The sequence below is a fragment of the Hibiscus syriacus genome, unplaced genomic scaffold (genome assembly GCF_006381635.1).
Source record: "Hibiscus syriacus cultivar Baekdansim isolate YM2019G1 unplaced genomic scaffold, ASM638163v2 tig00008517_pilon, whole genome shotgun sequence".
Lineage (NCBI taxonomy): Eukaryota > Viridiplantae > Streptophyta > Magnoliopsida > Malvales > Malvaceae > Hibiscus > Hibiscus syriacus.
The window spans coordinates 79,504-147,729 of NW_024062166.1; the positions used below are offsets into that span (position 1 = coordinate 79,504).

General features: G+C 36.0%; 1 protein-coding gene and 3 pseudogenes across 1 annotated transcript; 1 reads left to right on the forward strand and 3 right to left on the reverse strand.

The window, feature by feature from the left end:
* The first annotated feature begins 275 nt into the window (after positions 1-275).
* Positions 276-19,279, forward strand: LOC120202315 (annotated as a pseudogene).
* A 1,060-nt stretch (positions 19,280-20,339) lies between these two features.
* LOC120202314 (inositol 3-kinase-like) lies at positions 20,340-22,813 on the reverse strand. The gene is made up of 2 exons (XM_039202756.1): positions 21,830-22,813; positions 20,340-20,746 (listed from the first exon to the last, which is right to left on the reverse strand). The coding sequence occupies exons 1-2, from the start codon at positions 22,694-22,696 to the stop codon at positions 20,480-20,482; spliced, it is 1,134 nt and encodes a 377-aa protein (XP_039058687.1). The 5' UTR covers positions 22,697-22,813; the 3' UTR covers positions 20,340-20,479.
* A 19,848-nt stretch (positions 22,814-42,661) lies between these two features.
* On the reverse strand, positions 42,662-61,928 carry LOC120202317 (annotated as a pseudogene).
* Positions 61,929-62,346: 418 nt separating this feature from the next.
* On the reverse strand, positions 62,347-65,240 carry LOC120202316 (annotated as a pseudogene).
* Between the last annotated feature and the right edge of the window lie 2,986 nt (positions 65,241-68,226).

The window sequence follows — 68,226 nt, forward strand, 5'->3', positions numbered from 1 at the left end:
TTTTAATGGGATATAATGCATGCACTTTATTGAAGTTTTTATTCTAACCAATAGTTGAAACACTTTTATGGTTCGACAAAAAAATAATTTAGATATGTGACTTAGAATTTAGAAGCTTATTATTGAGTTAACCTAATAAGAAATTGAACTTAATTTACTGCTATCCACTAATGAAACATAACATTTGGGAACCTACCGGCCAATGATATTCCTACACGTGTTCATTGGCTCATCAGTCTACCTACCCATTGTATATACTTCTTCTCTTACTCATTTCGTCAGCTCACACCGTTAATCGCCTCCGATACTCGAAAAAGCCAAAGAGATGGACAGATCACGATTGCTGCTTCTCACCTTGCTATGCACTTCGGTCCTTCTTGGATCTCTAGCTCTTACTCAGGTTCATTTTTTGTGAATAAAACGTGAATCATGAAGTTTTTTTGGTTTCTTTTGTTTGATCGACTGATTTTTTTATTTTATTGAGCTTGAGATTGAATGTTTTATTTTGTTTACAATCAGATAGATGTTCACGATAATCGGACGCGACTAGTGAATTTCTTTATTTGATGGGGTTTTTCTTGGAATTTTCAGGCAAAAAAATCTAAGCGTGATCTGAAAGAAGTTACAAAGTTTTCTTTGATGTTGAAATTGATGGAAAACCTGCTGCTATGCTTCACTTCCCTTATGAAAAAATCCCATTGGATCTGTGACTGTGAGAAAAGGTTAAGTGCTTTACCTTAATATGCGTCATGAATTTCCCAAATGTTTCTTTCAACAGTTTGCAGATAGGGGTAGATTTAAATAGCAAAGAGTGGGTAAAAATGTGATTAACTTGGTGCCTAAAGGTCTTTCTATGCATAAACCTCCAAATTCGAATAAGGGTTCTTCGATTAAGAAGCGATTAAGCCTACTTGTAATGTGTAATGTGTAAATAATTATTTTTTTTAAAGAGAAGAGTATGATTCATTGAATAATAAAATCACACAAAAGAATACATCGACACGAGCCTCGTTAGAAAACCTCTCTACTCCTAGGCGGAGGAAAAATAGTACAACGTGATGATGCAAAGTGAACCAAAGGTTGCTTAAGCAAATAGGGGTGTTTAAATTTTCGAACTAATTCGTTTAATCGATCGAACCGAATTAGTTCGGTTAATTCGGTCGGCCACCAAATTAGTTCGGTCGGTTAACGGTTAAAAAAAATTTTAGAATTCGGTTAACGGTTAATTCGGTTCGAAATCGGTTAATTAACCGAAATAAAATTTTAAATTTTAAATATATTATATATAACATATGGGTTTAGCCCAAACTATTTAAAACTCAATTAATAATTTAAGATCCAATAACTTTTAATCCTAAATCAATATTAATTAATTAAAAAATTTATATAAAACTTATATTTTATAATTATATATTATTTAAATTAATTGTAAACTGTTTTTTTGAATTAATTTTTTTTAAATATATTATATATAACATATGGGCTCAACCCAAACCATTTAAAACTCAATTAATAATTTAAGATCTAATAACTTTTAAACCTAAATCAATATTAATTAATTAAAATTTTTATATAAAATTTTTATTTTATAATTATATATTATTTAAATTAATTATAAACTGTTTTTTGAATTATAAAATATTTAACTTTTATATAAATTAGAAAAATTTAAAAAAAAATCGGTTAATTTTCGAATTAACCGAAATTTATTCTATTCGGTTAATATTTTCGAAAAAACTTTCGGTTCGGTTAACGGTTAAAAAAAAATATCGATTAATTCGGTTAATGATAGGTCGGTTCGGCCACCGAATTAACCAAATGAACCGCCCTAGAAGCAAACACCATTTGAAAAATTGCAGCAGTAGCCAGCAAACGAGGAAGACAAGCAACACCAGCTAAACGAGCAGCACAACAGCAGGCATGAATGAAGAGAACACGATAGCAGGAGCAACACAAAACAACGAGCGACCAACACCTAAAAGAGGTCGATACCTGCTTTAGCCAAGCTATCCACATCCCTATTTCCTTCCCTAGGAATATCCTGAATCTTCCAAGAATTCACACAACATAAACGACTACAACGCAAAACATCGCCCCTAAAACAAGCAGGGGCACAGGATGGATTTTTTATCCATGAAACCACCACTTTGCTATCCGATTCTATGATAAGACAAGCAGATGGAAACCACTTAGAAACCGAAAACAAATGACACGTTTCAACCATCGCTCGAATCTCAGCCCCTGTAGGATCGAGAAGCCCAACAGATTTGGAAAATTTTAATAGTGGTACCTTTGTGATCTCTTAGGATGCCTCCAATTCCTGCTGCACCAAAACTGCCCCTAAGCAGCCCCGTCAACGTTGAACTTCAAATAACCAGCCGGCAGTTCAACCCAAACGTCGACCAAAGTCTTAGAACACGAAATCTGGGATATGCGAGCTGCAAAAGGACATAACAGAACATCAAAAATCGATTTGAAGGAGTGGGGCCACTTGAACTTACACCATTGGCTAATTCTCAGAAGGACTTGATCGAATAACCCATTTCGATACAACCAAAGAGACCAAAGTATTCCAAAAAACGCCATTTTCCAAACTCCAGAAGATAGAGCAGCAACAGGGATTTAGAATAACGGAGAGAACTCTGATATAATCATCCCACATGGATTTCTGTATAGAAGTTATGTGTTGCTTCACATTATAGCTGCCTGTGCTTTCGGTTTTGACAGCTAGAAGATTACTGAACTGTGGTTCTCAGGTCAAATTGTCATGGGACTCTTCGGAAAGGCAGTTCCAAAAACAGCAGGTGTGATATGATGGTGTTATGGCTACATTAATGGCTGTAGTCTGCAATTTCCGTAGCGGTTCTTTTTCTAATCAGCTTAATTTCTTATATGCAGAAAATTTCGGAGCACTCTGCACAGGTCTGAGTTATCTCTTTGATCAACCTTAGTTACTGTAAAGATCTGGTTGCTGTAGGGCTAGGGAAAACTACTTGCAACGATTGCAATGAATACGAGAGTGAAGATTGACTAGCCCTTTTGTGAAGGGCTCTTTACAAACTTTTGTTTAATTTAAGCGCTTTTCAGAGATTGGGTTTTCCATTACAGGGGAGAAAGGTGTTGGAAAGAGTGGTAAACCTCTCCACTACAAAGGAAGTGCCTTTCACCGCATTATTCCGAACTTCATGCTTCAGGGTGGTGATTTTACACTTGGTGATGGAGGGGGGGGGGGGGGAATCAATCTGTGGTGAGAAATTTGCTGATGAGAATTTCAAGTTGAAGCACACTGGACCAGGTGAGTCAATATGTCATTATATCAACTTCTTATACATGCACGAAAGACTAAAAATTTATGACAAGAATCAACCTTTTTTGCTGTCTCTTCTTTTCGTGGAAATTAGGGCTTTTGTCAATGGAAAATGCTGGTCCTGACACCAGCGGATCGCAATTCTTCATTACAACCGTGACAACCAGCTGGTAATTTACATATTGACAATTGCAAACAGTTTAAGATTGTCGTAACCGGTTTTCGTCCGGGCACGAAATATTTATTTGGCGGGAAAATTGATGTGAATAAATGGTTTTTAAAATAATTTGGGAGTCGCCATCGGCCTTTTGGGTCAGGTAGGTCGAATACCTAAAAAAAATATCTTTTAAAAGAGTTTTTAAGAAAACATCAATTAAAAGATAAACTGATCTGCGTTTTAACCAAAAATTTGTCTTTTTAATAATAAAAAGAGATTCGTTGTCGGTTACGTTTAGGGAAGGATTAGCACCCCTACAACGCCCAAAATTGGTACTTTTTAATTATAAATTGTCTCTATTATTAAAAATTAAAAAAATTCAAAATATATTTAATTTAAATTTATATTATTTCAAAATTAAAAAATATTTAAAAATATCGGAAAAGAACTTTTAGGTGCCTTAAGACAGCTCTTTTCTTCAATATTAAATAAATAAATGACAAACATTTTTTATGACAAAAATTTATTTTAATATAGTAAGATATTTATTTATTCAAAAATATCAGAAAATGGCTTCTAGGTATCTTAAGACAGCTCTCTTCTTTGATATTAATAAATAAAAATATATTAAAATTTTAATATTTTAAATAAAACTAAATTATAATTTTTATAATATTTAATTATTTAAAATACCAGAATAGGACATCCTGTTATATTAGGACTGCCATTTTCTTTGATATCGAAAATAAATAAACATTATTATTTAAAAAATATATATATATTTATATGACTAAGATAATAATAATAATTAAAGCAATAATTAAAATATAAAAGTAATAACAAAATAATATTGTAATTAAATAATGATCAAAATAAAAGAAATTCAAAATTATAAAACTAAATATAAAGTATTAAAAATAAAGATAATAATTCGAAATTATGAAAGATAATGATTAATAGTGTAATTTAACCTAATTAATTAATACGTGATTAAATAATAATTAATAAACTATGAGGGACTAAATTTGATATTTTCCTAAATATATTATTTAATATAAAGGACTAAAATAAATAAAAATAAAATTAAAGAACCGAATTATAAAGATCTAAAATTGAGTTCAGTGACTAAAATATAAAGTTATAAAATTATAATGGCTGCGGGAAGGGTTTACCCTTTCTTAAATTACACAGATACCCTCCCCAGAACGACGTCGTTTGGGGAGGGTTTTAAATACCCTAAACGCCTGGCCCGAAGGGCCAAGCTTCTCATTTGCCTCTTTCCTTTCTCTCTCAAACGAGAGAACCAGAGTTCTCTCTGGTTTCTCTCTAGTTTCCCTCGCCGGAGGGAAACCGGCAGCCATAGGCCACCGTACTCCGCCGCCGGCCACCGCCGCCGGCCACCGTAACGGTGGTCGGAATTCACCAAAAACACCCCCAAAGCGTAGATCTAAACGCCCTAAGACCGATTCCGGTCTTTGTTTTCCCTACAAGACTCCTAATCGGAGTAAATCGACGAAAATACCTTCGGTATTTTCTGTTCTCCGGCGATGTTTAGGGCTTCCGACGGTGGTCAAGGCTCCAAGGGTAAGTTTCTTTCTTCTTTCTTTGTTTTCTGTTTTGGTTTTATGTTGGTTGTGGGTTCGTCTCTGTTCGGTTCTTTCCTCTCTGTTTTTTTTTCCGTTTTCTGTCCTCGTTTCTCTCGTGTTCTCCGTTGCTCTCTGTCCTTGCTGGGGTTTTTTTTCTTTGCAGGTTCAGTGGTGGCTTTTATAGCCACCACAGTGTACTCCTCGGACCGGTCCCATGGGTAGCATCTTTGGTGAGTCACCAAGCTATGGCGGTGACTCACCATAGAGCACTGATTTGGTGAGGCAGCTGGCTTCTGGAAAGCTCGACGAGGTCGGCGTCGTGGAAGCAGCAGCGTCGGCAGCAACTGGTTGGACCATCTGGCATCAGAGAGTCGGTCGTCGGGGTGGCTTCTGGCCTTCTGGAAGCCTCAGAGGCGGCTGGGACTCACTGGAACTTTGGAGCGGTGGCGGCGTCTGGAAGCTAGGGTTTAGACAACCCTAGCTGAATATTACAAACCCTAAAGGGTTTGGGTTCTGCTGGGCCAATTGTAATCGGGCCCCAGTTTTGGGCTTTGTAATATTTTTATTATTATTATTATTTTTTATTTAATGATAATAATATATATATAATATATTTTATTTAATAATAATAATAATTAAAATAATATAATGAAAAATTAGTGTCTACAGTTGCCCCTCTTTGCTCATTCTTGTGTTAACAAGAATAGAGCAAAGACGAAAAAGACAATAATTTTCATTCGGCTTCTTTTGAGTAGGATTGAAATATTGAAAACATCATGCACTGAAGGACTTACAGATGACCCGAAGGCTTTGAAAACATCAAAAAGCTCCCGAAGGCTTTTTGGAAACATCATGCACTGAAGGACTTACAGATGACCCGAAGGCTTTGAAAACATCAAAAAGCTCCCGAAGGCTTTTTGGAAACATCATGCACTGAAGGGCTTACAGATGACCCGAAGGCTTTGAAAACATCAAAAAGCTCACGAAGGCTTTTTGGAAACATCATGCACTGAAGGGCTTACAGATGACCCGAAGGCTTTGAAAACATCAAAAAGCTCCCGAAGGCTTTTTGGAAACATCATGCACTGAAGGGCTTACAGATGACCCGAAGGCTTTTTAAACATCAAAAAGCTCCCGAAGGCTTTTTGGAAACATCATGCACTGAAGGGCTTACAGATGACCCGAAGGCTTTTTAAACATCAAAAAGCTCCCGAAGGCTTTTTGGAAACATCATGCACTGAAGGGCTTACAGATGACCCGAAGGCTTTGAAAACATCAAAAAGCTCCCGAAGGCTTTTTGGAAACATCATGCACTGAAGGGCTTACAGATGACCCGAAGGCTTTGAAAACATCAAAAAGCTCCCGAAGGCTTTTTGGAAACATCATGCACTGAAGGGCTTACAGATGACCCGAAGGCTTTGAAAACATCAAAAAGCTCCCGAATGCTTTTTGGAAACATCATGCACTGAATGACTTACAGATGTGGGAAATAGTTTACTAAGTAAAAAAAACTAAGGAAATCGTTTTCTTACTTTTCATCAATTTTATTTTTAGAAAAGATTGAATGAGAAACTATGGAAATCGTTTTCTCATTTTTTTTTTCAAAATAACATGTTGATTGGGTAACATGCCCCAATCTCAAGATAATGCTCATTTTTTGTGGATTGCGTCCATCTCTTCTTCAGATGTTTACGTGATTCCTGTATTTGCGGTTTTGAATACCTTCTTCTTGTAAGGTATTTCTTACCATGAATCTTCTTGTTCTTCCGAAGATCTGTAAAACTTCATGTTTGAATGTACTCAGATGTATCAATGTAATGCATTGTCTATTGTGCAAATGATTTTCTTATGAATGCATGAATGTTGATGCAATCTTCATTTGATTTCAAAGTGGTGAACTCGATCTTCCTTCAGTTCATCATTTATTGCCAGGGTTATCTCTGGATATTAGTATCGCAACTTATGCTATCAAGCTTGCATTTCTGCAGAATCATCTGATCAACTTGTATCGTTACTGTTTTCTTTGCTTCATGAAGGTCTCAGAAGAAATGTTTCATTTGTGGAACTCTTGCTGTAGTCAGAACTATGACCTTGATGTCCCATTTTGTCTTGGATAAAACCAATTTTCTTTGTTTGGACTTGTGTAGAAATTCCATAAAGCTTTCATCTTTGAAAAGAGAATCTATCATCTGACTCAGTAGGGATTAATTAGGAGAATAGAGTCTGTTCTGATTTGACTCTTGAAACATATCACAAGGAAGATTTATTCCAATTCCTTTCATGTCTCCACATATAATCAAATCTCGAATAAGGCAACTTAGACCAATATCATGTTGAGATGCTTAACAACAACCTGTAATTCAACCTTAGTTGACCCCACTAGTTTCTTATTGTTAAAATTTCAACTTTCCTTGGAAAGAAATCTTCATTATATCTCACTTTTAATCTTGGGGTTGAAGAAGACAAACTTCATCTTGGATCAATAAATGGAAACCATATGATCATAACATTGGTTCAGCATCAGAATAGCAGGTTCGTAAAACATTTAACAGTGCATTCATCCTTTCCTGTGGCTTCTGCTCAGATGTTCGTAAAATATTTGACAACACATTCATCCTTTTTTGTAGCTTCTGCTCAGATGTTCTCAATCATTGAATCTCTTTGCCTAGTGTTCAAAGCTTTTGAATGATGTCACAAGACCATTTGAGAACAAAAACTCAGTGGGGATTCAAGTGTAATGTTGGTATGACCAAAAAGTTGGTCAAATTCACAAGATATGCTGGTGTCGAATTGAATAGGAGACACTAACTGATCTTGATATCATCTCGGGCAAGGGCAAGTGTAATACTGATAACGTTTTCTTCTGTAATGAGCATTGTAGAAAGTAGAAACACTTCAGCTATAGGATCCATGTATAGAAAGATATCCGTGGATTTCTTGCTGCTGGGGATGAAACGTACATGATAAAACCCAAAATAGATAAAAATTCAGTTCAACCTGGCTGGCAATGATAACCCCAATAATAGCGTGAATAACAGTAATGTAAGTGAGTCGAGTCTCCCTTTCCAATGTCATCAAGTAAGTAAAAAAACTGATGTGAAAAACAGCTTCATAATCCCAACAGTATGGTTGAAACTAACTGTCAGGAACCTCAAAGAAATATTTTCAATTATCACTGATACAGAGAATGCAAAATTCAAAGCTGAGATCTTGAGGAACTGAACCCTGGATTGAGTAGCCTCCTGGGGATCATTTTTATTCATGCAACTATGATGTAGCTTAACAAAGATCGCGCTATCATGTGACACATGGTTTTAAGAAGATTGGTATTTGAAACCATACTTGCTGAATAAATATTTGTTCAACAACAGGACCCTAATGCAACTGCCTGATGAACGAAGCAATTATGTGTAGTCAGCTCAACTGTCACTGTTTCATCATTTTCATTCTTCATATCTTTGTCTCATTAGAAATATTTGTTCAAATCAATGATCTCGACACAGGATGATATGGGCCTTCAACATGCCCCAACATTGGCTAATACAAGTGTCCAAAATGCATCAACAGTCCTGATTTTGATTGAAAAGGGTTTTCAGCATGCCCCAATATTTGCTTCTTGTTAATCTGAGTCTTCAAAATACCCCACATGGATCTGTCTGAAGTGAGCTTTAAAATGCCCCAATATTTGCTGATACAGATGTTAAAAGTGTGCTCAACATTACTTCTTGTTGAGATGAGCCTCCAAGAATGCCCAAATATTCATATTGCTGTGAGCCTTCAAAATGCCCCAATATTCTATTTCTGGTTGAAATGGGCCCTCAAGATGTCCCTCTAGATTTATCTTATTCACTCTCAATTTCTGTTTGACTGGAATGTCATGATCCCCACGAGGTCCAATTTTGACAATGAATTGTTGTAGGTACTTGTAGCTTTATTCGTGCCCCAAATCTATTTATCTTGAATACTCTCATTCTGGTGTCACTAAACAGTAGTGTTATCAAGTAACTGAAATTCTCTTCATGTTATCACAAACTTAAGAAGTATTCAATCATTCTAACAGAAACGTCTGAGATATGTGTCTTCTGAATGAGGTGACCATTTTCTGTATCTGGAGGGATTTAGTCAGACAGTGCAGTAAAAATAGCTTGGTAATCCGTTCCAAGCTGACACAGTGGCTTATCATCTTTCAGTGAAGGCCATATCTGAAATATACTTTTCTGTGGGAGAGAAACCAATTTATGCAAACAATAATCTGATGCAATGGCAAGACTACATATACAATGGTACAAGCTCATCAAAAATCTGCACCCATGCAACATGTTGATTCTGATAACAACTCATCTGATTATGAAGCGATCTTTCAGGATGATTTCACATATATTGATAGTTCTTCTGATATCGAGGAAATCATGAATTCTGATTCTGATGAGGAGAGTAAACTGTTATACTTGACAAAAATGGGATTCTCAGAGGCTGAAGCTTCAATAACCATGGAGAGATGTGGTTCAGATTCATTAATTACAGAATTGACAGATTTTATATGTGCTGATCAAATGGCTAAGGTTACTGACGCACTTCTTATGGTAGAAGATAGGAAGCCATTATGCAATGATCCCAATTACAAACAAAGGCGAAACTTGGGCTATGATTTGTGGAAAAAGAAGAAGCAGAGGAAGCTTGAAAAGAAGCTTCTTAATGAAGATGATCATGCAGTTCATCTTTCAATTCCAATGATCGGTTCTGGGGTTCCTACCAAATTAGATCAGATAACTCAAAGAACACTTCCAGAAGATGCTATTGGGTCTCCTTGTTTCTACCATGAGCAATTCATCTTTCAAATCCAATGATTGTTTTTTGGGGTTCATACCAAACCAGATCAGATAACTCAAAGAACACTTCCAGAAGATGCTATTGAGTCTTCTTATTTCTACTTTGAGCACATGGCACTTGCTCCAGTTAATGTTTGGACTGGAATATCACAGTACTTATTTGATGTAGAGCCAGAATTTATAGATTCGAAGCATTTTCATGCTATTACACTGAAAAGGGCTATATTCATAATTCTGCCAATTGAGAATAGATTTTCTTTTATTCTACTTCCTCCATGTGCTGATGCTTTTCCATTGACAAAGAAATGATGGTCTTCCTGGGATCCAAGAAAAAAGTTGAACTGCTTATAAACATGTACAGGAAGTGCCAAATTGACAGAAAGGATCTGTAAGGCTCTTGAAGCTTATGACAATGAAACACCTTCGAGTGTCCAGAAGTATGTTCTTGATGAGTGCTTGAAAATGGAATCTGGTATGGATTAGAATGAATAAAGTTATTCCACTTGAACCTGATGAGGTGGAAATACTTCTAGGTTTCCCTAAAAACTATACATGAGGAGCTGCTAGAAACATGTTCTCTGGTGATATCAATGTCCTGTCTCTTGTCTCTAGGATCAATGATACAGAAGTTGCCTTTTATTGTCTTGGCATACTTTTGAAAACAGATGTGAAAGAACTGAATGATGATCGGTTGGAGCAATTGATGAGTAGATTTGTCGAATTCGACCTTGTTGTCGGTGACATCCAGTGTAACAACCTTACTGGAAGAAATAAACATCATCAGGATGAAATAGAAGATTTTTGCTGGTGCATTTTCTTGCAATGACTACCACAATGACTGTCTCTTCTGCTGCTCCAAAATACACACTGTCTTATCCCACTCTTCCCTAACCATGGAAAGGTTTATTTGATGGTAAAACTGGTTATCTCAACTTTTGGAATCCTGTACGGCATACAAATGTAGAATTTGTTCCAATGTCTTATTCTGTGCCATAAGTCCTCAAATTCAAATTCAGCAATCTTCTGAAGGACATAATGGGTATCCTCTTAACAAAGAAAGTGATCGGCATAGAAGAAGTATCAATGATAGATCAGACTTGAGCCACATCATGGTATAACCAGAGTGCAAGTATTGACTTGTTCATTCCCATAATACATCTTACTGGGACCTATATCTATGTGATGTAATCTGTCAGAAACATGGATTAATGGCTAGGGAAAGTAATTTGTCTGGTGATGCTTATCGACCTCAACATGAGATAAACGATAATCTTTCTTGATGAGCTACTAATAATGTGATAGGGGAGTGTCACAAGTTCAATTCCCCAGACTTTCTGGCTTCTTGGACCATTTGCCTTCAAAAATGTGAAGTGCTTCATTCCTCTGGCCTTGTTTATTTTTTTTTCTACAACCGAGGTAGAATAAACAACAATTGCTTCAAGGACCTTTCTCATTTGAGACTGCCAGGCTTGAAAATGTTTTTTCCTCCTTTGTTTATTGAAGAATGAAAGAATTTTGCAAAGTATTACCCCTTTCAGGTTCACAATATAATCAAATTATAAACAATAAGTTTAATGAATATCAAATAAATCAACTACACTTTTAAATCATTCAAAAATCATAGTCCTATGGCAAGTGTCAAAACTATTGACTAATTTAAGGTGTAGGTGGATTCTGGTAAAGTAGGTTTTTTCAAGTTGGTTCAGTATGTCGCTTCGGGCTTCCACTAACTTGAAGAAAAGGTTGTTATGCTCATCTTGTAGAGATGCTTCTCGTTTCCAAAATATCATGAACGTCTTTGGGATGTGCGGTGCTCCTTTTAATAGCTTAAAATCATCTCTTATGTCATTTGTTGCACCATTCAATATTCGAGCCGCCTTTTCAGGTTTTCAACTCGAATCCTCCTTTGGTTCTAAGATGTTATTTAAAAATTTATATCTTGAACCCTCATTTTATCATTTTTCATATCATGCATTAAAGATTTTAAAAACCAATTTTTGCAAATAAAAATCAATCTTGAGAGGCGGAATGAATTCTAAAGATATTCTCTTTTACTTAGAAATCCATGTATGATTAAAATGGACTTTTCAGGTACGTAACGTAGGCCATGTCTTATGGTTATGAAAAAAAAAGGATAAAAAGGCCCAAATAAGTGTTTAAGGGTCATCAAACCAAGGATCAATTCATTCTGATGCCATCAATCTTGTTTTGTTTGACTTGGATCTGCCTTGTTGGGGATTTTTCCATCATTTGGATCCCTCTAGACTGCCAAATTTTGGATTCATTTCCAATTTCTCATATCTTCAGCATTTCCTGTTCTTCTTGTTTGTACTTGATCAACCTTGTAACTTGAGGCTCAATAAGTCACCCATCTTGATTCAATTTTCCTTTTTCTCTCTTTTTTTTCTTTCTTTGTTAGATGAGTATAATACTTCAACTGCTTTGAGCACCTCCTTTTCCTTTTGCATTTTGGAGATTTTTCATTATTCTTGATTGGATTGATCTTCAAGCACTCTGTATTTGACATACTTTGTAATTCAAAACTTTCTTGCCTTCATGGAAACTTGTCTGTGTAATAAAACTGTATTGACAATCTTTATTCTTGTGAGCAAATATCCTTCATCTTGCCCCCTAATGTGGAGGGTGATCCTTGGTTAAGGTTGAATCAGAAGAAAAATTATTCAGGCTCTAATGGGGACAACAAAGGATATATATATATATATATATATTAAAGGATAAATGAAACAATGCCGTTCATCATCTCATACACAAAAATCTTTGTAAAAAAAGGTATCCACAGGGGATGAATATTCAAGATTAACTTTATTTACATGAAAAAATGTAATTAATGCATGATATATTTATTTCAATCCATCACTTTCCCCTTCTTATTTGAGTATGCCCTAACCACTCGAAATTATCATCAATGAGTTGGTCCATGATGCCTCATCTTGTCTCTTCTTGCAGTAAAATTCACGAATAATTGAAAGTTTGGTTCTTTTGAGGTCTTTTGGTTTATGATGGTTTTGTATTTGGAAGGACAAATGTGTGACTTATAAAGTCATGTATATGGTGGAATGTAGTATCATCAATCAATCGACTCTACCCGAGAAGGTAAACATTTAGTGTTTGTGTCTCAAAAACAGGTAGAGATATTTCTTCAGAGTCTTAAATAAATGTAGTGTCAGGATTTGGTTTGAGTAATTGGCATTGGATGGGATATTAAAGATATAATTTTACCACTTGCCAATAGATCTATAACTCTTGAAAAATTAAAAGAATATTTAATCTACTTGATACTCAATAATCTCAAGATTAAAACTTGATTCCTTACTCATAACCATAAAAGTAACACACATTTATTTATTGCACAAAAAGTGGAGAAAGGAACTAAAACAAGTTCAAACAAGATGCTGAAAATAGAAAGTACTACAGTGGTAGATAACACTTCCAGTTGTTTATGCATCATGCCTCATTATTCCTATAATGTTGGGTATGTAATAGGATCAGGGTTCTTTTCTCTATTTGCCCCCCATTTCTTGATCATTTCTTGTGTCAAAATTTCTTGTGTCAAAACCCTTTTGTCAACAAGAATCTCAATTTCTTTTAACAGTGGCCTACAATTGCCTGTAGAATGCCCCTTTACCCCCAAGTGGAAATTACAAACACTATTTTGATCATAGCTATGAGTAGAAGGGTTTGATGTCATTTTAGTTGGTCTTGGTGTGATGTATTGACCTTTAACCAAATGAGGATACAAGTCTGAAATGGAAGTTTGGAACACTTCCAAAGTTTTTCTTGATCGTATGACTTTCTTTGGTCGATCCGAACAGTTACTTGCTCTTTTTCTTTTGCAATTGCGGGGATTCTGGATGCGACATACATTCGTATCATCAGCTTTTGTTTTCTGATCAGTCAGGCTCTTGGATGTGACTTTTGAGTTTTCTTCACTGATTACATTCTCAATTAAATCTCCACTTGTCACAAGATTCTCGAATTCGTTTGTCGGATTTGCCTGCATTAACTCGAAGAAAGGCGCTGGAAGGGAATCACGAAACATACGTAATATTTCTTCTTCTAACATGGAAGGTTGAACTTGTGCTGCCATTCCTCTCCATCTTAGGGCATATTCTTGAAATCTTTCATTGGTTTTCTTCTTTACTCTTCGAAGATCCATACGTGTTGGAGCTAAGCCTTTAATATACCGATATTGTCTCAAAAATGCATCAGCTAAATCTACCCATCTCTTGATCTGTTCTTGGGTCAACTGATTGTACCAGACTACTGTTGGGCCAACAAGACTATCATGGAAAGAGTGAATTAATAGATCATTAGAACTCAAATATCCTTCCATTTTTCTGCAAAACATTCTCAAATGGATTAAGGGACAACTGGTGCCATCATATTTCTCAAAATCAGGCATTTTGAATTCATGGGGAATAATCAAATCTGGAATCAAGCTGAGCTCTCTTGCTTCTAATTCTTTGTGGGAAGTATCAACACATTTCATATTTTTGATTGCTTCATCCATCTTCTTGAATCTTTCTTCATATTGCGAATAATGAACAAGGCTATTCTTTGGGTTCAATTGGGATGCCCCAGAGGATTTTACCATTTTCGACTCTTCAATCTGACAGCATGATTGCTCTTTATCAATTATCTCTTCTTTATCAGATGTCACATACTGAATAATTTGATTTGATCCATCTGGTACTGAATCTGATGTTTCTTTCCTTATATCCTGAGGTAACCCTGTCAATTGTTCTGGCCACTGGTCTTGTAGTCCCTTTATAAGATTGCTCCATTGTTTTCATGATGACAGTAAAGTAATTGAATGAATGACCTTGGTTTTACTGTTACAAAACCTTTCATTAATTATTAACATGTTTTTATAATTAAGTATATGACAATACTTAAATAAAAATGTGAAAAATGCATAATTGAAAAATAAAATGCAAAATGTACAGTAAAGTAATTGAATGAATGACCTGGTTTTACTGTTACAAAACCTTTCATTAATTATTAACATGTTTTTATAATTAAAGTATATGACAATACTTAAATAAAAATGTGAAAAATGCATAAATTGAAAAATAAGAATGCAAAATGTGCAATTCAAAGATATAAAAAATAAAAATACAAAATGAAAATGCACAGATACAAAAATGTAAATGCATGTATGAAAAGGTGTTACTTAAGAGTGATCATCTTAGAACAGATTTCATTAACACAAAAGCTTCAGTACATCAAACAAAATTTTACATGTAGGGGGACAACTTTCAGTCCTAATTTCAACAAAACTTTACATATAGGGAATAACTTTTCCATTTTCTTCTTTAAAACCAAGTTAGTTTTAGCTTTATGGGCCATATTGCTTGTCTGGACTACAGCTTCTTCCATGATATTCTGGGTTCTTTCATCTCCTATGTCAATTCTCGGAATTGATCATTTCCTTTGTGAGAGAACTCAGCAAATCTTCTTCTCTCTGGGTGCCTACTGATATTCTTACCTTTGAAGACTTTTGGTATTATCTAGCAGGACCTTTGGTTATCAAACTAGTCGATCATTTACCATAAATTGTAAGGTTCCATGATCCCAAAAGACTTTGGACTTGACGTTTGAAGGCAAGACAATTCTCGATGGTATGTCCTTGAGCTCCGGCATGATATTCACAATGAACATTGATGTCATACCAATTTGGATATGGAGGTTGGAACGGTTTTATGTAATATGGAGCCACTTCTCGTGCTTCAAGTAACTTTTACAACTTTATATGATATAGGTTATAGCATCAACATGAGAACCACCTTTTGTCTTGGATTGAACCTGAGTTTTAGTCATTGGGAGCAGACAAACTTTGATGATTTCTGATCACATGATTTCTTCTCATCTCTGAGGCTTTTACAGTAGTCACCATTTCTTTGGTATTTCCAGACGATTTGTGAATAGAATGATAACTGTCTGTAATTTCTCAAGTTGGTTAGGATCAGAATTCCCTTGCTATTGAAATTGCATGATTATTTATTAAGCTTTCTCTTTCTGTGCAGGAATCTCTTCTCTTTTGGCCAAAACAGATATCCTTTCCATCATCTTGGACATCTGGTCTCTTATCTCACGTATCTCCTTTTGATCTTTAATGGGCATACAATCTTTGGGTGCATAGCTCTCCTCTATCCTTGGATTTCCCTGAGGATGTCTTTTCTTGGCCGCATCATATTTTGTTTGATCATAGAACTTTTTGTCCATTTATGATTTCTTTCTAATTTGATGAACAGTCTTTTCAGTTAACACCTTTGTTCATGATTATGCAATGCAAACAAAAGAAAACAATATAAACAAATTAGAACAAAAATAACATGCATATGAAAATAAGAAAAAAAATAAAATGGTTAACAAACTTTGAAAGAAAAAAATTTATTTATCATGGTATATAATAAATCTAACCTCATGCTTTCTAATTCCCATGCTTTGTTTGGAAAAATTAACCTAACTGCATGATTTCTAGTTCGCATGCATTTATTCAGGGAAAAAAAAAAATAATAATAATTAAAAAAATTAAAAGCTATGCTTATTCTCCTTTGTGTACACCTATGAACAAAGGTTTACAGTCTTAGATTAGGTGAATTTCTAGGGTATTATATGCAGGGTTTTAGTTCTAGGAGTAAAGGTACTCGAATTGTACTTGTTAGTGCCCCTTAGGCTGCCAACCCTCAACCTATCCATCACAGACTTAAGCGGATCGAGTTCAAGTCGAGAGGACACATTTCTCTATGCCTGATACGGAGAATAAATTCTCACGAAGACATAGAGCATATGAACCCTGAAAGTTACTTGCTAGGTCTGACACGGAGAATAATTCTCACGAAACGTCGCTTTGTTATGCAATGCAAGTTGTGTGTGAGGAGAAATATTCAAATCTATAACAAACAAATAAATAATGAAATTTAATACTGAAAATAAAATAATAAATATAATAATATTATGAAATAATAATAATAAAAAAATTGAAATAAAAGAAAAAATTAAATAAATGATTTTTTTTATTTCTAATTAGTAGAGACAATTTATAATTTGATTTTAAGTTTGACAACAGGGTTCCCAGTGGAGTCGCCAAGCTGTCGTAACCGGTTTTCGTCCGGGCACGAAATATTTAATTGGTGGGAAAATTGATGTGAATAAATGGTTTTTAAAATAATTTGGGAGTCGCCATCGGCCTTTTGGGTCAGGTAGGTCGAATAATTTGGGAGTCCTAAAAAAAAATATCTTTTAAAAGAGTTTTTAAGAAAACATCAATTAAAAGATAAACTGATCTGCATTTTAACCAAAAATTTGTCTTTTTAATAATAAAAAGGGATTCGTTGTCGGTTACGTTTAGGGAAGGATTAGCACCCCTACAACGCCTAAAATTGGTACTTTTTAATTATAAATTGTCTCTATTATTAAAAATTAAAAAAATTCAAAATATATTTAATTTAAATTTATATTATTTCAAAATTAAAAAATATTTAAAAATATCGGAAAAGAACTTCTAGGTGCCTTAAGACAGCTCTTTTCTTCAATATTAAATAAATAAATGACAAACATTTTGTATGACAAAAATTTATTTTAATATAGTAAGATATTTATTTATTCAAAAATATCAGAAAATGGCTTCTAGGTATCTTAAGACAGCTCTCTTCTTTGATATTAATAAATAAAATATATTAAAATTTTAATATTTTAAATAAACTAAATTATAAATTTTATAATATTTAATTATTTAAAATACCAGAATAGGACATCCAGTTATATTAGGACTGCCCTTTCTTTGATATCGAAAATAAATAAACATTATTATTTAAAAAATATATATATATTTATATGACTAAGATAATAATAATAATTAAAGCAATAATTAAAATATAAAAGTAATAACAAAATAATATTGTAATTAAATAATGATCAAAATAAAAGAAATTCAAAAATTATAAAACTAAATATAAAGTATTAAAAATAAAGATAATAATTCGAAATATTATGAAAGATAATGATTAATAGTGTAATTTAACCTAATTAATTAATACGTGATTAAAATAATAATTAATAAACTATGAGGGACTAAATTTGATATTTTCCTAAATATATTATTTAATATAAATGACTAAAATAAATAAAATTAAAATTAAAGAACCGAATTATAAAGATCTAAAATTGAGTTCAGTGACTAAAATATAAAGTTATAAAATTATAATGGCTGCGGGAAGGGTTTACCCTTTCTTAAATTACACAGATACCCTCCCCAGAACGACGTCGTTTGGGGAGGGTTTTAAATACCCTAAACGCCTGGCCCGAAGGGCCAAGCTTCTCATTTGCCTCTTTCCTTTCTCTCTCAAAACGAGAGAACCAGAGTTCTCTCTGGTTTCTCTCTAGTTTCCCTCGTCGGAGGGAAACCGGCAGCCATAGGCCACCGTACTCCGCCGCCGGCCACCGCCGCCGGCCACCGTAACGGTGGTCGGAATTCACCAAAAACACCCCCAAAGCGTAGATCTAAACGCCCTAAGACCGATTCCGGTCTTTGTTTTCCCTACAAGACTCCTAATCGGAGTAAATCGACGAAAATACCATCGGTATTTTCTGTTCTCCGGCGATGTTTAGTGCTTCCGACGGTGGTCAAGGCTCCAAGGGTAAGTTTCTTTCTTCTTTCTTTGTTTTCTGTTTTGGTTTTATGTTGGTTGTGGGTTCGTCTCTGTTCGGTTCTTTCCTCTCTGTTTTTTTTCCGTTTTCTGTCCTCGTTTCTCTCGTGTTCTCCGTTGCTCTCTGTCCTTGCTGGGGTTTTTTTTAACTGGTTGGACCATCTGGCATCAGAGAGTCGGTCGTCGGGGTGGCTTCTGGCCTTCTGGAAGCCTCAGAGGCGGCTGGGACTCACTGGAACTTTGGAGCGGCGGCGGCGTCTGGAAGCTAGGGTTTAGACAACCCTAGCTGAATATTACAAACCCTAAAGGGTTTGGGTTCTGCTGGGCCAATTGTAATCGGGCCCCAGTTTTGGGCTTTGTAATATTTTTATTATTATTATTATTATTTTTTTTATTTAATGATAATAATATATATATATAATAATATATTTTATTTAATAATATTAATAATTAAAATAATATAATGAAAAAATTAGTGTCTACAAAGATGTTTAGATTTTTTTAGAGGTTTACATAGTTGCTAATCATCGAGTAACTATGTGCAGGTTGGACGGCAGACATGTGGTGTTTGGAAAGGTGCTGTCCGGTATGGACGTGGTTTACAAAATCGAAGCGGAAGGAAGGCAGAGTGGCATACCCAAGAGCGAAGTTGTGATTGCTGACAGTGGTGAAATGCCTCTATAATTATCAAGGCACGAGTCTTTGTTTATTCCGAGTTAAGTCCATGATAAATCCTCGGAGATAACTTCTTGTTTAAGATGTTTTCTTGGGAGTTCTTTTAAGCCGAGTTTGTTTAGCGGATGAAGATCATTATCTTTTAAGTTGGCGTTATCACATGGTATGGTTCACGTATAAGCTATTGTTAGTGGAAACAGCCTCTTGAGACTCAATAAACTTGCCAAATTGGAAGAAAGCTTTGTCATTAACTAGATCATTTGGCTATACGCAATATATTCATATGGAAAAAAATAGATTAATAAAATCAATCTTATTTTAAAACATTTAAAAATTAATTTTATTTCAAATGATTAAATATTAAAATGGTTAAATTTTATTTTATTTTATTTTAAAAATGATTATTTAAAAATCAAATAATTTTATATAAAAATAAATATTAGTAAGAGTTATTCTAAATGAGTCCCCAAACTTTAAAACATTCTAATTTCATTCTTAAATTATGGCTCTCATTCTAAATTAATCTTTAAAATTTTAAACATTCTATATTTATCTTCAAATTTGACCCTCATTTTATTGATCCCCAAGCTTTTGACTGATTTAGGGGAAGTTATTGGAATGTTCAAAAGTTTAAGGACCAAAGAATGGCAGTCATAGTTTGGGGTTGGATTTAGAATGTTTAAAAGTTTAAGGACTAATTCAAAATGAGGGTCATACTTTAGGGATGTATAGTGAAATTAACTAAATTACTAGTAATATGTGAATTTTTTTAGGGAAATAATATATTAATTAATCAAAAAACTATAATCATTAAATATTATAAAAAACTCAAGCACTATGAAGGATTTATGTTCCGTTCAATGATGACTTTCCTACTCCAAGTTGTTACTTGACAAAGAAGTTGCCAAATCTATCTCCGTGTGCTTTCGCTTTATTGTTCACCCAACTCAACCATGGATATTAAATTTAAGAATAAATTATTTCCAAGATCATTTAATTATGATTTTAGTGTTTGTTCTTGAACATGCCTTGTTGATTAGTGGTGGAACATGCTTCAATAATTTTATTATTAAAAATATTCCAACCATTAATTAAATTAAACTGAACCATACGTAGACACAAATATACATAGCATGCAAGCATTCATGCTAGTAGTAGAATTAACTTTCATTTAAAGGCTCGTAGAGATATCTTCACTCCGCCCAACTTATTTGATTCACCACAAAGGGGGGAAATGCCGTGTCCTCTACTGCTTAAATTGGTTTATCATAAACAGAACCTAGTAACAACTTTTGCTGTCCGTTACACGGAGGCCGGATAGCCTGCTGTACGCTCCCCGGCGATCTTGGCACTTCCTGTAGACATTCTTGAATGGAGCATGTGGAAACTAACTTTGTCGAAGCTAGGGATGCATGAAACTTATCATGCCCGGCCGGCTTCATGAAACTAATCGAATCATCTTCGCTCTCAAACCCGCATGTATTGTGCAGCTTCCTTCTTTGCACCTCATCCTTGACTCTCTATAATGTCAAAAGAGGGGAAAGTTGATTAATAACAGACCACTTTATGAAAAAGGCATTCTCCAGGTTTTATGGAATCTCAGATGCATGTTTTTCAGTTTTCACTCTATCATGCAACCTTTCGGTTATGTCGTGATCCAAAGAACACAATTTCGTATGTAATATGTATCACCAAGAAAAATAGTATCGTGTGACCAAAAAGAAATCCGATTTGGCCAGGGTAATATTCTTCAAATTACAAACCTATTTGACATTGTATAGCCATTTGATCCAAGATAAAGTAAAAGACAAACGCCTCTATGCTTAGGGAGCCAAATGCTATATGAATGGCAAATTACAAGTTCCCAAAGAAGTCATAACAAAAATAACAAAAACAATAGGACACAGATGTGTTCTGTTTCAAGACAAAGATTTTCTAGCAGAAGCCTTGTGTCGGTTGAGAGTAATGTCTTAACACGAATGTCGATTCATAAATAGTCTGGCACGGGATAATAAAAACAACCTAAAGTCTTCATGCCAGACAATGGTTAAGATAGGACAATACTTCCACACTTCTATGAATAATTCAACTAAGACAAACTCACATGAAACATTTTTGCAAGCAATTTAGCAGTGCCATTTTAAAAAAACTCGAATCAACAAATCATCACCTCATATTAACAATTAGTGCTCTAGAAAGCAATGGGAGGGGAAAACACACAGTTGTTATCCATTGACAAACGAACACACAAAACCTAACCATAATTCCCTAACAATGATTCTTTAATGTTTAAAACTTAAAAGTCTAAAGCCCAGATCCATTACGCTACACAACCAAATGAAAGTGTATACATAACAACAATGCACGATTTATATCATGCATTCATCCGCACAATGAAGCTGCCACGGTCGAATGCATATACACAAAACCAACATTAAAACACTAAATTTCATCAGTTAATCACTGAAACTGCACATGTTGAGAGGGGAAAAATAGAACAACACCAATGAAAACAGTACCTAAATGTCAGCTGAAACAATTTTCATATACGTGAAAGTGGATTTAACATAAAAAAAAACCCAGAAAATTTTGAAGCCACAAACCTGTAAAAGTCTCAAGTCGAACTTAGGGAGACCGATCTGGCCAACAGTAAGCGACCCAAAAAGGTTCCCCACCAAAGCAGCATCGGGGACAACCAACCCATGGACCAAACCGCCAACGAAGCCACCGAGAAAGCTATCACCGGCGCCGGTCGGATCAACCTGGTTAGCCCCAAAAGGCTCGATTTTCATTTCTCCATCTTTCCAAAAAACTTCACACCCATCTTTCCCACGTGTTATCACCACACAACACCATTGCCTCACTTTCTCTAAGTCCATAAACAGCGCCTCTTCCGATGAGGCCTTCAAAAATTTTACCCGCGGTAACAGATGGTAAAACCCACTCTCTTTTAACCCCACGAGCTTCACCGTCCCATCGTTCTTGTCGAAAGAACGGATTAAAGCTTGGATATCGACGAAAACGGCGTCGCATGTTTCAACCATTTTCTCCAGCGTTTCAGGCAATATCTCCCCGCCGACCCCAACGGCCATTCCGAAATCGAACCTTTTATCGGGCAGATCCGATGGATTGATCGGATCACAGACTTCGACACGTTTCAAGACCCGATCCTGATGAGCATTATCGGTGTGGCCCTGACCGAAATAAGCGTGGAAAACGGTGGATTTGGACGTGGGAATCACGATGGGGTCGTGATTAACCGGGTATTTAAAATCGAACCCGACTTTTGATGTTAAATGGGAAGAAACAGAGAGGGCGGTAAAGACGTTGGAGATAAAAGAGGAGGCTCCACCGAGGGTTTCGGCGACGACGGCGCCGTCGTGGAGAAGGACATCGTGGCAGTAATTACCGACAATGAGAACGCTTTGAATTAGGGTGTTTTGGGGTTGAGGGATGGTGGTGGTCACCATGGCAGAGAGAATGTGACAAAAGGGGGTTTTAGATGAAAAGGAGAATGGGAAAAAAATTTAGAATCCATTGAGAGGGGGAAAGAGAGAGATTTAGAGAGAAGACATGGAAGCCGTAAAAGGAAGACAAAAATCTAGGTGTCAACAAGCCGTGGACGCGCGACAGATTCACATACATTTGCCCAAGGCTGCAAAAATAAGTTAAAAATCACATTTTTGGAGATGTTAATACTTTGAATTGTGAACCTTAGAAAATGACTAATTTATTTTTAGAATTACAGGAGAATACAACATGAAATTTAGACTAACCATGCAACTTATTCCTTAAAATTCATATAAAATATTATTAAAATTTTGGTCTTTACAATATTAGCCTATCCAGAAAATAATTAAATCTTATTAAAAGTTTATTAAAAAGAAATACTTATTCAAGTTTTACCATTGTATATTTTGTCAAACAAATACTTGTATCACTTTTTTAAAAAGAGAAACACATATATCAACTAGTAAGGTTTAGGATTTTCAAAGTTCGGTTGTAACCGAATTAATCAATCGAGCTAAATATTTTTTGGTTAATCGATGGATTGATTTTTTGTTCGATCGGTTAACGGTTAAGAACTTTTTTTAAACTTTAGTTATTGAAAATTTTGTTTTCAAAATCAGTTAATTAACCGAATTAACCAAACTTTTAAATATTTAATATATTATATATATTATTTAGCCTAAGGAGTGTTGAAACTTCGGTTTTAACCAAATTAACTGAAAATATTAAAAGTATATAATTTATATTATTTATATACTATTTATAAATTTTGGTTAATTCGATTAATCGAACTTTATTCGATTCAGTTAATTTTTTTTTTTTAAAAAAATCAGTTTCATTAACAGTTAAGAGGGAAAAAATTTCGATTAACAATTCTTTGGTAGTTCAGTTCTGTCAATTAACCGAACCGACCGATTAAACGCCCCTAGTAAGGTTCATCTTTTTTTTTCTTTTTTATAAACTAAGGCGATTATAAAATAATATATGTTCTAAATACTTTCAAATGTTTGATAATATGTAACACTCATTCCCTATATATGCCCTCGTACACGAGTCATAGATGTCACATGACTTTTAAAATATTACTGTACTTGAAAACCAGTAAAATATTATTTTATAAAATGATTTAATATTATAATATTTAAAATGTCCGTTCATTAACTACTAATATATACATAACATTTTGAAACCCATCACATAGTAGCTTAAGTTCGCATATAATATAGTATAAACCAAATACCATATGTCCTATCATAGCATCATATAATGCCTAAGTACATGCCGACTAGTAATATCAAAATAAACATCTAGAGTTGTCATATTGTTACTGATGAGGCAATCCTTCACAAATGATATCAGCTGCACTCCTCACTTCGATCGTACGCTATTACCTACGTGTGAAAATCATCACACGCTAAATATTCACTTAGTGAGACATAATATAATAAATGAGGTATATTAAAACATAAGTATTTCATAAAAGATCAAAATATGAGTTTAATCGTATAGAATACATTAACGCATAAATCTGACTTGATAGGCCAATTTTCCTTCAAATAACCTGTGAAACAGTATTTCATATACCTAACATACTTATCAATTAGTATATTCCAAAATATCCATTCACAAACCAATGTATGAAAAATGAGAATGTAAAGTACACAATAAACACCTAAGTGTCGCAATAACGTATAGGTACTGTGGTACACAACAACACTATATTAACCATTTTCGGAGTAGTAATCTCGTACGACTACCATCCTTGCACACAAAATACCATAGTACACAAAGTACTATTAAGAAAATGCAATAATGCATTAAACAAAATCGATAGATATCCATCACACACCAAGTATGCCAATTACATACATAGTGCTACAGTACACAAAGTACTACTACAATACCACCTTATCTATAGTATTACTATTGCACATATGACTCTCCATGTAAATACAATAGGCTTTAAAATCCAAATCGCAGGTTAAACATTTATTCCAAACCATTAATAAATAATAATTTGTGTGAAACACATCCATTCGTTTTAGGGCAATTCATACCCTAAAAATCATTTTCATAAAACTTTATGAAAATATTTCAAAATGCGTTCAAAACATGTTTAATAAAAACACTCGAGGTTGACTCGTCGCAAGTCATCCTCATATCATATAAGTACATATTAAATGCACTCACCTGGTATGACTCGCTATTATGTCTTACTGTCAATATCCGATTACTCTTGGACTTTTTCCTTGCCTTTCGCTTTGCTTGTATCACGGTTTGGATCGCAATCTACACAAGCATCCATACAAGCATATACAAATATAAAAGACTTGTTAGTACTCTTACTAACATTTTATACATGATAATGATACCTAGAAGTATTATTATTTTTTCGAATTCTTCTAAACTTCATCTTAAATTTTCCTTTTTACTCATAATGGGCCTCTTGCCATTATTTCCTTTAATTCAAGGCCCACTAAGCCCAATAAATTTCCAGCATTAAATTTTCATCTCAATACCATAATTACCACTCAAGCCACTAGCCTTCTAAATATTTACCATTTATACTTAAACTTTGCCAAAATTTCTAAAATGGCTAAATTTCACATTATAGCTTCAATTTCAACACTCAAACAGTAGTTTACAACAAGGTAAATCAATTATTGAGTAATTATACATTTAGCCTATAACTTTTCAAAATTATTGAATAGGTCCCTCAACTTTTGAAAAATTAAAAAATGACCCAAAATTTTTTTCTAAGGCTTTTAGAACCTTATAAATATCATTTCTAAGCCATAGGAATTTTTCTACAATTTTCCCAACTTATTTCCTCAAGGCATAACCATATATGTGTTAGGGATTTAATGTTTTCACTTGATTCAATTCAAGCATGAAACCAACCTCTATTCAACATTATAAAATCTCTACAATCAAACCCCCTAACTTAATTTCATCAAATAACAATCTTTTCCCAATTCTAGTGTTAGGCCGAAATCAACATAATTATGTATAGACATGTATAGGTGATTTTAATCGACAATCAAGCTTGTAAATGATTCTACAACCTCAATAACATCTAAATCTTTCATCATATCATGAAACCCTAATATAAACATAAACCCTAGAATTTGGGATCTTTGAACACAAACTAAATTAGCATGTAATAATGGTACCAAATGATAGCGTTTTTCGAATATAACAATTTTCTAGTTCACAGCTTGATCCAAAATCCAAAGGAAATTGTTCAAAATTGAAAAATAAAATTTCTCTTACCTAGATACGGGGGAGCACGAAATGGATATGAAAAATATATTGGTTTCATGAAATTTCTCCTTAATTTCATGTTAATTTACCTTATATTTAAGCTTAAATGAATATAATATTCATTTAAAGAGAAATGTCCAATTTGCCCTTAATAAAACTTGATATTTACCTTAAAAATAAGCCACATAACCCTTATCATCTTTATAAAGTCAAATATGAACCAATTAATTCACCCTTTCCAACTTTACCCATGCAAATTTTCTAAAATTTCAATCTTGCTATTTTTCATCAAACGGTCCAAAATAAACATGGCAATAATTTCTCAAATCCAATGATCCATATTATTTTCCACCATTTTAACATGTGGAAATAACTTTTTTAATCTGGATTTAATAACCTTCAATTTTTCCCAAAATTTTTTTCTATCCGATTTAGTAAATTTTTACATGACTTTAACACTTTTTAGCTTTTAACATAAATTCTGGATCCAAAATCTGTTTCCCACAAAACCCCACACTTAAGGGTGAACTATTTATTTATGGGGTCAGATTACCTAACTTTTTGATAATTATCTTTTTGGTCCCTAAACTTTTCAACTTTATACTTTGGTCACCGAACGTCAAAATTTTACGTTTTGGTCACTAACCAAAATTTGGGATATTACATTATAAATACTTAATCACTCTTGTAATCAGTGGTGCTTAAACTTATGATCTCTAAAAGGAATAACAATTCATTTAACTAGTGAGGTAATTTGATTAGTGCGTAAATTTTTTCTCTTAATTTAGAAAAAGAGTATTAATTTAATTTCTGTCATGTGCTTGGACAAACAAAGTCACGTTTGAGCACTTATGAATGTGAACAAATATCAATATTAAATACAAGTACAATTTTTAATTTTCTCTATAGATCTAGTAATGGGTTGAAAGTGACAATGTTTACTTAGTTGTCGCAACTCGAGTCTTTTTGATCTTTTTAGATTCATGATTTACAAGAATCCATGGCCATTGCAATTTGAAAATTTCATCGCAACTTTTGTGGAATATGAGTCAAAAGAATTCATGCGAATTAGCATAAATGATAGATAAAAAGAAATTTTTTGAAAGTGATTATACATATTAGTAACATCAAATTTCATATATAAATAAATATTATAAAATAAATATTATTAATAAAATAAATAATTAATAAAAAATTAAACTCAAAATTTTAAAATAAATAATTATTCACCTTAAACCATACTTACATCCATCACTAATTAAAATTAGACTTGGTGTTCGATTGCTTCTCAAAAGGAAAAATAAATATAGTTTACGATGGAGCAAAACAGGTTCGTTTATGATAATTTTCAATATGAAAGACCCAGTTTTTTGGGCAATTTTTTTATATATAAGGTTGTGGGAAAAATATTTTTCAATTAGAGAATTAGATTTTTTTTTTAAATAGGATGGATGCTACAATGTCATGAAAAGTCGTCGAAATCAATAAATATCTTTTGAAAGATACGATGTCTTCCCACATTAAGTTCGTATTTGTCTTATCTGCATTATTATTTCTATGCCAAAAGTTATGTATTAAGCTTTGAAAGACACCAAATATTCTAAACATCTTTATAAAAATATCAGATAATCTATACGTCTTTCTCAATTTATTACAGAAAATACCCAATTTAAGAAATGAAATTTGATGATCATTTTGGAGATTTTTCTCCCACCCCATTATTTGGGTGATTTTGCCCAATATTTTGCCAAATAAACTCGATTTTTATAAAATTTTAATGAATATAAAGTGATATATGTTTGAAAACTCGAATATAAATAAAGCTTTTGTCCAGTCTATTTAATCATAGGAACGGATAAACTCACTTTCAATGGGAGGATATAAAATTGGATGTAGCACGATTTTTTATGTTGACTCAATATATGAATAATATTAATTAGTTATACTGTTAATTTATTTTTATTTGATGTTTCTAAATTAAATATTAATAAGAATTCATAAATTATATAATTGAGTTCAAAATTTTCAACCATTTAATAATGAATACCAGTACATCTACATATGTGGTCCTTAATTAGTGCATAAATTATTATTATTATTATTATTATTATTATTATTATTATTATTATTATTATTATTATTATTATTATTATTATTATTATTATTATTATTATTATTATTATATGTACTTCTATGTTAATATTGATGATATTTATCATCATCTCCAATAATTAGTCGCTAGAGATGTATAACTAAACTTTTATTTTCTTATTCTTAGATGATTAGTTTATGCATATCGATGTGATTACTTTTTTTTATGTAATTTAATATATCTTATTTAATAAAATTTATTACTATTATTAATTTTTTAAAAAAAGTAAAATTTATATTTTAATTTATGTTGTTTAGTTATGATAAATATATAAATTTATATTCAATGTATTAATAGTATACAACTTTAAATATCATGAGTGAATCACATAATTATATGATTATATAGTTTTTATTTTTTCCTAATAACGTGACATTATTTAGTTGAGTGGCACATGAAATGATTACTGGTTTTAGATGCCAAAGTTATGGAGTGAACACAACGGAGCATTGCTTTTGCGCAGACAATACGAAAGAAAAGAATGTGATTCTGCTTCACATAATATATACATTCCTCATATCACAAATCACAATACATATTTGGAATGCGATTCTACTTTATTTTCATGCTTTACTGCAACTCTCCTTTTTCTTAGAGTAAGCCATAGCATTGTGGACTTTGAGATTCCAACTCCAAACAAGATAAAGCAAACTCATGTTTGAACACTACAACTGCTCCACCCTAACTCAAAAGCAAGCATCAACCATAAAGATTAATCCAATTTCTTATAACAGATTTGAGCATGGTGATTGCAAACCACGTCGACGCATTACGCCATCTTGGATTGATGGCTCACTCAATAAGTTTGTTATACCCCTTTGTCTCCGAAAGTTACACTCTTGTCATCATTCTTTCTACCATCATTTTTCTGAGTTTCATATCCTTCGATCCCTTAATATGATCTCTGACCGTCCATTTAATCTGTCAGAATTAAATATATTGTCAGGCGGTTATCTATTCAACATGTCAACTTATAAATAAGAATCATGACCTTAAGTCTAACACTAGAACTAAGGGTTACTATGAAACCTTTCAACCAAGACTGAAAAGAGATTTCTTCTTGAACTCTCTTTACCCTTCATATCTTTAAAATCATATGACATTGATAGTTCGAAATTTCATCGTGAACCATCGCCTACGGCTATTCAAATAAATTAAAAAAAAAAAGAATCTTGCTGACATAAACTAACTGTTCTTATCAACAAAGCTAATTCAAGGAGAACGCATTGGACAGTTTATTTACCACATTAGGATTAGGATTTGATAAACAAGATCCATAAGTGATCAAATCAGCTCTTGAAGATTCTCAATCAGCACGGATGCCGCCATAAAAGTTTGAACAAGGCGTTGAATCAATAGTTTAACCATGTGGATTCAGGGGGCAAAAAATAATAAAACCTATGATTAAACTAACTTCAATTTTCACAGAAACAAGTTGACCCCTAAATGAATAAGCTCAGCACATTAAGCTTTAGCAATTTCATATGAAATTACACTGCTGTTTTATTGTAGCACAAGAATCCTTCACTTCAGATGAAATGAAAAACAACAATCATACTATTTAGTGGAAGTAATAGAAGGAATGAAACCATCAGACGGCTTAAGTGATAAAAATGTAATGTTTTTAAAGTTATAAGTTTGAATAATTATATTTACAAGATATGTGAATGAAATATATAATTTTCACATCTTTATGAAGTCTATGTAACATAAGGCGTGTTTTCTCGAGATAAGTTTGTTTAGTTAGATTAATTTATATTTAATAGAGATATTTTTTATTTGAATGAATCTTAAAAAATTATTAGATAAAATGTAGCTAAGAAATAGTTGACTCTTAATTTTTAATGTGTTTGAGCTTAATATATATATATATATATATATATATATATATATATATATATATATATAAATATTTTAGTTAATTTAGTTAAGTAATTGGTATCAAAGTAAATTCTAATTCGATTTAGGCTTAATATAAAAATAAGAGCCCAAATTATATTGTTTTTCTCATTTAGATGCCTAAACTATTTTTCGGTTAATTCGGTTGCCTAATGTTACAAACGTTATCATTTTAAGTGTTTCTTATGTAACAACGTTAAAAAAAATTCATTAAGTGACACATGTCACATTTTGATAATTTAGAAAAAAAATTATTTTAAATAAAAAAATTAAAAAAATTCTTTTTGAAAAAACCCCCAAAACTTTAAAAAAATTTATTTCAGTCCATATACTTACCCATTCATTGTCATTTGTCGTTATTGCTGTTGACCAAACTTTCATCGATGATACAACCACAGTCACTAGTCTTTGAAATCATTCCCTTCGTCTTCATCAAATATTAATACTTAGTAAAGACAGTAGAGGATCTAAAACTTTAAAAATGGAGGTCCAAAAATTTTAATATTTTTTTAACAAAATGGATATGCATTTTTTTTATTTTTCTTTATTTTTAATGTATTGAACTATATTTAATAATTTATCTAAAATAATGAGTATACATTTGTCCCTATAGGACCTAATGCATCTGCTCGTAAAGGGGAGGGAACGGTGAATGAGAGGGAGAGAGAGAGGGAGAGGGAGTGCTGAGGTATTTTTTTTATAAAAATAATATAATAATTTATTTTTAAGTTTTTTTTTTAAATAAAATCTTTAAAATTATTAGAATACAATATGTATCACTTAATGAAACTTTTTAACGATTATTGTGATCAGAACACTTAAAATAATAACATTTATAACGTTAGATATCTAAATTGATCGAAAATATAATTTAGGCAACTAATTAAGAAAAGGTATAGTTTGAATTCTTAATCTTTTATTAAGCCTTTGATTTATAAATTAGATTAAGTCCGAACAATGAGCATCCCTACGGACCTTAACCTAGTCTAGGTGAGGATATGTCTACCCTTGTCGCTGTTCTGCAATGTTTTGTGCTACAATTTTCCTCTCAATTGTAAAAGAAACAAAGAAAATTGAACGACAACTCATCATCCTGAATCATGAATTCAGCTTAAAACAATATAATTAATCCCCAAAGGCTTCAGTTCATCTAACTTCTTTTCCTTTACTAAATCCTAACTCGAACCAAACAATAACTTTTCAGGAAAAAAAAGGAAAAGAAAATAGCTAGTGTCAAAAATGATGAAACTGTCTTCGCTCATCACCGGCGGAACAAATCATGCTGGAAACAAAAAAGAAAAGAATTACTCAATGATGAGAAATATCAAAGATCTTTAAAAAGAATCGCTATCATCTTATCATTGAGAGAGAAGAACAACTCATCATTCTCAACAACCTCAGGATCACCATGAATCTGCATATCATCACCTGCACAAGCATTATGTTGTGACCCCCTTTTAGCTGTAATTTACGAGCATCCACTACAATATCTAAAGCTCGCGACTGTTGAAACTCACTGCCCATTATTCATTGATTGACTTTTCACTTCAGCAAATAGAAACACCTCCTCATGGAACATTATATGCCATGACACAGATTCGACCTCCTAGAGCAAAGCACTTGTACCCTTTATGTTGAGGGTTGTACCCCAAGAATGTACAATCCTATGACGTAAAGTGAAGCTTATGCTTCTGAAACGGCCTCAAGTGTGGGAAGCACTTACACCCGAATACCTTCATCATGTCATAACCAGGCTTTCGTCCGAGCAAATTTTCACAAGGAGACACTCCTCCCAACATCGAATTTGGCAATCGGTTAATAATATAAATTGCTGTCATGGTTGCATAAAACCAATAGGTTAATGTCATAGAAGCCTAGGCCAACAATACCAACGCCATTTTAATTACGTGCATGTGTTTCCTCTCCAGAGTTTCGTTTTGCTTGGAAGTATGTGGGCAGACAAGTCTGAAAGTGATCCCAGCTTTAAGCAGCACAGGAGAGAGGCTTTTATATTCCCCTCAATCACCCTGGACAACCTTTATAGTCACACCGAATTGATTCAAAACCATCTGCTGGAAAAGACCGAATACTAAGACAGCTTGAGACTTGTTTTGAAGGAAATAGATCCAGGTATGCCTAGAGAAAGCGTCCACCAAAGTCTAAGTAGTAACGAAAGCCCTTCGACGCAACATGTGCAGGACCCCACAAGTCGGTGAACACTAATGGAAAGGGGGCAGTGTAAACAGTGGTTGAAGGAAGAAATGGCAATTTGTGGCTCTTACCAATACAACAACCATCACAAGATTTATTCATATCTTTACATTTAGAGCATTACACCTTTTTACAATGGTATTATAAGTTGCATGACCCAACCTTTGATGCCAAACTTTGTACAAGTCAAGATCACTAGACCTAACAACATTCACATTCACTTGAGCATTTTTACAAACACGTGGTAGCTCAGCTCCAAGAAACACATACAACCCATTGCTGACACACCCTCTAAGCAAGACTTCCCATATATAGTTATCACTTGACCAAAACTCAAAGGAAACCTCATTATCCCGAGTACACTTGTATAAACAGAAGATTATGTGTCATTCCTGGAGCATGAAGAAGATCTTTGCGAATCAAATTAAGGGTTCGCGAGGATAAAACAGTACTCCCAACATGATTAACATCTAAAGCTAACCCATTTCCAACAGTAAGCTTACCTAGGACATACTGCTTGGATTTCTAACTGCTTCCACATAGATCAGGTGTCACTTGATTCGTGGCACCTGAATCAACCACCCATTGTTCACAATTAGAAGCAGTAATCGTGTTTACCTATGGTGCAACATCAGACTGTAGTACTCTGTTTGACTTACTGTAAGTCTGTAACAAGTAACAACATGCACAACCATTCTTATCTACCATGGTATACTGAGCACTCACAGCACCTTGTTTGTTTTGACTGCCACCGTCAACACCTACAAACTCTTGGTCAAACCTATACCAACACCTATTGAGTAAGTGTCCGATTTTCCCACAGTTGGGAAACTGCACACGTGGACGACCTTTTCCCCTGCCAGTAGATCATCCTCTATTAGAATGTGAAGAGAAATGATGAGTTTGGTGACCAGTATTCGCAGAGTTACTTCTTATATCTGCTTGAGCAACATGAGCATTGGCCACAAGATTCTCTTCTTGAGCTGCAAACCCAGCCAACTGCGTTTCAAGCATATGATAAACCTTCTCCAAGGGAAGCGAATCACCATGTGAGGTGATTACAGCCATGAACGACTGATAGTCTCGGGAGTAACCCTTTAAAAAATACTCGTAATGTGCGTAACAACATGAATCGAGTTGTGTTGCATGTGTAAATGTACTATATTATGACATGTAAATTGTGCAAGGATACACAATCAAACAAGTAATATAGAATTGGATGGACCTTGAGTAAAGTTTATGCACTACTTATAACTAACTAGGTATAGATGGTATAAATAATTGAGAATGAATGTTGTTGTGACAGAGTAGCAGGTAAAATGAGTGTGGAAATGTTTTGGCAAAGTATTAAAATGTTGGGTGAAATGTTGTGACAAATAGTAAAGATTGCTAAAGCAAAGTACAGTTGAGCACTAGAGTATGAAATAAGATAACTTGACAACCTCTCATAAACAAGCTACAATAGGGATAAATGGTTGGGTTTACTAGGGAATCCTATGCGATTTTATTTATTTATTTAATGATGACATGATATATCAACATCATCGTTAAATTTTTTAACTACAGAGTACCAAGTTAAAACTTAAACTAAACATTAGGTACGATTTTGAAAAAAAATAAAGTTTAGATACTAAAATGGAATAAAAGTAATAGTTTAGCTACTAAATGTGTAATTTACTCTAAAAAGAATTATGTGATATTTTTTAATATAATATTTAAATCATAAAATAATTATTTAAAATAATATGCATTTTAAACGTGTTTGAATTCATATCCTTATAATATTATAATAAAAATTATATTAATTGAATTAGAACTCAATTAATTATCTCATGTGATTATTTGACAAATACTATATATTTTATTATTTAAATATAACATGACATTATACATTCAATTGATGGCCTAACATTTGATGATATCGTAAATTTTAAGTCACGTACATAACAAAAAAATTATTCTGTGGGTTGATTGTATAATATCACATATTATATTGAAAAGAATATTTATTAAATTAAAGGCATAATGCAGACAAATACCCCTAACATTTGACAGTATATGCAAATTTGTGTAAATTATTTTTTTGGAACATTTGACCACACAACGCTTAAATTTGATTTAAAAATCTCCCGTTGGATGGAAACCGTCAGTCAACTGAAAATCAACGACTCCAGCTAACTAAGCAAGCACAGGTGGACAACGATGATGATGTGGCATATCCACGTCACTAAATATATGCTGACGTGGAATTGACACGTCAGCATTTTTTTGGTTTAAAATTTTAATTTTAATTTCAATTAGAATTTTACACCAATAAAGAGTGACACGTGTCACTCAAAAAGGCTCTTACTTGCATGGAAGGGGACTCAAACCTGGGGAAGGGCATGAAATGGGATGACCCTTACCACCAGGCCAAGCATATTATTCGATTATAAAATGAAACAAAAGATTATTTAACCCATATTATATATTCAGTTTAATTAAACCAGAAAGTTTTGGATTTCAACCGTTCCAGCAACTGTCCTAGTTTTTCTAGATTGCCATTGCAGAGATTGAAAGAGAAAAAGTTTTTTTTTCTTTTTCATTTTTCTTTCTTTCCTTCTTCACTCGAGAGGGTGTAAATAAACATTTGTGGAGATGTCCGTTGCGGATGTTGCTTAGAGGCGGGTTAGTCAAGATTAGTCAAGAAACATTCACTCGTTAAAGACTACTGCATAAAAGGTGGTAATGTTTTGCATTTGGTCTTAAAACTTTCTGATCTTTAGCTCATCACTGTACAATCGAGTTGTTTTAAGGAATTTGAACTTCGTGTTGATCGGAATAGAAATGTTGGGTATTTGAAAGAAAGGATTGCCAGTAAAGGGAAGGGGTTTATGGATGTTGATGAACAAGAAATATTTTTTCATGGAGAAAAAGTAGATGACCAGAGGTTAGTTGATGATCTATGCAAAGATAATGATGTTGTGATTCATTTGGTGGTTCACAAATCATCCAAAGTTTAATAGGGATGATTCAAAACGAAGAAGCAACACTGAGAGAAGATCAGTGCAAACATGTATTTCCCAAAGCTATGGTTGTCGTCTTCATGAAACAAAGCAACTTATATTTCCAAAAAAATATATGCAATTAAGAACAGAAATAATAAGTTAAACATTCATTGATTTCAAATTAAGATTTGAGTTCTTCAAGCGTATATGTTTGTTTATATCAACTTACATTCAGAATCTGTTTTCACCCATTTACTTCCTGTTAGATTTGGCTTGAAATTATGTTGGCAAGTTGGAAATTTCATCTTGGATGGTGGCCAAACTTTGAACATGAGAATTTCATATTTGGTGGTTAACTTGTACACATTGGAAAATTCTTTGGTAGGTGGCCAACTTATTTTTCATGTTTGATCCCTAAAATATTAGGTTATTTATAAGTTTAGTCCTTAAAACTCAACTATAAATAGGCCTAAGTATTTTATTAGAAATCATCCCAAAAACAAGTTCTCTCTTCCTCTTGTATTCTTCATTCTCCCACTTTGGGAATTCTAAAGAATTCCATTTGTTGTAATATTAGCGATATAGTGAAGTTATCATCCGGTGTGGTGCCCGAGGAGTTGACGATATTCTCGTCGAACCTCGTAAATTTGGTGTGTTCTCTCATTTATTGTTTTTATTCAATTTTTTCCATTGTGTTTCAATATTCAATAGTTTGACAGATTTATCCGCTGTGCAACCTTTGGTGGTTTTGATCTTGACATTTTAGATCAATTTTGAAACTACGTTCGTGTGGAAAATAATCCGATTTTCCCAATAATTGGTATCAGAGCTTTGGTTGAGGTTATACTGGTGGTTCAGTTGTTGAAAAGATACAGTTCGTACTATTGAATATTGTTCGTTGGAATTAAAATGTCAAAATACGGATCAGTTGAGACATCAAGCTCTTCATCTGGACCGGTGAGAAGGATGATATCAAATGCAAATTTCTCGGTGGAGTTGTTCGATGGATCCGATTATTTTGGCATGTGGCAAGGCGAGGTGTTAGACGCTTTATTCCAACAAGGTCTAGACATCGCCATTGAGGAAGAAAAACCCGAATATATAGAGGAGAAAGAATGAGGAACAAATAATCGTTTGGCGTGTAACACGATTCAATCTTGTCTTTCCAGGGAGTAGAAGTATGGCTACAAGAACGAGACTTCTGCAAGTAAGATGTGGAAAGCATTTGAGGAAAAATTCCTAAAGAAAAGCTCTCAGAATCGTCTCTACATGAAGAAAAGATTGTTCAGATTTGATTATCAACCAAACACCAGTATGAATGAACACATCACTGCGTTCAATGAGCTAGTGGTAGACTTATTGGGCATGGATGAAACCTTTATAGATGAAGATTTGGCCTTGATGTTGTTGTCATCTCTTCCAGATGAATTTGAGCACCTTGATACAACGCTACTTCATGGTAAGGATAATGTTACCCTTAAAGATGTAACTGCTGCTTTGTATAGTTATGAGCTCATGAAGAAAACCAAGAAGGAGAGCAAGTACGAAGCAGCGGAGGCTATGGTGGCAAGAGGTCGCTCGAAAAGTCAAAAGCCAAAGTGGAGAGGGAGATCAAAGTCGAAGTCCAGACTGGAAAAGATGAATGTCTTTTGTCATGAGAAAGGCCATTGGAAGAAAGATTGTCCGAAACTGAAGAAGAAAGGAAAAGCTACTCCAGATGCATGTGTTGCAGAGCATGATGCAAATGACTCTGATATTAGATTCAGTTGTACCTATCATATGTCCCCTAATCGGGAGTGGTTCTCCGATTTAGTATAACTAAATGCAGGAGTTGTTTATATGGGCAATGAAAATGCCTGTAAAACTGTTGGGATAGGTTCAATTCGATTGAAGAATCAAGATGGATCAACCAGAGTTCTGACAGATGTCCGATACGTGCCCAGTTTGAAGAAAAATCTTGTATCGTTAGGAGCCTTGGAATCCAAAGGCTCAGTAGTCACTATGAGAGATGGAGTTTTAAAAGTCACATATGGCACACTTGTGATGATGAAGGGCATCATGATAAATAATTTGTATTACTATCAAGGTAGTACAATTATTAGAGCAGTTGCAGCAGCTTTCGGAAGTGACGACTTGGATGCAACCCAATTGTGGCATATTCGGTTGGGACATACTGGAGAAAAATCCTTGCAAATTTTGGCAAAGAAAGGATTATTGAAAGGTGCAAAAGCTTGCAAATTGAACTTTTGCGAGCATTGTGTTCTGGGAAAGCAGAAGAGAGTGAAGTTTGGCACCACTATACATAATACAAAAGATATTATGGATTATATTCACTCAGATGCATGGGGTCCTTCAAAGACATCGTCTTTGGGAGGAAACCATTATTTTGTAACTTTTGTAGATGACTTTTCCATAAGAGTTTGGGTGTATCCGATGAAGTGCTCCAAATTTTCCTGAAATGGAAAAATATGATCGAGAACCAGACTGGTAGAAAGATCAAACGTCTTAGGACGGATAATGGAGGGGAATATAAAAGTGACTCATTCTTTGACGTTTGCCATGAGTATGGTATTGTTCGAAACTTCACTGTTAGAAATACACAACAACAGAAAAGGGTGGCAGAGCGTATGAATCGAACACTATTAGAGAAAGTTCGATGTATGTTGTCTAATACTGGGTTAGGCAAGGCATTTTGGGCTGAGGTTGTGACATATGCTGGCCATCTCATCAATCATCTGCCGTCATCAGCAATAGGAGGAAAAACACCATTGGAGGTATGGTCTGGAAAACCTGCTACTAATTATGATTCCTTACATGTATTTGGATCCACTGCTTATTATCATGTGAAGGAATCCAAGCTTGATCCGAGAGAAAAGAAGGCTTTCTTTATGGGAATCACCCATGGAGTGAAGGGATTCTGCCTTTGGTGTTTAGAGACCAAGAAGATAATTTGTAGCAGAGATGTTACCTTTGATGAATCTGCCCTAATAAATAAGGTAACAAATGAAGCTGTCCAGACAAGTAGTACTCCGCAACAGGTGGAGCATACTTCAAAACAGGTGGAGTTTCAGCAGACGATGATCCCAGAAGTTGATGCAACTGATTCTTCAACTCAAATAGAAGAATCAGAAGATGAAGAGGCTCAAACCCAAGAACCATTAGAGACACCAGAACCACTTGCAATTATAAGGCCAATGAGAGAAATTCGTAGACCTGCTCGATTTGTTGATATGGTTGCCTATGCTCTTCCAGTTGTTGATGATGATATTCCTATCACTTACCAAGAAACAATACAAAGCTTGGAAAATGATAAGTGAAAAAGTGCCATGGATGAAGAAATGCAATCTCTCCAAAAGAACAACACTTGGAAACTGCCTCAATTACCGAAAAGTAAAAGAGTAATTGGATGCAAGTGGGTATTTGCAAAGAAAGATGCATCTCATAGCAAGAAAGATGTTCGCTACAAGGCACAGTTGGTAGCTAAAGGCTACTCTCAAAAGGAGGGAATCGACTACAATGAAGTATTTTCCCCTGTTGTGAAGCATTCCTCCATTAGAATATTGTTGGCCTTGGTAGCTCAGTTGAATTTGTAGCTAGCTCAACTCGATGTAAAGACGGCTTTCTTGCACGGTGATTTAGAATAGGAGATCTATATGAATCAGACAGAAGGATACAAAGATGGTGGTCGTGAGAAATGGGTTTGTAAGCTGAACAAATCACTATATGGATTGAAGAAATCTCCGAGGCAGTGGTACAAGCAATTTGATAGCTTTATGAGGAGGAAAAAGTACACTAGAAGCAAATATGATCATTGTGTGTATTTACAAAAGCTCAAAGATGGATCTTTCATTTATATTCTCTTGTACGTTGACGATATGTTGATCGCTTCGAAGAGTCAAAAAGAGATAGACAAATTAAAGGCTCAGTTGAATCAAGAGTTTGAGATGAAAGATCTAGGTGAGGCCAAGAAGATTCTTGGTATGGAGATATGTAGAGATAGACAGAGAGGGAAGCTTTGTTTAACACAGAAGCAGTATCTGAGAAAGGTATTACAATGTTTTGGCATGAATGAAAATACCAAACATGTAAGTACCCCACTGGCTTCTCATTTGAAACTTAGTTCTCAATTATCTCCTAAAACTAACGAAGAACGAGAGTATATGGAAAATGTTTCATATGCTAATGCAGTTGGGAGATTGATGTATGCAATGGTGTGTACGCGTCCTGACATTTCACAAGCAGTTGGAGTTGTGAGCAGGTACATGCATGATCCTAGAGAAGGACATTGGCAAGTTGCGAAATGGATTCTACGGTATCTCCAACAAACTGTGTATGTTTGTTTAGTTTTTGAACAGTATGAAGCACTTGGTCAGTGTGTGGTTGGATATGCTGATTCTGATTATGCTGGTGATTTGGATAAGCGTCGATCAACTACTGGGTATTTGTTTACTCTTGCTAAAGCCCCAATAAGTTGGAAGTCTACATTGCAATCTACGTTGGCCTTGTCTACTACAGAGGCAGAATATATGGCAGTTTCAGAGGCTGTAAAAGAAGCAATTTGGCTTAACGGGTTAATGGAAGACTTGGGAGTTGTTCAAAGTCACATTAGTCTCTATTGTGACAGTCAGAGCGCTATTCACTTAGCAAAAAATCAAGTCTACCATTCAAGGACTAAGCATATCGACGTGAGGTATCACTTTGTGCGGGAGATCTTTGAAGAAGGAAAGATTCTACTTCAGAAAATTACGACATTAGAAAATCCTGCAAATACGATGACCAAGGTGGTAACAGTAATCAAGTTCAATCATTGTTTGAACTTGATTAACATCCTGAAAGTATGAACACCTTCGGGTGTGTAGCGCTTGTGAGCGTAATTAGAGGCACTACAAATTTGGGGAGTTGAAGAAGTTGAGTAGGCTTAGTAATTTCAAGCCAAGGTGGAGATTTGTTAGATTTGGCTTGAAATTAAGTTTGAAATTTCATCTTGGTTGGTGGCCAACTTATTGGAAATTTCATCTTGGATGGTGGCCAAACTTTGAACATGGGAATTTCATATTTGGTGGCTAACTTGTACACATTGGAAAATTCTTTGGTAGGTGGCCAACTTATTTTTCATGTTTGATCCCTAAAATATTAGGTTATTTATAAGTTTAGTCCTTAAAACTCAACTATAAATATGCCTAAGTATTTCATTAGAAATCATCCCAAAAACAAGTTCTCTTTTCCTCTTGTATTCTTTATTCTCCCACTTTGGGAATTCTAAAGAATTCCATTTGTTGTAATATTGGCGATATAGTGAAGTTATCATCCGGTGTGGTGCCCGAGGAGTAGACGATATTCTCGTCGAACCTCGTAAATTTGGTGTGTTCTCTCCTTTATTGTTTTTATTCGGGTTTTTCCATTGTGTTTCAATATTCAATAGTTTGACATATTTATCCGTTGTGCAACCTTTGGTGGTTTTGATCTTGACATTTTAGATCAATTTTGAAACTACGTTCGTGTGGAAAATAACCCGATTTTCCCAACACTTCCATCGTCTGCCTTTTCTGTCTTGTCATTTCCATTGACAGTCCTGGCAATATGAGCAATGCTCTCTAGGTTTTTCTTGGTAGTCAATTTGGTGCCATGATTTTGTGGATATATCTTCTTGTGAACTATAGTTTTCAACATCTGGAAATTAACAGCTCAAAACGTTTAATTATACTTGATTAACAATGTGATTTACTGATGTGATTGATGTGTTTTTTTAAGTATATTCTCCATTGTTGACTCCATGGTTGGATCCCTTAAATTAATGGGAGCCGGTGAGAATCCATTTCTACAAACGAACATATTCTTTAAAAGAAACAACAGTGATTTCTTCCTTATTGCAGCTTTGGAGTTATCCAAGCTTACATATTTCCCTATACTGTAGACTAAACTGGTGCTGCAGTGGTCATCAGAGAATCCAGTACTGCAAACCCTTCCGATGACGGTGGTGGTTCGACGTGTTCTTGAAATATCAAGTTGAACTCTTTCTGAAGCTTCCCTACTTCTTCTGGAGTAAGACCGTGTAGATGATTAACATGAATATCTTGTTGTGGATTTGGTTTCTCCGGTTCTTGTTTGATCTTGGTGTCGAATTTTTAATTGGAGTTAAATAATCTTTTGTTTCATTATGTAACTGAATAATATGCTTGGCTTGGTGGTAAGGGCTATCTCATTTCATGTCTTTGCCCCAGGTTCGAGTCCTATTTCATGCAAGTAAGAAATTCTAATTGAAATTAAAATTTTAAACAAAAAAATTCTGATGTGTCAATTTCACGTCAACATATATAAGTGGCGTGGACACGCCACATTATCGTTGTCTACCTGTGCTTGCTTAGTCAGTTGGAGCCGTTGACCTTTAGTTGACTAACGGTTTTCATCTAACCGGAGGGACTTTTGAATTAGATTTAAATATTATGGGGTCAAATGTTTCCAAACAAAATAATTTGGGAAACTTTGCATATACTGTCAATCGTTAGGAGTATTTATTTGCATTATGCCTAAATTAAAGTACTACAATCGGCAATTAACACTACAAAAATTATATTCGAAAAAATGTTAAATTTAAATATTAAATTTATAATACTCATCAAATTTAAAAAATAAATTAAAATATGTATAGATGATTCATTAAGAAAATTATTAAAAGTTGATATTAGTTTTATGGTACAACATTAAAACACTCCTCAAATAATCAACGGGATTGATTTAAGTTGTAAGCAGCTTGATTTCGTTTAAGCAATGTCTTATGTTCGAGTCTTTGTGTATACAAGGATTTCCTGTTGGAAGACTCACCTATCAGAGTTAGGTGTACGATGCAGATTGATCCAAATTAATCTAGGCAAGCCCTCGAACAGGGAGAATAAAAAAAACACCCCTCAAATAGAACCAAACAGCTATCCCCAACAATCAATTAATACTATGGGTTTAATTATGGAGATCGAACACAAAGTATCTGGTACTTTATATAACGGGTTGAGTTAGATTTTATATCAACTTTAACCCGTTTTAGAAAATAGATATAAACAATAAAAAACGATTTGACCTAAAAAAAATTTAGATTCACTTGAATCTGATTCAATTTAAAGTTAACTCTTCATCCAAATCGACAACAATTTTAACTTTATAAATATCTTTTTTTTTCCAAAAGAAATGTGCAGCCAACACAACCAATGGTAATTGAAATTTAAAACTTAGAAGAAGCAGCAGCAGCTAACAACAAACAATAACGATAGAAGAAATAAATTAGAACTTCTTGTAGGACAAATTATGCTTCTAATTACATTGAGCAGCTGACCCGACCAGATACAATAATACAAATGATCTTCGAAAGATTAAATAAAAAAAAATACAATGATATGATTGATTCAAGGTCATTTCCCCATTTTTACAATGACCAATCTTACATTCTCAAATAATCTGCATAAAAACGAGGTCGATCTTCGTCGTGATGAGCATTATAAGCGTGTCCGCCATGGCTAGAAATATCCAATCCTGCAATTTCCTCATCCACTGATATTCTCAGTATCTGATACATGCACCACATGCCCTAAAGCTAAGGATGATGAATTTACTATACCACTTGGCCTTATCACACGAGGCCGGACCAAACTTCTTAAAGACAAGCTTCAAATCGCAGTTCAAGCATTCATCCGGAAGGGTCTAATAACAGCAGATTTGCAACAACTTTTTGAAGGGGATCCAGTTGTTATCCGGTCGACATGTCTTCTGGAGATACAACCTTCTGTCTCTTATCTTTCCAACGGTTCTTGAATCGCATCAATCCGATATCGGGAACTCAAGATATGGTCATTTTACTGAAGACGGTGCATGCAGGAAATCATATACGGGATTAATACGTTATTTTGTAAATATTACGAATTTTCAATATTTATATTGATTATTTGTAATATAATTTAATATAGGATGATTAATTATCTTTTAGGATCAGATTTATTATTTTATTAGGAATTAAGGTTGGGTTAAAACAATATTTTTAGTTATTATTATTTTATTAGGAATTAGAGTTAAAACATGTTTAGTTTATTAATATTTTATTCTTTAGTTATTTAGGACCTTTAGAATTCAGCCCCTATATAAAGGAGGCTTCATTCAACTTTGTAAATCAGATTTCTTTGATCAATAATACAACAAGAGTTTGTTTTTGCAAGTGTTGATTGCCTTGTGCCTTCGAAGCTTCTTCTCCTGGAGTTCTTTCAAGTTCTTGTGAGGGAGATTAATCTTCACACTCCAATTTGCCTTTTCATCGCGACTAGGAGGGTTGGTTAGAGCCATATTATCGTGTTTTCCTTTTCATTGCGACTAGGAGGGCTCGATAGGACATTAACCATCGATTTTCCACATCCATCCACGCCATCAATCATCTTTACCGTTCACTTTCATAAGGGAGATCTTTGATTTCTTGGTTTTCTTCTCTATTTTTAATTCCTTTATCTTTTGTTTATCTTATTTTAATCTTGTTTCTTTTCTTGTTTCCAGCACTAAAAGAAACCCTAAAGAACCCTAGCTATTGCCGCCACCTTCCTCATTCATTCCTTATTGTTCTTCATCGAGTCTAGAGCTTTTCTAGGTTTGATTCTTCAACAAGAGCAACGTTCATCAATCCGCCAACGCTTCCCTATCAATTGGTATCAGATTTGGGCTGATTCTTGGAAAGAAGCAAGCAATTTTGCTTGTTCTTGCACACAAAACCGTCAAGGTACCCCAACGGAGCTAGTTCAGAGAAGATTCATCGTTTCAGGTTCTTTTTATTTAATTTTAATTTAGATTCAAATCCTTCTTGTTAGTTTGCTATTTTTTTCAAAAAAAACAAAAAAAAAGTAAAAAAAAGGCACAAAAAAAGCAAAAAAAAAGCCAAAATTTCAAAAAAAAATGCAAACGAAGGTATTTAGGGCTAATTTTCTGCAGATATCATATCCATCTTAATTTTAATTTCCATTCCAAAATTCACTTCAATCAGAGTTCAATAGAGCATTCAAATACATCATTCAAAGTTTTATCAGCAGATTCGGTCTAGAATATTGTCAAATTTCTTGAAAATTATACAGGAGGAATTTTGTGGTGAAAATTTCCAGATTGAAATTTCATATATTGGAGATCATTCACACAAAATATCAGAATTTTTGGAGATCAATAAAAACTTCGAAAAAAGTGATCAAGAAAAATAGATTGTTTGAGGACTCACCGTTCAACAGAGTCTACTGGATACTACTGAAGGTATTTGGTTCTGAAATTTTACAGGTGGTTTCTTGATGCATCGAAAGACATTCAAGAAATTTTTCAGAATTTTTGGACACCGGTAACCCCCTCAAAAACGTTGCTCAAGTTGATCCAGCGTTTTCTAGGTTTTCTGGTTTGGTCTCTTTTTCTTTGACTCTTAGTGCTTTAGGTTCTTTTGTTTTTCCTTGTTATTGTTCTTTTGCATTATCTAACGCATTATCTTGACTAAAGAGTTTGCATACTTCTTCCTTCTTTGCATTCTCGTTCTCTTGGAGTCTAACCTTTGTTTGGCCTCTTAGAGCTTTTAGGTTTTTCTTATCGCCTTTTCTAGTAATCAAACTCCGATACGAAATGTGAAAGACTACTTGGTAAAGTGAGTTTTAAAGAGTACAAGATCGGCTTACTTGCCTCTCGTTGTGTTACTTTCTTGGAGTGACTTGTGAGGTTTCTTGCTTTGTTGAATTTATTTTATTTTATTTTTATTCTACTTTAAAATCTTCTTTTGAGTGTTATAATTGCAGGATGGGCGACAATAACAATGAGACACTTACGGCTATCTTAGCCGCACTTGAACGACTCACAACTCAATTTGATCAACTTAACAATGCCTTGAGAGAACGGCAAGAACTACAACTGGATCAACCAAACCAGAATCCAAGGTCAAACAATGCTGAACTTTTGGCCCCCAGGCGAGCACAACCACGTTTTCAAACACCCAAACTCTTTGCAAAACCAAAGTTCACGATCCCGTCTTTTAAAGGAGACTACGACCCAGACAACTACATCGATTGGGAAGGAAAATTTGATCTCTTGTTCGCATACCATGACTGCCCCCAAGCTGAACAAGTTCCCCTCATCACCTTGGAATTCGAAGGATATGCTCACACTTGGTGGATGCAAACAAGGAAAAAGATCGACAACTACCAAATTCAACCAATCACGTCTTGGACCGAACTCAAACATGCCATAAGGAACCGATTTCTACCGACACATTATACACGAGAAGTTAAACAACGACTACACCGACTTTGACAAGGTAGAAGTTCAGTTGAAGATTACTACAAGGAGATGCAGTCCTTACTCAATAGGGCTAACATAACTGAAGAAGAAGAGGACACCATGTCAAGATTCGTCGTTGGCTTAAACTCAAACATCACTGATCTTCTTGATCTCCATGGGTACGAAAACCTCGAAGATACACTAAAGAAAGCAATGACAATCGAAGCACAAATACAAAGGAGATTCCAATTCAGAGAACATTACCAAGGTACTTCATTCTCTTACCAAGGTAATAATTCAAATCCTTCCTCATCTTCTACTCCATCTTCTCAAAAAAAGTCGAGATATGACAAACTCGACAAAAAAAAAACAACGACCAGCGAAGAATGAGACACTTCCAGCCCCTAAAGACGACACCCGAGCAAGAGACATCAAGTGTTTTAAATGCTTAGGAAGAGGCCATATCAGCCGCAATTGTCCAAACACGAGGACCTTAACCATACTAGGTGATGGATCTTACAATTCTGACTCTGATGACGACATCGCCGATATTCTAGCACATGCCGAAGCCAAAGAAGACAGTGATGACTATGGAAGTGATGAGTACAATGGCACAATCTTGGTGATCCGTCATACATTGAACATCCAAGCATCCGACGAGTCTGACATACAACGTTCCAACATCTTCCACACACGCTGCCTAATCAAGGAACAACCATTCTCCATCATCATTGATAATGGTAGTTGTGTCAACTTCATTAGCTCCAATGTTGTTGAATCACTCAAACTTCCTTGCCAACGACATCCGAAACCTTATTGCTTACAATGGCTTAATGAGAGTGCCGAGATGAAGGTGATTAAACAATGCCTCGTTAATATCAAGATGGGAAAGTATTGTGACGACGTATGGTGTGATGTAATTCCGATGCAAGCATCCCACATTCTCTTAGGACGACCTTGGCAATACGACAATGACGTCACATATTATGGTCGAAAGAACATTTACACAATTCCAATAAAAGGTAAACCGTTCCGACTTAACCCCCTACCCCCCAAAGAGATTCTCATAGATCAACAACGAATTCTCAAGGAAATAAGGAATTTGAAACAAAAGGCAAAAGAGGTCACAACCGATAAAAGCCAAACAAATGACCCACGGGTGGTGAGTGAACCTCAATGTGAAAATAAAAGAGTGTCTCAAAACATTTATGCGGGTGCAAAAGACATGAGAGATACCCTTTTTTAAAATAGGTCGTGCATTCTAGTCCGTTTCAAGGACTCTATTTTATCAACTATCACTAACATTACAGATTTGCCTAGTGTGTTTTCTTCTCTATTACAGGATTTTCAAGATGTCTTAAGCAACCCACCGGATGGTTTACCACCTACAAGAGGAATCGAACATCAAATCGAATTCATCCCTGGATCAACCATACCAAACCGCCCCGCTTACCGATGCAATCATGAGGAAACGAAGGAATTGGAACGACAAATAGATTCATTATTACAAAAAGGACACATCCGTGAGAGTCTTAGTCCTTATGCAATTCCCGTCATTCTAGTTCCAAAGAAAGATGGCACATTCTGAATGTGTGTAGATTGTCGACCTATCAATCGGATAACAATCAAGTATAGGCATCCTATTTCACGCCTAGATGATATGTTGGATGAACTACATGGTGCAAGTATCTTCACCAAAATTGACTTGAAGAGTGGTTACCATCAAATTCGAATGAAAGAAGGTGACGAATGGAAAACAGCATTCAAGACAAAGTTCGGCTTGTATGAATGGCTTGTTATGCCCTTTGGACTCACAAACGCTCCAAGCACCTTCATGAGATTAATGAATCACGTTCTTAAGGAGTTTATAGGTAAATTTGTTGTCGTTTACTTTGATGACATTTGTAACAACCCGATAATATCAAAATAATAGTTAAATGGAATTGAAGATTTAATTGTGAAAATTGGTAATTTTTAGGGACTAAACTGAAAAATTTTAAAACTTGTAGCTTTTTTTAGAGTTAAAGAAAATTCAGGGACCAAGCCCTGAATTTACCCAAAAAAGTTAGGTATTTGGTTTATATATATGATATATGCGTGAATTGGGTTCTGAAAATTAGAACCCAATTCCTCCCAAATTTCCATTTCCTTACCTCAACTTCCGACGACGATTCCGACACCGTCCGAATTCCGATCGTCGTTTTGAAACCACCATCGTGTTCATCATCAAGCGAGGAACAAACCCTTCAATTTAATTGAAGCAAAACGCTGCCAAACGTCGTGAATTTCAAGTCAAAGCATCGACGTTTTTTTTAAGCTCAATCGCCTAGAAAATCCTAAATTCATCGCCGATCGTTGCTCCTTTTACGACACCTCCCGCACCATCGTGTTCCTTGTGCCGTTCCGAGTCCGCTGGTGTCATCCTCGATCTCCGTTGACGACGGCGCGTGGGGAGGTGGATCAGTCAAAGATTCGGCCGAGTCGAAATCGAGCTCTCCGCCGTTCAAAAATTTGAACCGATCTTTGTACGTATCTCAAAATCGCTCAAAATAATTTTTAGAAATTTTTCCGTGATTTTTAGAGCCCCGGAGGAGGTCGCACGCGCCCACACGCGCCACCGCAGGCGAGTGAACGCTGAAAACCGGTTTTGACCGGTTTAACCGGTTTTGACCGGTTTGACCGGTCACGACCCGTTTACCTGACCCGTTGACCCGACCCGACCGTTGACCCGACCCGACCCGTTGACCGTTGACCGGTGCTATTCTGGGAATTAATTCGGTTTTTGTGCTATTCTGGGAATTAATTCGAAATGGGTGCTATTTTGGTAATTTTTTAAAAGGGTGCTATTTGTGTAAAATGTTTGACAGTTTGTTGACCTCCTTTGACCAGAACTTTGACCAGCTTTGACCAGCTATTAAACGACCTTTGTTTTCGACCAAGAATACCTATCCTGATAGTTTTCGAAGTCCCGAATCCGTTTTTGGGGTCCGTTTTGCTAAATTCAAACCCGAAAGTCTCCAAATCATCAGTCAACCCCGTTGACTTTAATTTTGACCAAGAATTCAAAATTTCGGAAGGTCATACTTTATATTTTTCGACGTCCTGAATTTGATTCCGAAGTCCGTTTTTCCAAATTCTGACCCGAAATTCCCGAATCGAGCTTGTAAACCCAAAAGGCTTAATATTTTAATATTTTGATTATTTAAATGAGATTTGGTCAATTATTTTTTTTCAATAAAATATTTTATGAAGGTACTCGTGTTTCACCTGAGCAAGGATCAATTAGGTCCGGTATTATCCGTTCGTTAGATCAGCCTGAACCGCGTACTACGAGAATTACCCGTAGGTTTCCGTATATTATTTAAATAATATTTAGATTATTTATATTAGGATTCCAATATGGATTTTTCAATTCGTAGGGTCTAGCGCTGCAGCAGAACGTGATCGACATACCCAGTAATAGGCTTCCCTATCTGATTTCCCAGACTGTTACAGGTGTGTTTCCTAACAGTATTATATTACTGATTTAAATAATTTATCTGAATACCGAGTATTTGATATTTGATTTGCTGTATATTCTGATATAATTTCTGAATTAAGGTATTTCATACCGATTTCTGAGATCTGCTTATCTGATATCTGAATTATTGATTTGAATTCTGATTTCCGTATTTCTGCATATGGTTTCTAAGTATGAAATATTTGTTATGTTTTAAGTGATTAATCATTGTTTTCAATTGAATACATTCATTGTCATTTGGGGGGGGGGTATTGTTGAAGGAAGATTATCTGCAGACTTCTCGACTTTGTGCTCAGGGTCTAAATGGCATGTGCGGTTGGGTGTATGGTTCTGGGGAACCTACACAACTATGATGTGAACGGATGGGGGTAGTGTTCATGTTTTAAAAAAAAAACATATTGCATAAACCGATTTCATTGAAAGATTTTATCTGTATATTTTTCTTATATACTGTATGGAGCACACTGAGCTTTTTAGCTCATTCTGTAGTTTTTACCCTTTTTCAGATAGTAGCAGACAGTAAGCTAGCAGATTTGGCATCAGTGGAAATCAACTACTTATTTTGTACGAACATATATTTTTATATGTTTTTCAGTTATGTTTGGTGACATGTATTTGCTATAATTTTGGACATATCTGTATTATTAATATAATGTATTGTAAGATATTAAAAAAAAAACCTCTGAATGGGATATGTGACCACTTAGGTTTGAGTCTAACTCACAGACCGGGTCTAGGGGGTTACATTTGGTGGTATCAGAGCTTTCGGTTTTAAACACTCGGACTGTATATGGGTCCTAAATTTTGGATTTTTAAAAAAATAAAAAAAAAGGTCACCTTATGTTATGATTTAAAGTTTTCTCGAGATCCCTGATGCTAATCTGACACATGTTTCAAATTTTTTCTGTAGAGCCTTATAGATCCAACGATGAATGCTGCTAGAGGTCGTAGGACAGGACGTGGACGTGGTAGAGGGCGAGTCACTCGACCTTCTGTTATGATAGACGATCCGATGTCAGCATGTGATCCTCCTGTTCCGCAAGTAGATCCGACTCTTTCTCATGATGATCAGTTTACTCCCGTGAGAGACCCTCCCATCACTGAAGATGAGGATACTGAGATGAATGAAGACGCCATTAATAGAGCTATCTTCCGCATGTTTCAGAGAGCTGCTAGAGCCCCTAGTAACATGACTGCAGTGTAGATTTCAAATTCTCTGGTTGCTGCTGGTGTAGTACCATTTGAGGGTATTACTGGTGGACCTCCGACAGACGTTGAGTATTGGCTGGAGGACACAGAGAGGATTATGGATGAGATGGACCTCAGACCTGAGCAAAAGATAAAGGGGGCCCTAACTATGTTGAAGAAAGAAAGCTTCAGATGGTGGCAATCCATTTCTGGTAGTATTCCGAGGAACCAATTAACATGGGATCTTTTCAAGACGCGCTTCCGAAGTCGCTACATCGGAGAGAGATATCTGCAGGAGCGACGCCAGGAGTTTCAGAATCTGGAGCAGGGTAATATGTCTGTTATGGATTATGAGGTTGAATTTATCCGATTGAGCCGATATGCTCCTGGACTTGTGGATACTGAGACAGATCGATGCTTGAGGTTCGAGAATGGACTCAGGTATGAAATCAGGAGTCGAGTCGCTACTCACCGAGAGAGGAATTTTGATGCTTTGGTTGAGATAGCCAAGACTGCTGAGGAAATAGAGTGACTGGGTATGGAGCACAGGAGAGATAGTGATCGAGCTCAAACCCGATTCAGGAGGCCTTCTGGTTCTGTTAATTCTTCTGCACATCCTAGCAAGAGAGGTAGGGGTGATTCCTTTCAGAGAGGCGGTGCGAGTGTCAGACCTGTTGCATCTGGTGCTTCAACTTTTCAGTCTACTAGACATGGTGGATCTTCTGGGTTGCAACCTTTGCAGACATGTGATTACTGTGGGAAACATCATCTTGGGGAATGCAGAAGAAAATTGGGCACATGTTTTAGATGTGGTTCTAGTGACCATATTATAAGGGATTGCACAGTGTCAGTTTCTACAGTTCAGACACCAGCTCGTACTCCCGCTCGTACTCAGAGTACTGTTCAGACTCCTGCGGGTGGTCGTACTTAGGAGAGAGCACCTGGATCAGTTAATAGGGTCCGAGCATCTCAGAGTAGGGGTCAAGTCAGATCTGAGGCCAGATAACCTGCATTGGTTTACACTGCTAGACTTCGACAAGATCGTGATGGGCCAAATGTGACTGCAGGTACTGTTACTATTCATTCAGTTCCATACTTTGCATTGTTTGATAGTGGCTCTACAAATTCCTATGTATCACATTCCGTTTCTGAGGGTCTAAATATTCCTGTTGACAATACTGAGCGTTCAGTGATAGTTCAAAGTCCCTTAGGCCAATCCATCGTGTTGGATCGTATTTTTAGAGAGTGCCCTATAGAGATCAATGGGGAGATTTTTCTGGCTGACCTGATGGAGTTACCCTTTAAAGAGTTCGATTTGATTCTCGGCGTAGATTGGTTGGACAAACATCGAGTAAATATTGATTTTGAGACTAAGAGAGTTGTTCTGAAGACCTCGGATAATCAAAAGATTGTAATGATCGGGGAACGACGTGGATTTCTGACGAATGTTGTGTCTGCTTTAGTAGCGGAGAAGATGATCAGTAAGGGTTCCGAGGCGTTTCTTGCTTATATTTTGGACACTAGGAGATCGCAATCCGATATTGAAGGCATCCGAATTGTCAAGGAATTTCCCGATGTTTTTCCCGAGGAGTTGCCTGGATTACCTCCAGATAGAGAAGTCGAGTTTGTGATTGAAGTCTATTCTGGTTCCACCCCGGTTTCAATGGCTCCTTATCGTATGGCCCCAAAGGAGCTTAAAGAACTGAAAATCCAACTCCAGGAGTTGTTGGACAGGGGATTTATCCGACCTAGTGTATCACCGTGGGGAGCTCCAGTTCTCTTTGTCAAGAAGAAAGATGGGACATTGAGACTCTGTATTGATTATAGAAAACTAAATAAGCTCACTGTTAAAAATAAATATCCTCTGCCCAGAATCGACGATCTATTTGACCAAATTCGAGGGGCTTCTATCTTTTCAAAGATAGACTTAAGATCTGGTTATTATCAACTTAAAGTGAAAGATTCGGATATTTCGAAGACTGCTTTCCGTACTCGATATGGGCATTATGAGTTTTTAGTGATGTCATTCGGGTTAACTAATGCCCCTGCTGCTTTTATGGATCTGATGCATAGAGTGTTTCGACCTTATTTGGACCAGTTTGTAGTTGTATTCATTGATGATATACTGGTGTATTCTAGAAGTGAAGTAGAACATGAGGAGCATTTAAGAATTGTTCTTCAGACTCTAAGGGAGAATAAGCTATACGCTAAGTTGAGCAAGTGTGAGTTCTGGCTCAGCGAAGTGACTTTTCTTGGACATATCGTCTCTGCTGATGGTATTCAGGTGGATCCGAGCAAAGTGGAGGCTATTATGAACTGGAAGCAACCCAGAAACGTCTCTGAGATCCGTAGTTTCTTGGGCTTAGCTGGTTACTACCGTCGTTTCGTTGAGGGGTTCTCCCTTATTGCAGCTCCTCTGACGAAACTATTGAGGAAAGATGTTCCATTTGTCTGGTCTGAGGACCAACAAGCTAGCTTTGAGAAATTGAAGACTGTTTTAACTCAAGCCCCAGTGTTGATTCAGCCTGAATCTGGGAAGGATTTTTCTGTCTACAGTGATGCTTCTCATTCTGGATTAGGATGTGTTTTGATGCAAGAGAAGAAGGTTGTCGCTTATGCGTCACGTCAGTTAAGGTCGCATGAGCGTAATTATCCTACTCACGATCTGGAATTAGCTGCGGTGGTTTTTGCTTTAAAGATCTGGAGACACTACCTCTACGGAGAAAAGTGTTATATCTATACTGATCATAAGAGTCTGAAGTATCTGCTTACTCAGAAAGAATTAAATTTGAGACAGCGTCGCTGGTTGGAGCTTTTAAAGGACTATGATTTTGAGATAGAATATCATCCAGGGAAGGCTAATGTAGTGGCAGACGCCTTGAGCCGTAAGGCGATATTAGACCTCAGAGCCTTATTTGCCAACTTGAGCTTATTTGATGATAATAGTTTGTTAGCAGAGTTACAGGTTAAACCTACTTTGGCCGAGGAGATTAAGGCTAAACAACTCCTTGATAACTCGTTGCTTCCCATTATTGAACAAGTTAAGCAAGGATCGAGTTCGGAGTATACTGTGGATCAGGATGGTATTTTGTGTTTTCACGGTCGTTACTGCGTTCCTAAAGATGATGAGTTGAAACGGGTTATTCTTCAGGAGGCTCATAGTAGTCTTTATGCTATGCATCCTGGTGGGGACAAAATGTACAATAATCTCAAAGAGCGCTACTTTTGGACTGGTATGAAGAAGAATATTTCAGATTTTGTGGCAAGGTGTTTGACTTGTCAGCAGGTTAAGGCAGAGCACCAGCATCCGTCTGGATTATTACAGTCAATTAAGATTCCTGAGTGGAAATGGGAGCGTATTACGATGGACTTCGTTACTGGTCTTCCTCTAACTCATTCCAAAAAGGATTCTATCTGGGTGATTGTTGATCGACTCACCAAGTCAGCGCACTTTATCCCTATTCGGGTTAATTATTCTCTGGATAAACTGGCTAAGTTATACATTTCTGAGATCGTTAGACTTCATGGTGTTCCGTTGTCTATCATATCTGATCGAGATCCGAGATTCACTTCTAGGTTCTGGAAAGCTTTGCACGAGGCTCTGGGTACTCGTTTGAATTTCAGTACAGCTTTTCATCCTCAAACTGATGGACAGTCTGAGCGAGTGATTCAGGTGTTGGAGGATATATTACGGGGTTATGTGATTGATTTTCGTGGTAGTTGGGAAGATTTCTTGCCGTTAGCTGAGTTTGCTTACAATAATAGTTATCAGGCGAGTATTCACATGGCACCGTACGAGGCTCTGTATGGCCGTAGATGTCGTACTCTTATATGTTGGACAGAGTTACATGATAGAAAAACTTTGGGTCCAGATTTGGTTCGAGAGACTGAAGATACTGTCAGACTGATCCGTGATCGTTTAAGAGAGGCATTTGATAGGCAGAAGTCATACGCAGATAAGCGACGTAAGGATATCGAGTTTGAGGTTGAAGATCAGGTTTTTTTCAAGGTATCTCCATGGAAGAAGGTATTGAGATTTGGACGTAAAGGTAAACTGAGTCCGCGATTTATTAGGCCGTATCGTATTCTGAAGAAAGTTGGACCTGTTGCTTATCAGCTTGAGTTGCCTTCCCAGCTCAGTCGTATTCATGATGTTTTTCATGTTTCAATGTTGAGGCAATACCGTCCAGATCCAGATCACATCATTCAGGTTGATGAGGTAGAGCTGAGACCTGATTTGTCATATGAGGAGGAGCCTGTTCAGGTTTTAGAGAGGGAAGAGCGAGTCCTTCGGAATAGGCGTATTCCAATGGTCAAAGTGCAGTGGAGTAATCGTAGCCCCTCAGAAGCTACTTGGGAGACATTGGAGTCAATGGAGGTTCAATTTCCTCATATGTTTTCATAAGGTAAATTTCGAGGACGAAATTTCTTGTAGAGGGGGAGAATTGTAACAACCCGATAATATCAAAATAATAGTTAAATGGAATTGAATATTTAATTGTGAAAATTGGTAATTTTTAGGGACTAAACTGAAAGATTTTAAAACTTGTAGCTTGTTTTAGAGTTATAGAAAATTCAGGGACCAAGCCCTGAATTTACCCAAAAAAGTTAGGTATTTGGTTTATATATATGATATATGCGTGAATTGGGTTCTGAAAATCAGAACCCAATTCCTCCAAAATTTCCATTTCCTTACCTCAACTTCCGACGACGATTCCGACATCGTCCGAATTCCGATCGTCGTTTTGAAACCACCATCGTGTTCATCATCAAGCGAGGAACAAACCCTTCAATTTAATTGAAGCGAAACGCTGCCAAACGTCGTGAATTTCAAGTCAAAGCATCGACGTTTTTTTTAAGCTCAATCGCCTAGAAAATCCTAAATTCATCGCCGATCGTTGCTCCTTTTACGACACCTCCCGCACCATCGTGTTCCTTGTGCCGTTCCGAGTCCGCCGGTGTCATCCTCGATCTCCGTTGACGACGGCGCGTGGGGAGGTGGATCAGTCAAAGATTCGACCGAGTCGAAATCGAGCTCTCCGCTGTTCAAAAAATTTGAACCGATCTTTGTAAGTATCTCGAAATCGCTCAAAATAATTTTTAGAAATTTTTCCGTGATTTTTAGAGCCCCGGAGAACGTCACACGCGCCACCGCATGCGAGTGAACGCTGAAAACCGGTTTTGACCGGTTTGACCGGTCACGACCCGTTTACCCGTTGACCTGACCCGTTGACCCGACCCGTTGACCCGACCCGACCCGTTGACCGTTGACCGGTGCTATTCTGGGAATTAATTCGATTTTTGTGCTAGTCTGGAAATTAATTCGAAATGGGTGCTATTTTGGTAATTTTTTTAAAAGGGTGCTATTTGTGTAAAATGTTTAACAGTTTGTTGACCTCCTTTGACCAGAACTTTGACCGGCTTTGACCAGCTATTAAACGACCTTTGTTTTCGACCAAAAATACCTATCCTGATAGTTTTCGACGTCCCGAATCCGTTTTTGGGGTCCGTTTTGCTAAATTCAAACCCGAAAGTCTCCAAATCATCAGTCAACCCCCGTTGACTTTAATTTTGACCAAGAATTCGAAATTTCGGAAGGTCATACTTTATATTTTTTGACGTCCTGAATTTGATTCCGAAGTCCGTTTTTCCAAATTCTGACCCGAAATTCCCGAATCGAGCTTGTAAACCCAAAAGGCTTAATATTTTAATATTTTGATTATTTAAATGAGATTTGGTCAATTATTTTTTTTCAATAAAATATTTTATGAAGGTACTCGTGTTTCACCTGAGCAAGGATCAATTAGGTCCGGTATTATCCGTTCGTTAGATCAGCCTGAACCACGTACTACGAGAATTACCCGTAGGTTTCCGTATATTATTTAAATAATATTTAGATTATTTATATTAGGATTCCAATATGGATTTTTCAATTCGTAGGGTCTAGCGCTGCAGCAGAACGTGATCGACATACCCAGTAATAGGCTTCCCTATCTGATTTCCCAGACTGTTACAGGTGTGTTTCCTAACAGTATTATATTACTGATTTAAATAATTTATCTGAATACCGAGTATTTGATATTTGATTTGCTGTATATTCTGATATAATTTCTGAATTAAGGTATTTCATACCGATTTCTGAGATCTGCTTATCTGATATCTGAATTATTGATTTGAATTCTGATTTCCGTATTTCTGCATATGGTTTCTAAGTATGAAATATTTGTTATGTTTTAAGTGATTAATCATTGTTTTCAATTGAATACATTCATTGTAATTTGGGGGGGGGGTATTGTTGAAGGAAGATTATCTGCAGACTTCTCGGCTTTGTGCTCAGGGTCTAAATGGCATGTGCGGTTGGGTGTATGGTTCTGGGGAACCTACACAACTATGATGTGAACGGATGGGGGTAGTGTTCATGTTTTAAAAAAAAACATATTGCATAAACCGATTTCATTGAAAGATTTTATCTGTATATTTTTCTTATATACTGTATGGAGCACACTGAGCTTTTTAGCTCATTCTGTAGTTTTTACCCTTTTTCAGATAGTAGCAGACAGTAAGCTAGCAGATTTGGCATCAGTGGAAATCAACTACTTATTTTGTACGAACATATATTTCTATATGTTTTTCAGTTATGTTTGGTGACATGTATTTGCTATAATTTTGGACATATCTGTATTATTAATATAATGTATTGTAAGATATTAAAAAAAAAACCTCTGAATGGGATATGTGACCACTTAGGTTTGAGTCTAACTCACAGACCGGGTCTAGGGGGTTACAACATTCTTATATACTCATCTTCTTTTGATTCTCATGTCATTCACGTTCGAATGGTTCTCGAAGTTCTTCGACGATAACATTTATATTCTAACATGGATAAGTGTGTGTTTTGCAGTGATAAGCTTATGTTTTTAGGCTTTATAGTTAGTGTACAGGGTATTCATGTAGATATAGAGAAGGTTAAGGCAATTCAAGAATGGCCCACGCCTACTTCCATCACCGAGGTAAGATCTTTTCATGGTTTGGCAAGTTTCTACCGTCGCTTTGTCAAAGATTTCTCAACCATTGCTGCACCATTAACCGAGATCATCAAAAAGTCAGTTGAATTCAAATGGGGACCACTACAACAAAAAGTTTTTGAACTTCTTAAAGATAAGTTATGTTCTGCCCCTATTCTTCGTCTTCCCAATTTTTCTAACACCTTTGAGCTAGAATGTGATGCTTCAGGCATAGGCATTGGTGCCGTCCTCATGCAAGAAAGACAACCTATCGCTTATTTTAGTGAGAAGTTAAAAGGTTCACAATTGAACTACTCTACCTACGACAAGGAACTTCTTGCACTCGTCCGAGCACTCGAAGTGTGGCAACACTATCTTCTCCCTAAAGAGTTTATCATTCACACGGACCATGAATCACTCAAATGGTTAAATGGACAAGGTAAGTTAAACAAACGACATGCTCGATGGGTTGAGTTCATTGAATCTTTTCCTTACATCATCAAATACAAACAAGGGAAAGATAACATCGTAGCTGATGCATTATCCCGACGATACATACTTATCACTCGAATGCATGCTACTGTTCTGGGTTTTGCACATATCAAATAACTTTATCCTAACGATCCAGATTTTTCTGAGATTTATAAACAATGTGTAAAAGGTGCTTTTAACAAGTTTTATCTTGTAGATGGCTTTCTTTTTCGCATGAACAGGTTGTGTATACCACAAAGCTCTTTGCGAGAATTCTTGGTTCACGAGTCACATACCGGAGGACTTATGGGACACTTCGGTATTCACAAAACACTTGATATGGTCATGGAACACTTCTTTTGGCCGCACATGCGTAAAACAGTGGAAAAGATTTGTGCATCATGCATCACGTGCAAACAAGCAAAGTCAAAGGTAAATCCTAATGGTTTGTATACGCCTTTACCAATTTCTTCTTCTCCTTGGATCGATTTATCGATGGATTTTATACTTGGCTTACCCCGCACTAAGAAATGACGAGATAGTATTTTTGTGGTTGTGGACAGATTCTCAAAGATGGCACACTTCATTCCTTGCCATAAAACGGACGATGCCACACATATTGCTAATTTATTCTTTCGATAAATAGTCCGCCTTCATGGCATTCCTCGCACCATTGTGTCCGATCGTGACACTAAGTTCATAAGCCACTTTTGGAAGGTATTATGGGGTAAGATTGGCACAAAACTTCTCTATTCCACTTCTTGTCATCCTCAAACCGATGGACAAACCGAAGTAATAAATCGGATTCTAGGATCTTTGCTAAGAACTGTGGTAGGTAAGAATACCCATAATTGGGAAGAATGTTTACCTTTTGTTGAGTTTGCTTATAATCGATCCATTCACTCCACAACAGGTTATTCTCCATTCAAAATAGTTTATGGTTTTAACCCACTAACTACTTTGGATCTTATTCCCTTACCTTTAGATCAGGTTGCCAGTTTAGATGGTGAAAAGAAGGCTGCCCTTGTCAAAGACATTCACGCCAAAGCCAAACTCAAGATGGAGAAAACCTACGAGGCAATCGCAAACCGAGTTAACAAGGGCCGACGACATGTCACCTTTGAACCAGGAGATTGGGTATGGGTTCACATGAGAAAAGAAAGGTTCCCGACACAAAGGAAATCCAAGCTAGACCCACGAGGCGATGGCTCATTCCAAGTTCTTGAACGAATCAATGACAACGCCTACCGCATTGATCTTCTCGGTGAGTATAACGTGAGTGCATCCTTTAATGTTTCTGACTTATCTCCTTTTGATATTTCAGATTCGAGGATGAATCCTTTTAAGGAAGGGGGAGATGATACATGCACCACATTCCCTAAAGCTAAGGATGATGAATTTACTATACCACTTGGCCCTATCACACGAGGCCGGACCAAACTTCTTAAAGACAAGCTTCAAATCGCAGTTCAAGCATTCATCCGGAAGGGTCTAATAGCAGCAGATTTGAAACAACTTTTTGAAGGGGATCCAGTTGTTATCCGGTCGACATGTCTTCTTGTGATACAACCGTCTGTCTCTTATCTTTCCAACGGTTCTTGAATCGCATCAATCCGATATCGGGAACTCAAGATATGGTCATTTTACTGAAGACGGTGCATGCAGGAAATCCTATACGGGATTAATACGTTATTTTGTAAATATTACGAATTTTCAATATTTATATTGATTATTTGTAATATAATTTAATATAGGATGATTAATTATCTTTTAGGATCAGATTTATTATTTTATTAGGAATTAAGGTTGGGTTAAAACAATATTTTTAGTTATTATTTTATTAGGAATTAGAGTTAAAACATGTTTAGTTTATTAATATTTTATTCTTTAGTTATTTAGGACCTTTAGAATTTAGCCCCTATATAAAGGAGGCTTCATTCAACTTTGTAAATCAGATTTCTTTGATCAATAATACAACAAGAATTTGTTTTTGCAAGTGCTGATTGCCTTGTGCCTTCGAATCTTCTTCTCCTGGAGTTCTTTCAAGTTCTTGTGAGGGAGATTAATCTTCACACTCCAATTTGCCTTTTCATCGCGACTAGGAGGGTTGGTTAGAGCCATATTATCGTGTTTGCCTTTTCATTGCGACTAGGAGGGCTCGATAGGACATTATCCATCGATTTTCCACATCCATCCACGCCATCAATCATCTTTACCGTTCACTTTCATAAGGGAGATCTTTGATTTCTTGGTTATTTTCTCTATTTTTAATTCCTTTATCTTTTGTTTATCTTATTTTAATCTTGTTTCTTTTCTTGTTTCCAGCACTAAAAGAAACCCTAAAGAACCCTAGCTATTGCCGCCACCTTCCTCATTCATTCCTTATTGTTCTTCATCGAGTCTAGAGCTTTTCTAGGTTTGATTCTTCAACAAGAGCAACGTTCATCAACCCGCCACCGCTTCCCTATCAGTATCCTCAGTCGATGAAGAGCATAGAATACAAGTCCCATGGTTGCACTTACTCAGCTCGCTATCACCAAAAGTTCGATCACTTGGAAGCCAAGCAGTCCCCAGCCCCCACCCATGAATAGTCCATGGGGTCGAACCATGCTGGTGTTGACTGAGTCATAGACTTGTGTCAAAACTCCTCCTTGGAAAACAAGCCAGTGAAAATCAAACCCCAGGCACCACATCCCCATGCAACTGTGTAGCCTCTAATGGGTCATCGAAGTTCAGTTTAAGTGCTAGCATATTTATCCCAATCAAGACCCAAGCTGCGATAAAACCGCAAACGATAGCAGCCCACGGCTCAACAACTGCACAGCCCGATGTTATCGCGACAAACCCTCCTAACACTCCATTGCATACATCGGGTGCATCCCAATGGCCCACTAGTAGTCTTCGACTGAACAACGTTACGATTCCGGCCATCGATCCAGTTAATGTGGTTGTGACCGTTGTCCGACCAATGGTGGTCCAATTACCCTGATCGGTTGTACTTGGATAGGCCACAAGAATTTTATCAAATGAGCCTGGATTGAACCCGAACTACAACGAGAACTTTCCGAGAACTACTAGCATTGCATTATGGCCACGCATCTGCATAAGCTTGCCAAACGCATTGAACCGACCCACTCTTGGACCTTCAATTAATGAACCCAAAACCCAGCAACCGCACCCACCATATGCACCACGCCACCCCCTGCAAAATCAATAGCACCAGAAGCAAACAGTGGACTGCTTGAAGTAACACTGAGCCACCCACTGGATGACCAAACCCAATTAGGTGTGTTCACTATTCGGTTTTAACCGAATTAGTTCGGTTAATTCGGTCGACCACTGAATTAGTTCGGTCGGGAACAATTAATGTTTTTTTAATATTCGATTAACGGTTAATTCGATTCGAAATCGGTTAATTAACCAAATTAACCGAAATTGTTAAATATTATATATATTATATAAGCTCAAACCCATTAAAATTAATGCCCGATTGTTTTTTTAATCACACTAGATTCATTAAATTATTAATACCTAATTAATTTGTAAGTCAAATAAAAAATATACATATATTATATTTAAATTAATCTAATTATAAAAAATTTCGGTTAGTTCGGTTAACCGACCAAAATAACCGAAATTTGTTTAGTTTGGTTAATATTTTCAAAGAAAAGTTCGGTTTGGTTAACGATTAAAGAATATTTTTTGTTAATTCGGTTAATGGTAATTCAGTTCGGTCGGTGGCCAAATTAACCATCTGAACACCCCCTAAACCCAATGAGCCACAACAGGGTAAACGAACCCACTAGGGAAAAATGAGAAAACTATGTAAGCACTAAATTGGGTTCTCTCAGCTATTGAACCACTGGTATCCGAAATGGCAAAAGCTCATTGGTAAAGAAAGAGTAGTTAAATGAAGCATTAGGAACATCTCTGAGGGCAAAGAAGGTGGTGCCAATAAAAGGGTTGGAGTTGTCGCCAAATGCTAAGGCAAAGCCGAACAGATAGTAAGAGATGCTACCGACGACGGCATTTACAACACTAGTGAGCATAATGTTCATGGCATTCTTGGCACGGACTGAACCGGCACTGAGCATGGCAAAGCCAAGCTGCATGACGAAGACTAAGTAGGCAGAAAATAGAAGGTAAATGGTGTTGATAGAATAGGTGACTCTTTGCTCCCAACTGATCTCCATGATCGTTGGAGAGAGGCAGTGACTAGCGAGAAAGAGATGGTAGTAGTATTGGTTGGTTCTAATGGAAAAGGGAAGATATAATGCCAGTAGTTTTGGATGTAGTTGGTACTTTGAATGGTAGATATGCTTGTAGAGATGTGGTTGGTTGAGGGCAAATTGGGATAATGGAGATGCAAATTGCCATCTCGAAAACGAAGGGAATTCCATTTTGAATTATTATTGATGTTAGAACCTGGTGCAACTTGAATTATTAATGATGTTAAAACCTGGTGCAACAACAAAATACAAATAAAGGTCCTAGGTTCAAATAGTAGTGTACGTGCTAGGTTCAAATAGTTGTGTATGCAAAATGTGTATCAATGACTAAGAAATATTCTGAATAGATTCTACCTTATAATCATACTTGAGTATTCACATACTACCTTGCATTATGTCATTAAGGAACATATGCAACATAATTGCAAGTTTACATGGATAATATATGAAGAAGTACAACTGACCTCAGTCATTGATATTAAGTTTTGATGCCCGTATACTTGGCATGTTAGCTATAAATATGTATATTACAAGTGCGGCGTGGATAGTTGTATGGGACTAATAGGCTTCGACGTATTGGCTCCGATCTTCAATTCGACTGGTAAGTGAAGGCCTCATTGTTACGATAGCAGATTCATTAGCTCCAGCTCTTATAGCAGCCCTTCCAGCTTCCAGGAACCTCTTGATTGCATCCTCTACATATTGGTTGGCTTCACCTACTCGCATGCTTTTCCCGATATATGGGTAAGATTTGAGGACATGATCACCATTGAGCTGTGATGCAAGCTGAACAAGTTCAACTTGGAATTCCGACAGGCTAGCATCTTCTTTTGGTCCCCATGGCCTCAATGATGTCGTCACCTCGGGAAGTGTTTCTGCATCCGAATTCCAGAATATATTGTAAACTATTTCAGGAGAGGTACAATCGGTTGAACTCTATATCTGACAATTCCGAGACAAGATAGGCTTTCAATAGTCAATATGGTAGCATCATACCGCACCATCAATTACTAATTTTTCTTGCTTTAATTATTTGGGAGGCCTATGAGGATGAAGGGGGCCATATTTCATGGATATATTTGATAGGAAGTCGATGGATTAATAAAGTGCAAAAGCATCTTGCAAAGAAAATCCAACTCTATGATCAAGGAAATTTGAACATACCAGGGCAGTCAGTACGAGGAGTACTCCTCAGTTTAAAATAATTCTCGAATGTACCAGCCCACGCATCCCTCTTTGTCAAGAAATTCGAATTCAGGTTGAAAGCTTCTTCACCGTTGCAGGAATGGAAGAATGTTCAAACTGTGAAAATGGTGTTGGTCCAGTTGGCTCATGGATTACTGGTACCAAAACAAAGATGAGTTAAACAGATGAAAGGATCAGAATTGCAACATATAGTAAAAAAAAACAGAGAAGAGGAGCAAAGAATTGAAGTAGAGCGACAGTGGAATGGAAAGGGTGTTTTGGGACATGCATTACTCAAACACCAATTCATAACGAAAACCAAAGAACAGGAACAATGGCATTATTGGTTTTACATCATTATAAAGGATGGCTCGACCTACTGAATAAGGGTTCAACTTCAGAACTGCTTCAGGTTGACTGCTCAAGTAACTTCTCTCTCTTATAAGGTCAATATCCTCATTTATTCTATACGAAGATGCCATGTTTTGTGGATTCAACATGAGTTGGAGCTACTGTTTCACTTATCAACAAGAATCAGCAGTGGAAACCAATTCCAAAACAATTTGTCGACCAGAAATAGACTGCAAGAACTTGCTATCTGCAATAACCCAAAGTGACTATCTCAAACCCAACCTGCTCGCTCTCGTCACACCTCAACTAACATTGTACTTAACAGCAAGGCATCAAGGAGAAATCATACTAGATTTAACCATAGATCAATGAAAAACAAAGCTAGAAATTCGATTTCACCCGTGCCAACTTATTCAACTAAATAATAATCCTCAATAGTCAACTACTAATATAAAGACAAAAAATATCCCACCAAAAACATGGTATTATTAGAAGCAAAGCAATGTTCTCTCAATTATCACAAAAAAGACAACTTTAAAGCATACTTCTACGCAAACCATTAAGGGATAAACTTCCATCCAAACCTTAAAGACAACATTTTTCCATTGCCTTCAATTAGAACTAAAATAGTTTTTATCTTTGATTTGTTCTTTGAAAAGGACAACAAAAATCAACACAATTAGGAAAAAATATCTAAACTAATTTGTTCTTTGAAAAAAAAAAAAGGACTTACCCGTGGCCTTGTCGATCCAGGGAGAGATCAATAGAGTAGGGACCCTAACACCGAGCCTACTGAACTTGAAATAATAGGGTCAGGTCCAACTATTCCGTCCGGTTAGGCACACCTGAGACGGGAGTGGGCACGTGATCATAAAACCCTCCGTGCTCATCGTAAGTAATCAAAAGAGCCATCTCTTTCCACTGGGGACTACTCCTCAGTATCTCGTACACCTCCTTCACGAACCTCTGCCCAAGCGCCACGTCATGCGACGGGTGGTCGTCGTTCGCCGGGACAATCGACATCGAAGTAGCGTTGCTCCACCACCACGTAATTGGGGAGTTTCCCGAGCCGCGCGTGGAGCCGGAACTTCAAAGCGTAGCTGTGGAATTTGATCAAGAACTTCAATTTCCTTAGGCTTTTGAAGAAAAGGGTAGCCGGGATATTTTGGTAATAAATGCCGAAGCTGAGGCCATTGTCGTCCAACGAATCGAAAATCGTCTTTTGGGGAAATCCATGATGAGGTCTTTCCTCACATTACTCATCGCCCCAAACGACGTAGCTGAATGAACGTAAAATCGGTTCGGTTGAGTCGAAGCGGGAACCGAAGCGAACCACCGGTCGAAAACGCCGAACTCGTTCGCTAACTTCGAGTAAACCGGTAGCCGACCCGGTTTAAATCCACTCATCACGGTTTTGCTCATTCCTTCACCATGCTCTCCGCTTGCTGGGCAAAGCCGTTCATCGGAGCCGGGTCAGCCGAGCTATCATTCGATCCAAAAATCTGTTCTCGGATCGCTTGAAATGAGTGACCTGGTCGGAATCCACGAAGAGAGCATCGTCGGTGACAGATATGTAGGGGGGTTCGGGTCGGTGACATTGAGTGGGTTGACTCCTTGCCGGAGAGGCCGTCTATATCGGGTCGGGTCGATTTGAGCCAACCCAAAGATGGTCGAAAGAACGGTTTTCCATGACGAGCACAACAAGAGTTTTGATGGGTCCTTTGATTTTGTGTTTCTTTCGGAAGTTGTAGTTCGAACTAAGAGTTAGATGAAATCAAAAGGAAAAAGAGAACAAGGTGAAGGGTATTCGCCGGAAGGGACTCATATTCTGTTGACCGGAAAAAAAACAGGGTTGCGGCTGTCGGCGTACGGTGTGTTATACCAATCCTTTTGGCAGTTATTTGGTAGAAGACGAAACTAGTTTTTTTTTTAAAAGAAGTTTTGTTTTGGTACGCAATTCATTTCTGGGTGTTGAAAGAACCACAAAATGCCACGTGGTCAAATTTTATCTTGTTTGCATCCATATGCTTTGACTTTCTGATAACTTCATTGAACAGGTAGAAACTTTGTTTGAATTAGTCTCTGCAAATCCCATCTATTAATAAATGTTAAATAATAGTAATTAGTAAAAACTAGGGTAAACAACATAATCACATGGTCGGGATCACTATTTTTAAATTTATGTCTATATGACCATTAAACTATTAAATAGTTTTAATATAGTCATCGCCGTTAATATTAACGAAAATGTTTGTGTGGTAGCTAATAAAATTTGTATAATTAGGGCACGAGTCCTTGTAAGTACATATTTACTGCACTGGCACCCTGCTTTGTTTTCTTCCATTTTGGCCACTACTTGTATATGATTTGTTTCCTTATATTTTCATTTAATGCAATTTGATTTCATAAAGAACATGATTAAAAAAAATCTGACTCGATCGTGTCGGAATCTGTCAGGTTCGGGTCCCATGCCCATCCCTACACGTAAACACTTCCGTTAAATGTTAATGGCAGGTGGCTATATTGAAACCATTTAAATAGTTCAGTGGCCATATTGACGCAAATTTGAAAATAGTGGTCATTTTGCGACCCGACACTTAGTTATGTGGTCATTTATGTAGTTTACCCTAAAAACTAAAAATGTAATAATATTAATTTAACCTAATTTTGATATGATTTTATATAAAATTATCATTTTATATATAATTACTTGTGAGAAATTTTTTAAGGATTGTCTTATATGATCATTCTAGTCACTCAATATAACGGGTCGAGTTTAGGATGTTATGGCATAACGATTATAACATGGTTTATGTATGTCGAACAACAGCTTAATGCATTCAAGATGGCGAACGATCTAGGGTTAGTGATCGGATGAGATTGGACTATAGGAATGATAGTGATGACGATGCCATCAAGAAAACTGTTGGAGAGGTAATAGACGGAGAAAGTGAAGTGAGAAAAAAGTGAAGGAAATGACAGAGACGACAAGAAGAGTATAAATGGAAGGATCTTCATTCAATTCCTGCTTGTCTTTCATTCTTTTATTTCATTTTCTTTCAGTCCAAACATAATGTAAGAATGGAATATTGCAGGGATACATGAGCATCAGAGTTAATTTGTCCTTTTGTTAGTCTCTGGACACTGGAAATGGTATCCATCAGGTTGTCTTGTTCTTGAGTTTCTTGGTAATTCAGCAACATATTTACCTTGGTGAAAGGCCTGTTGGAGCTCTAGCTCGGTCAGTTCACAGGATCCTTCGGCGCGAAGTGCAGGCACCGTAAGAGGATCCACCCTTACCCTCGTTCATCTGCCATCCCAAAAGTGTATCCAAGAGGCACATATATCATACCAAATTTGAACTTCTCTTTGCAGTTCCCTCGCCATGATCTCATGACGGTATAACGAGTAACACCTATCCGAGGTATAGAATTCAAGGACGGAAAAACATAGAAGAAATTCATAGCAAATATGAAGAATGCACATGGGTTGAGGGATCAACACTCACACTACATACACACCTGGTTGTTGCCATAGCTGCAATTGCGAAGGAAGTTGGGGTGATTCCAATTTTCAATCAATCCAGAGGATCTGAATAAATCTAAATGATTTCCCTTTGGAATCTGTGAAAATTCGTAAAACCTTATGAAATTGAAAATTATCATCAGGACTTGAGATTATTACAGATTACTTGGGAACTTATAAAACCTCCCCCCCCCCCCCAATTAACACACAACTTAACCTTCAAAGTCAGACCCAGAATTTGAATCCAAAAAACAAAGCATCTTTATGATAATCAGCCAAAACACACAAGCATACTTACCAAGTAAAGATGAAACTACCCATCTCCAGAAATACACACACACACACATATATATGCATGTATGAAAGCTGCATCATAAGCATCATTATCAAGAATCCAAGATATTCCAAAGTCATCAACAGAAAACCAAGAATTAGAAGAGAACAAGTTGAGAACACTTTACCTTAGTTATGTTGAAGAAAGAAAAAGTGTGTCGTGAGCCTACACGTGCCGTAAGGGAGATAAAGATGAATTTTGCGTGAACGACATTAAATGAATGGTTTGGATTTCTAATTTACGTGGCAATGACAGTGTTAGCTGTTGAACAACAGATTAAAATAAATTGTGATGATGATGAATTTATGATTTAAAAAATGTGGTGTACAAAATTTATATGAGGGTAGAAAAACACACGAGGTACAAGTATTTATGGGTGTGAGTTGGTGTTGATTGCGAAAGGGAAGTGCATATTTTTATACTTAAATTTACTTTTAATGTTTAACTATTTCCCGTTGTCATAGTAAAGCTCAGTTCTTTCTCCCATATAACTGTCAAACCAAGCACCATAAAGCCTAAAGGGATTTTCGCTGATTTCCCTCTAAATCAACCTGTTCAAAATCAGTGGTTGCTTCATATAAACTTTATTCACCTAATTATCAGGTGCAGAGGCAATAGTTGGACTGATTGAGTCAAGTAACCAAAATGCAAGGGCACTGTCTTGCTGCTTGTAAAATATTTTTCATTGAGAATCTTTACCTCCCCCCCCCCTGTAAGTACATGCTGTACAGGCACCTTGATCAATCTACCAATGTAACGATCAGAGCAAGACTCTATATGGAAAAGAGAACCTGCTGTCTTCTCGGATGCTATCGGATATCATTTCCGACCGGTCACGCTGACTCTAATGCGATGACTGATTATGTGATATGTGTAAACACACTTTAGAAGTGAGCCATAACAC

Coding starts and splice junctions, on each gene's coding strand:
- LOC120202314 (XM_039202756.1), bottom strand. CDS start 22,696: ATGGTGACCACCACCATCCCTCAACCCCAAAACACCCTAATTCAAAGC. Junction 20,747..21,829: donor TCGACTTGAGACTTTTACAG/GTTTGTGGCTTC, acceptor TTGACATTATAG/AGAGTCAAGGATGAGGTGCA.